The 60,948-nt window shown below is 65.6% G+C and overlaps 2 protein-coding genes across 2 annotated transcripts; one reads left to right on the forward strand and one right to left on the reverse strand.

The window, feature by feature from the left end:
* The first annotated feature begins 21,598 nt into the window (after positions 1-21,598).
* Positions 21,599-41,253, forward strand: THRA (thyroid hormone receptor alpha). The gene is made up of 9 exons (XM_039516625.1): positions 21,599-21,658; positions 29,509-29,757; positions 34,492-34,553; positions 35,907-36,007; positions 36,501-36,648; positions 37,247-37,452; positions 38,811-38,957; positions 39,288-39,546; positions 40,501-41,253. The coding sequence occupies exons 2-9, from the start codon at positions 29,705-29,707 to the stop codon at positions 40,749-40,751; spliced, it is 1,227 nt and encodes a 408-aa protein (XP_039372559.1). The 5' UTR covers positions 21,599-21,658; positions 29,509-29,704; the 3' UTR covers positions 40,752-41,253.
* Positions 41,254-48,773: 7,520 nt separating this feature from the next.
* Positions 48,774-60,252, reverse strand: NR1D1 (nuclear receptor subfamily 1 group D member 1). The gene is made up of 8 exons (XM_039516624.1): positions 59,776-60,252; positions 53,867-54,199; positions 53,426-53,514; positions 52,231-52,375; positions 51,081-51,709; positions 50,131-50,316; positions 49,553-49,763; positions 48,774-49,191 (listed from the first exon to the last, which is right to left on the reverse strand). Exons 1-8 carry the CDS (start codon positions 59,822-59,824, stop codon positions 48,992-48,994), a joined length of 1,842 nt encoding a protein of 613 aa, XP_039372558.1. The 5' UTR covers positions 59,825-60,252; the 3' UTR covers positions 48,774-48,991.
* Positions 60,253-60,948: the final 696 nt, after the last annotated feature.

A 60,948-nucleotide genomic window follows, 5' to 3' on the forward strand; every position in this document is an offset into this window, starting at 1 on the left:
CTATAGATTTCCACAGCAGGGAGAGAACCCGCCGGGGGACATATTGGGAGCCTATAGGCCAGCGATCACTTTGCATTCAATTTGGCTGGGCTTCTCCAGCAAGGGCCGCTGGCAAAGCTGCCGACTAGAGAGGGAAAGAAGTCGGTGTTCAGTGGCGCACATGGCAGCGTTGGCCAGCCTGGCGGCTTAGCTCCTTCTCCTCCCAGCTCCGGTCTCCCCGTTATGAAGGTTTCTGCTTTACAGGGTGTTCTTTAGTCTCATGAATGAAAATTAACCTGCCTGCTTCCTGTCTTCAAAGGGAATCACAAACATTAGCTAATCTTGACTACGCCCCAGGAGCTGCAAAAAATCTCGGCCCAGCCAGTGTCTACACTCAGCAGGGGATAGATCTCCCAGGCACTGCGCTTGGAGCCCTGAGAATCTCCATCCAGCTATAAGCCATGTGGGACATTTATGGTTATTATCCAACTAGCAGCAACAGCTGAGAGCCCCCGTCACGCACCAGGCCCCATGGTGCTAGGTGCTGTACGAACACAGACCAAAGGGTTGGCCCCTCCCACAAAGAGCACAAGATGCCAGACAACAGACAGGCAGACGGGAACACACGGTAAAGGGACCATGGCATGCAGTGGAGCAACTCTTATTGCAGCCAGTAGAGGGCAGCACTGTGCAGGCACCACAAAGATTCACTTGGGAAATAGCCACGTTTGATAAATGGGGAAACTGAGGCACACATCAGGGAAGGCGCTGGGAGTAGGACCAGGAGTCCTGCATTCAGGCTACTCCACTAGACCGCATTGGTTAATGCGGTACAATAACTGGGTTGTTTGCGTCCTGGAGCACATGGCGGTTGCAGTGAGGTGGGGTGGGGGCAGAGAGGCTGGGAGGAGGGCTAGGGTGGGGGGGTGCAGGGAATGAGGGGGTGCAGGGAAATGGTGTGTGGGGGCCTGAAGAGCAGGAAATGGGGGCAAAGCAGGGGAATAGGGTCTGGTTTCAGGGGCTGGGGGCAGGGGAATGGGCCCAAGGAGCAGGGAACAGGGGGGACACAGCAGGGGAAAGAGGGGTGCAGGGAATGGAGTGGGGGCACTGGGGCAGGGGCTGGGGTGCTGGGTCTGGGGCACAGGGAATGGGGTGAGGGGTGCAGGGGCTGGGCACAGGGAATGGGGTGGGGAGGCTGGGGCTGGGGTGCAGGGGCTGGGCAGCTGGGGCAGGGAATGGGGGCACAGGGAATGGGGTGGGGATACAGGGAATGGGGGCACAGGGGCTTGGCCCAGGGAACAGGAATGGGGAGCAGGGGCAGGAATGGGGTGAGGAGGCTGGAGGCGCAGGGGATGGGGTGAGGGGCACAGGGTTTGAGGGGCAGGGAATGGGGTGAGGGGCTGGAGGCGCAGGGTCTGGGGTTGGGGCAGGAAATAGGGAGCAGGGTTTGGGGGCAGGGAATGGGTTGGGAGGTGCAGGGAATGGGGTGAGGGGCTGGAGGGCGCTGGGGATGGGGTGAGGGGTGCAGGGTTTGGGGGCAGGGAATGGGGAGCAGGGGCAGGGAATGGGGTGGGGTGCAGGGAATGGGACAGGGATACAGGGAATGGGGTGTGGGGAGCAGGGTTTGGGGGCAGGGAATGGGGTGAGGGGCAGGGAATGGGGCAAGGGGGCGCAGGGTTTGGGGGCAGGGAATGGGGTGAGGGGCAGGGGCAGGGAATGGGGTGAGGGGCAGGGGCAGGGTTTGGGGGCAGGGAATGGGGTGGGGAGGCTGGAGGCGCCAGGGATGGGGTGGGGCGCAGGGTTTGGGGGCAGGGGCAGGGAATGGGGCGAGGGGCGCAGGGTTTGGGGGCAGGGAATGGGGCGGGGGCGGAGCGGGGCCGGGCGCAGCGAGCCGGGCGGCCGGCAGGAGCGGCCTTTCGCCGGCGAAGGGGCTGGGGCCGCGGCAGGAGCCGGCGGGGCGGGGCGGAGCCTGGCCGCGCCGCGCTCCGCAGCCCGCTCCCGGGGACACGCAGCCAGAGCCGCGCTCCCAGCCCCGGATTTACAGACTCGGCCCCGCGCGCAGCCACCGGCCCGGGGCCGCCCGGGCCCCCGCAGCCGGGCCGAGCCGAGCCGAGCCGCCGCCGCTTCCTGCCGGGGGCCGGGGAGGAGCAGCCCCGCCGAGGTGAGGCTCTGGGGGGCGCAGGGCAGGATCTGGGGGGCGCATGGGGGGGGGCGTTGCACGGGGGTGTCTGCGCGGGGGGGTCCGTGCATTGCAGGGATTAAACTGCAGAGTCACAGGCTGAGCCCCCCACCCCCTCCTGCCTCTCCCAGCCGGACAGCAGGGCTCTGCTCCCCTGCTCGGGGGGGGGGGGGTTACCCTCCCCCAGCCAGTGCCCCTTCTGCCCTCCCATGGGCTGTCCGGTTTCCTGGGCTCTCTGTTGCCCCCTTCCCCGGCTGCCCCGGGCCCTGTCAGGGCCATGGCACAGGCTGGGGAGGGGGCAATTGACTCCCCCCCCCCTACACACGCACACACACGCACACCCTTGGATTTTGCACCGTGTTGTGTTTCGTACTAATTCACCCCCAAGCCCGCCCGGATCCCTCGGTCGCTCTGGTTCCTGCCTGACACCCAGCTTTAATCCGCCCCGCCGCTGGCATTAACCTATATTTTCCTCTCCAGCAAATGGAGAGCGCTGGCCTAGCTGGAGGGGCCAGACAGACACACGCTGCCAGACAGCGCCAGCCCTTTAAACCCTGGGTTTGTTTACTGTGTGCATAGCTCGCCCTGCGCGGTGCCAGCCTGGCCTCTGGCACGCGGGACCCCGGGCGCTGGGGCCGGGCCCCCCAGACACCCAAAGCGCCTCTCATCTCCCCTGAAGGATGGCACCACTTCCCGCTTGCCAGCCCAGCCCGGCAGGGAGTTGTTTGCAGCACAGGGGCTGTTGGGGGGCGGCCGAATCCGGTTTGGGGGGGACACCCTCTGGCTCATTGCGTTTCTCACTTGGAATATCCCCAGCTTTCTACTGCCCAGCAATGGTATTTTTGCTTTTAAAGGGGGTGGGGCGCAAGGGGGCCAGGGCCTGTGTGCGATCGACCGTTGCAGGGGGGAGGATGTTGGGGGGCTGCTGGAGCAAGGGGGTGAGTTGGGGAGGGGGGGCGGAGCGGGGAGGAAAATATGGGTAAATATTTTCTTAAAAACCAGGGCCATTTGGCATGTGGCTGGCTGATCACAAGTCAGGGGGGTCCTAGGGGGGCTGCGTGGGTTTCCGTTATGCTGCCACGGCCCTTTTCCGGCAGAGCCAGACGGATTGAACTTGCAACTCCTCTTTGGTGGCAGGGAGGGGTAGGAGCGAGCAGTGTTCCCCTTCCCCCCCACCCGCCGCCCCCCACTTGTGGCCGGGGATGGGGGGGGGGAGTGGGGCGTACTGCTGGGCTGCGAGGACCCGTGCAGTGGGGTTCCCCTCCCCGGCCCAGGGAGGCTCCAGACGGGCGGCACGGGCGTAGCAGCGACAGCCGTGGTGTCAGCGGCCAAGTCTGCGTAAAGGAGGGTGACAGCGGTGGCCAGCGGGCTCCGGGGGTGGGGGTAATGTGGGGGCCCAATCCGGCGCGGGGCTGAGTGCCGTGGGGACACGTGCAAGGTCAGATCCTCTGTAGCGTGCCCCCAGCCATCCCCTGGCCCCGGCCTGCTGGATTGAATGTCACTCCCTCGCCCGCAGAAAACAGGGACCCTGTCAGACTTCAGCCAGCTTCGGCCTGCGCTCGGCAGCTGGCCCGGCTTCGCACGTGCGCCGCTCCCGGGGAACCTGCGGAGGGCGCTCTGCCCGCCTGGCCCCACCCCCTCGCCAGACTGGGCTCGGGGCATCAGGAATGCGTTTCATGTTTGGCAGCGATTGTGGGGTTGTGGGAGCTGGTTTGGGCTGGGGGGCAGGTGACCTGTGACACCAGGACGTCCCTTCAGCATGTGAACGGGCCTGCCCTGGGGAGCGAACTGGGCTGGGCCAGGCATGGCACCGCTGCCGCCCCCAGAAGTGCGGGATGATTTGCTAGGGGTCTCCAGCAGAACGTGCCGGGTGACCCCGGAGGGGGCTAGCAGGGGCAGGGTGGGAGGTCAGGCCAGGGGCACAATCACCTGTGGGTTGGAAGGAGCGTGTGGCTGAGGGGAGGGCAGGGTCTGATGCTCTAATCTGGAGCGGCTCAGCGAAGCACCCTGAGTGCAGCTGTCTCCACCCTGCGGTCCCTCCCCCACCATCCCCCAGTCCCTCCCCAGCTTTCTTTGCCTTCCCCTTGTCACTGTGTCCATTGCCACATACACAATTAATGGCTGTGCTAGAGCTCTCAGGAAACCCAGCTGACTGTCCTGTCCTGTCCTGTCAGCTGGAGGCCACCTCTGGCGATTGGGGCGTGAGGGGGGGCGGCTGGCTTGTTCTGTGATCATTGGTGGAAAATGAAGGGCAGCTGCTGTTGGAGAAGTTGGCATAGTAGTTTATAACCTGGTAGCGCCAAAAGGCTCCAACAGTGAGCAGGGCCCCGTCGGGCCGGGCGCTGCCCAGACGCAGTGACCGGGATCCGGGCCCCGTCGGGCCGGGCGCTGCCCAGACACACAGTGACCGAGGTCGGAGCCCGTCGTGCCGGGCGCTGCCCAGATGCAGTGACCGGGATCCGGGCCCTGTCGGGCCGGGCGCTGCCCAGATGCAGTGACCGGGATCAGGGCCCCGTCGGGCCGGGCGCTGCCCAGATGCAGTGACCGGATCCGGGCCCTGTCGGGCGGGCGCTGCCCAGATGCAGTGACTGGGATCAGGGCTCCGTCGGGCGAGCGCTGCCCAGATGCAGTGACTGGATCCGGGCCCTGTCGGGCCGGGCGCTGCCCAGATGCAGTGACCGGGATCAGGGCCCCGTCGGGCCGGGCGCTGCCCAGACACACAGTGACCGAGGTCGGAGCCCGTCGTGCCGGGCGCTGCCCAGATGCAGTGACTGGGATCAGGGCCCCGTCGGGCCGGGCGCTGCCCAGACACACAGTGACCGAGGTCGGAGCCCGTCGTGCCGGGCGCTGCCCAGATGCAGTGACCGGGATCAGGGCCCCGTCGGGCCGGGCGCTGCCCAGACACACAGTGACCGAGGTCGGAGCCCGTCGTGCCGGGCGCTGCCCAGATGCAGTGACCGGGATCAGGGCCCGTCATGCCGAGCGCTGCCCAGGCACAGTGACTGAGGTCGGGGTCCCGTCGGACCAGGCGCTGCCCAGACGCAGTGACCGAGGTCGGGGGCCCGTCGTGCCGGGCGCTGCCCAGACGCAGTGACCGAGATCGGGGGCCCGACGGGCCGGGCGCTGCCCAGATGCAGGGACCGAGGTTGTGGCCCCGTCGCGCCGGGCGCTGCCCAGACACAGTGACCGAGATTTGGGCCGGGCGCTGCCCAGACGCAGTGACCGAGGTCGGGGCCCCGTCGCGCCGGGCGCTGCGCAGAGAGGCCTTGCCCCGAAGAACTCCCGGTGGGAGAAAGCAGGGGTTTTCCCCACTGTGCGGGTGGGGAACAGAGGCACTGAGAAATCAAGCTGCCCCCCGGGTTAGGCGCCCCAGGGCGCGTGTGCACGCTGGTACATTTGCATGGTACGCTGGTGTCGCCGAGGAGGGGTATGCAGGCATCTGCGCATGCGGCTGAGCTCTCTGCTTCCTGGTGCCTGGTGGGCACCGGCTCCCCCTGGCTTGTGGCCACGCTGCATCAAACGTTCCTGACCCCTGTCCTGCTCCGAGGCCCTGCCACCCTGTCTGCTCCCGGGGCCGAGCGGAGCCGCCGAGGGAGTCCTCGGCCTGTATGGCTTGTGGGGCAAACGCGAGCCGGAAAAGCCGGCACAGGCTGGCATGACCTTTGGCTGCGCCAGCCCTCAGAGCTGCCCTCTCCATGGCCTGCTCCCCCCCCAGCCCCGTGGCCTTGGATTGCCTGCACAGGGGCGAGGCAGATGGTAGGAACTGGCTGCAAATGGGGAGATCTGGGGGTGGGTCCCTGCCTGGGTGTGATGCACGGGGCGGGGGGGCTGTTGTGTGCCCCTGCCTGAGCACAGCGCCCCCCCAGCCTGTCACACGGCATCCTGGGATGGGGGAGAGCTGGGGGAGGGAGGGGGGCGCAGGGATTTCATTTCCTTCCCTGCTGTGGAGCTGAGGGCAGGCACACGCCCGCGCCAGCACCGTGTGGAACCGGTTTGCCGGACCCCCCCCCCCCCGCCCCACCACACCTCCCCTCTCCCCCTCAGCTCCTTCAGGTTTTTTAATTTTTCTCCTGGGCCCCAGGGTGTTTCTCAGGGTGGGGAACTCGCCGAGAGCTGGAGGTTTCTTTAATGGATTCTTCTCCCCCCCTCCCCTTGGCAAAAGTCCCTGCAGTAGACAAGTGACATGCGTGCGGGTGCATGTGCTGCACACATGCATGCAGCTGCGGACATGGATTCGTGCACACGTGGATCCATCCGTACGTCTGCAGCCCACCCTGGCCTCATGCACGCGCATGGATCCCCGTGCCCTCGCACAGCCTCTGGACAAGCAGACACAAATCCGTTCCCCCCTGTGTGTGCAAGGGTGAATCCGTGCCCCTGTGTGCACAGGCACATCCTGGCATGCGCACAGACTCAGGAGCATGTGCACGGACACACACATTCATATGCGTCCCCACGTGTGTGGTAGGAGCGCGCAGGGGTTCGTGTAGAGATGCGTGTGTGTTCCTTCAAGCACACACGCATGGATGAGCAGACGTGTGCGTGCCCACGGTGTGCCCACCGCATGGCGAGCTGCAGCGGAGCAGGCAAGGAACAGCTAAGACAGGCAGGGCAGGGTTTGATTTCCCCGGCTCATCCTCTCTGCCCTGTACACAGGAAGTGGCAGAGGAGGGGGCCTCCCCGGGGGGGACGCAGAATGTAGGGGCAACCCCCCCACACGGGCACCATCCTCTGGCACCTTGGTGGGGGGGTCAGGGGACAGCCTCAGCTTAGGGATCACGCTCTGGGGGCGTCAGCCGCTCTCCCCTCTGTGCTTGGGGCCAGGGGAACCCAAGTGCCTGCACCTCTGAGTGCTCCCGTGCCGGGGGGGGGAGGGCCCGTCCACCCCCGTGTCTGCACTAGACACAGGCAGCTGGGAGGAGCGCTTGGAATGTGGGTCGCCACCCTCCTGGGAAGTGCTGACGGTGCGATCCCACAGCAGCCGGGGGGCAGAGCCGGGACAGGCCCTTGGCCCTGACACTGGGAAGTTCCTTGGCCTGGCTGGATTCTGGCTGCAAGGACGCCTGGAATTCAAAACTGGGGACCCAGCCCAGCTCTCCTGTGGCTTTCTGCCCCCCCCCCCCCGTGCTATGGGCTGGGGTCTCCAGGAGGCCGTGCAAGCTCTGGTGGAGCAAGGCTGGGAGGGGAGGAAGCCCTGGCTAGTGGCTGGAGCAGCGAAGGAGTCGTCTGGACCCCTGGGTTCAGGAGTGTCGTGGTTGGGGTGGGGGTTGAGAGGTCAGGACTCCTGGGTTCTATTCCCGGCTCGGGGGGGGGGGGCATTTCCTAGCCCAGTGGGGGCCAGGAGCCAGCCGATGTGGGGTCTGGTGCTGGCCAAGTCACCGTGCAGCCCTGCTCCGTGCCCTGGTGTCTCCACACGGGGGATGGTGCTGCCCCCCAGCCCCTCCTGGGGGGCGTCGGCAGCCTGGGTAAAGGTGCCGGCCCAGGGCTGTGCCGAAGACAGTGCCGCGCTCGGGGAGGAGCGGGGCCAAGAACTTGTTGAAGCAGCCGCCCTCCCCCTTCGCGTGCAGCTGGCTCGTCCTCCTGCTCTCCGGCTCCGCCTGCGCCGTGCAACTTCCTGCCAGGGTCCCGCAGCCAGCTCGGTGTGCGAGGTCGCCAGGGCGCGCCCCGGCCGGCCCAGCCCCGTCCTTGGCCCTCCCTGGAGGGGGGCAGGGTTCAGGCTGGCTGGCCGGACCATGTGGGGCATGTTAGCAGGCGTGCTCGGCTCCCAGGGGAGGGGAGCAAACCTCAGCTGAAGCGCAGGCCGGGGAGAACGGCTCCGGTGAGGCTCCCGGCTCGGTGCAGTGGAGGATCGACCTGGAACCAGGCCCAGCTCGGCGCTGCTGACTCAGGCTTCGCGCTGCAGGGCTGACGACCCTGTCGAGGCTGGAGCCCGGGCTCCGAGACCCAGCCGGGGGGACGGTCTCCGGCCCGAACCTCTGCGCTGCTTTTTTCAGCCCTGGCCCGTGACCCGGAACCGGCTGCCCCAGCGTCACTGCCGCGGGGTGGGCGGGGAGCTGTCTGCAAACAGCAGCACGGGTGCTGCAGCTCCCTAGCCCACCTGAGACCGAGCCGCAGCGTCTGTCTGCCCCGGCTGCAGTGCACGACCCTCAGGGGCATCCTATGGGGGCCGCCCAGACGCCACTTGGATGGGCTCAGGGACCGGGCCATTGGGTACCTGCCAGTGACAACAGCCTTCATCCAGGCACCTCTGTGGGTGCAGGGCAGGGTCACCGGCCCTGTTTTGTAGATGGAGAAACCAAGGCACGGAGAGGTCAGACGCCACGGCGATGGGCGCTGTGCGAAGACATAGGTTAGCCGTTTGTGTGACTTGGGCAAGGTGGTGGTAGAACTGGGAATGGAACCCAGGAGTCCTGACTCTCCCCCTAGTCCACCTGCTCTAACCACCTGCCTCCCTGCTCTGCCAAAGCTAGATATGGGACCCAGGAGTCCGGAGTGCTGCTGCCCTGATCTAATCACTGAACTCCTCCTTCCCGCTTGCTCGTGGAGCCAGGAATAGGACCCAGGCATCTCATGCACGGGACCAGATATTTGATGCTGCTGGTGGCTCAGAGTCATTTTAAAGTCACCCCCCCACCCCCCGTGACATGGGGCAGGGAAGCAGATGCCGTCAACCTGGCCCATGGGCACTTTGCTGCCCCCGGGTCCTTGTGCAGCTGGGGAATGGGGGCAAAAATTAGTCCCCTCCTGAGGCCCCTCGGTGGCAGGATCGCAGGGCACAGGCATTAGGGTCGCATGCGTGGGAATCTGCTCTCGGCCCTGGGCGGGGGGGCCTGTGGAGTGGGGTGGGGGCTGTTCAGTCTCCCTGGTTCGTTCAGCCCTTCATGCTCCCAGCGCAGGGGACCGACTGTGATGGGGGCAGGGAGAGCTGAGCCCCAGGGTGCTCGTTACATGCTGGATGCCGGGGGGTGGGGGGAGCCTGGTAGCTCGTGGAATGGGAGTGGGGCACTCAGAGCAGAGAGAGCCGGCACGGCACCCTCCGCCGCTAGGCCCCGACGGGCTTCGCAAGCCGGCAGGCCCAGTGGGGAACCCAAGCCGGGGCGCTGGGCCGAGTGAGCGGTGACCCCCGTGTTCCAGGAGGGTTGTGCATGAGGCGGGCGAGTGCGGCGCCGGGGTGGCAGTGGGCCAGTGGGAGCCGGGGATTCCCCAGGCGAACCGCAATCGGAAGCAGGTGGCAGGAACTCCCAGTTCGGGGCCGCGAGGCTGCCTTCCTGCCCAGAACAGCCCCCTCCTCCCAGGCACAGGACCCCCGGCAGCCCCTGGGCCGGGACCCTCTCCGCCGGCGTTCCTCCGTCAGCGAGCAAGGGGCGCTGGAGAGCCTGATCCTGCCCCAGGCTCTCCCCTGCTCCCCCAGCAGCGGCCAGGATGGCACCTGGCATGTTGGTTTAACCCTTCCCGTGCCGGCCCCCTCCTCTCCAGCTGGGGGCGGGAGGGGGACTCCTTGGGCTCCATGAGCCGAGGGCCCCGGGCTTGCCCTGTGGGGCCGGGGGGCGACACAGGCTGCTGCCCCCTGGTGGCTAGGCCTGTGCTGTGTGGGGCAGGGGGATGGGAGAGGGGGATCCCAGATGCTGATTGGTTCCCCCAGGGTGCCAACTCGTGCGTCCCCAGCCAATCGGTTGTCTTGGAATCCAGTGAGATCTCAGCTGCGCCGGGCCAGGCTCCCTGGGGATCTGCCTGCTCACAAGCCCCTCAGGGTTGTTTGCCAAAAGTCTTGCTAGTCTCGAGCAGAAGCAATTCTGCCCGTCCCCCAACTCGTCCAGGCCCTGGGGTCAGCCCCTCCTGCCTGCCCACCTTGGCAGGTGTCAGGAAACATTGGCGACTGGCCCGTCTTTGGCTCCCTGCCCCTCACCCCCCAGTGCCCCATCAGTTGCGTCTCCGGAGCGTGCTGACCCCTCTTTTCTCCACCGCGGTCCCTCCCCTGGCCCCTGTGTGCAGGGTCGCAGGGTGGCCGCGTCGCTCGGGGGGTTAGCTGGGCTCGCTCCCCGGGCACTGACGTAGGCTACCACGCATTTTCGGCTCCGGCCCAGGGTGCAGGTTTGAGCCCTGCTCCCTGCCCACAGGGGGAGGTTGGCCATCCGGCCGGGGGGAAGGTGGTTTCACAGCGATGGTGCAAGAGGGGGGCTCCACAGCTCTCTGTGGCTGTGGTTGTGAAACAGGAGGGGTTTTCGCACTTTCACCCACCCCTGGGTCAGACCCTCCCCGGGGGCGTTCAGCGTCCTGTGGTGTTTCTCGTAAAGCCGGTGTTTGCCCCAGCTTCCTTGGTCAGAGCTTCCCCTCCTGTCAGTAACGGCCTCTCACGCTTCCCCTCTGAGGTTGGCGAAACTTTGCAACAACCATGGGAGGTGGGGAAACTGAGGCACCGAGTGAGGACAGTGACACAGCAAGCCAAGGGCAGAGCTGGGACTAGCACCCAGGAGTCCTGTCTTCCAGTTCCCCTCCTCTGACCACTAGACCCCACTCCCCTCTCAAAGCTGAATAGAACCCGGGAGTCCTGCGCTTTTAGCCAGAGGCGCCATCCCAGCGGCGCTGTGTTCCAGGAGCCCCCTGCATGTGGTTTGCTGTCTCTCATCCCAGAAGTGGCTGCTCAGCCTGGGGATCCTTTTGAAAACAAAAGGTGACATACAAAGCAGCAAACGTTAAATTGTCTAACGATCAGTGATTGGATTTAACCCCCCCAACGCTTCTCATGCCGGCACGGCCAAGCTGCTCTCTCGGCTCTCTGCTGCACCACACGCCCAACAATGAGCTGTTTCTAACTGTCTTGAAATCAAAGTCCCAGGACAGAAAAAAAAAGTTTTCTAGAAAAGTTAATTTTCCTGTTTTTCTGGGTGTGGGAGATTGGCTTGTCAGGCAGAATCTCACAAGCTGTGAGGAAGCGGGAGATCTCCATGCGGGGAGGGGGAAGAGAGGCGCGTGTGTGTGTGTGTGTGATTTCAATACTGTGTATTTTATGTCACCCGCTACATAAATAGTTCCAAATGTTGCATTCACTAGCTACCATGGGCCCCTGTTGGCAGGTTTTAGTGTCGTCGTTTGCTTTGAATGTGTTTTCTCGGTTGCGCACACACTTTTACACCTGACACTGACTCTCAAGAGATCGATTCCCCCCAGCACGCCCCTCCCGCCCCCTCCAGCCTGGAACTGACCCCTGCCCTCCCGATGCAGGTCAGCCCTGGCGGGGCGGTGGCGGGATGGGTAGCCTGGCGCTCTGTGGGTTCTTTACACGGGGGCGTGCTGGCAGCGCGTTGATTTCACAATAGTTTGTTCTGTTGCCAGGTAGATCTCGGCCTGTCTTTGTGCGGGGAGGGGGGGTTGTAACACCAAGAACGTCACCTCCCATGGAGCAGAGGCTGAGGCCGAGTGCTCTGGCTGAAACCTCGCCCCGGCGCAGTCAGAGCTGCAGGAGCCGTTGTCACCCCGGCCCCAGTGTGGGGGTGGCTGCGGGCGTCTTCTCCCTGCCATGGGGTAGGCTGGGTCCCATGTCTGTATTATGTCATCCGCATGGCATCCTCCTTCCAAACCTGACTCCAGGCAGCCCAGCTGCTGCCACCAAATGTTTGGGATTCCAGCTGCATGTAGTCATGTGCTGGCTGTCCCCAGCCAGCCACTGGTGTGTGCACCTCTGGGCACATGCCCACCCGGGCAGGGACGTGCGTGCACACACACATGCTGGTGTGCAAACCTATGGGTTATGCACGCCCAGCCAGGGACGGTGCATGCACGCGCACACGCTGGTGTACACACCCAGCCAGGGACGGTGCGTGCATGTGCGCACACTGGCGTGTGCACGCCCAGCCTGGGACGGTGTGTGCGCGCACACACTGATGTGCACACCCAGGTGGAGAGAGAGCGCACGCGATCACTTCTGTGCACAGGTAAATTCAGGTGTGCACCCCCGGATGGATAGATGACACTCAGACACAGACCTGCTCACAGACACTCCCACACATGTAGCCTCACACACGTGTGCAAACGTCCATGCATTCCATGCATTGTGTCCTTGCACACACATCCACAGCCATGTGCGTGTACCTATCTGTGCCTTTTAATCCACTCACACACGTACACGACTGCAGCTGCACCCACAGGTACGCTCCTTGTACACGCACTCAGTGACACGCCCATGCCCACCCTTGTCGCCCGGCCCCTCCCCACCAGCTGTTGATGATGTTGGTAAATCAGCTTGCAAAGGTCCCGCCAGCTGCGAGCACCCGCCAGGCCTTGGCATGGGCATCTCCCGATTAAATCAGCCCCAAGCAGGGATGAACTCTCACCTGCGCCCCTCTGGGGGCCTGACCCACCTGCGGGGCTCCATTCCAGGCCTGGGAACGTTGGTGTGGCCGTACCCAATCTGTACCACCCCCTTGAACGTCATTCTCAGACATCCCGCTCCATGGTGCTGGTAGCAAGATGCCAGCCAATGGGGAGGCCCCTAGGCTCCCCCCTCCCGGGCCTAGTTAATGCCTCTAAGCTGGGCGCTTCAGGATGCTGGCAGAGGGAGTCTCCTTGTCCCCTCGCCAAGGCATCGGGCTCCTAGCACTGCCCTAGGGAGGTGCATGGATCAAATCCCCCCGACCCTCTTGGTCCCACCTGACCCAGCACCCTGCCCTCCCCCACAGTGCCCCATTTCCTGTTTCTGCCCCGCCCCACCCCATAGCTCCCCTTTCCCCATCCTCCGAGGTCTGTTTGCCCCGGCCGCTCCAGGCCTCGCGTCCCGCCTCCCTGAGGGGCCGGCTGAGCCCGTGTGCAGCCCGCGCCGGGAGCTGTCTGCATGCCTGGCACCTCGCCACATCTGTGGTGGGACAGCTCTGCCAGCCCGTTCCCTGCGCCAGGCTCCCATGCGTGTGTGGGTGGCTCTGCTGGTGCCCCTCAGTCCTGATCTGCAGCCCTCCGAGCCATTAGCAGCTGCAGAGTTTATTGTGGGCAGAAACATCCCTCTGCTCACTGTCTGGGGCACCATCCCCCCAGCAACCAGCTCCCCCTGCCCCCTGGCTCCTGCCCCCAGCCCCTGGATTCCCCTCCCCAGCTGAGGCTTGGGGTTTTCTCTTGCTGGGTCCTGCAATGCTCTGTGCCCATGCGACATCCCCAAACCCGCCTCCCCCCTGCAGCCACCGGCCTAGCCGGGATCCCGCCCGGCCCTGGACTTTGCCCACCGGTTGTTTTTCAGCCCCATAAAACCCGCCTCTTTTTGCCCAGCTCAGCAGTAAAATCCCTGCTGGGCTGGGCCAGGGCAGGGAGCTGGGAGGAGGCTCTGGGTTAGGTGATTGGGGACTAGCTGGATGTCAGCGCTGTGGGGCCCTGACGGGAAATGAGTTGGTCGGGTTTTAGCCTCTTCCTCACGGGGCAGGTGTGGGCAGCAGAAATCCTGCCTCACTGCAGGTACTAGCTGGCAGAGACGCCCAGCACTGAGTGGGCCACAAAGCTGGAGCTCCCCTTGGCGGGGGGCCAGTGTGTGGGTGGTGGGGAGGGGGGTATCGGTCGCTGGCATAAGCCTCCCCCATGCCCCTGCAGAGCCAGTTCCCAGGTGGTGGCAGGAATCTGCCCATGCCCAGCTGGCTGCTGGGTGTGAACGTGCCGTTGCACAGATGTGGTGCGGGTGCAGATGCACAGGAAAGCGGGGCCCCCGGGGGCTGAGGGGGGGGGAGGGAGTGCGGCTCGGAAGCTGTTACAGTCGTTTCCCCAGGCTGCCAGCCAAGCGTGCCCTGTGGGCGCCGGTGGAGAGCTGCTGGCCAGGCCCCAGCGCTGCCCGCTGGCCCCGGCGGGTTTGCGGGGCGCTGATGGGGCCAGTGACAGGCGCTGGACGTCGGCGGCTGCTGCTGCAGAGCGCTCCCTTCCCCCGCTGGCGGGCACTTCGGCCAATTCAACGTTTTCTGATCCGTGCCCGGGAAACCAGGGCGCGCGGATGGGCCGGGCCCTTCTGGGGCTGGCTCTTGCCCTGGCCCCCCCACCCTGGAGTATGTGCGAGGGAGGGTCCCCCCTTTTCCCCATCTCTGCCGGTGCCCCTCACTCCCAACCCGCAGCCCCCTGCTAGCCCAGCCCTGGGCTCCCCCTTTTCCCCATCTCTGCCGGTGCCCCTCGCTCCTGACCCGCAGCCCGTGACTGAGCCGACTGCCATGCCGTGGCGCTTGCAGGGTGGGCACGTGGAGGGGGTCGCTGGGCTGAGGCGTGGCCAGTTTCTTTCACTTGTGCCCGAGGCTGAGGTTCGAGTTCTGCTCTCCACAGATGACTGGTTGGGGGGCCCCCCTTCCCGCGGGGGAGGCAGGAGCTGGCTTGGTGCCCGCAGGCTGGCTGGGTCTGGCCAGGCCTGGCTGGGTGTCTGGCTGAGTCACCCTGCGGCGGGAGCCTGGTGCAGAGGGACCTGTTGTCCTTCAGGCAGTGGCAGAGCCATTGCCCGTGAGGGAGCCCGGTGTCCGTGGCCCATTGCCCCCTCAGCTGCTTGTGCTCCCGGTTGGCAGGGCTCCCAGCTGCTCTGAGCTGTCCCAGTGCCCGTGGCCCTGCGGATGCAGGGCTGGCAGAGGCTCCCCGGCGGAGCTCGAGCTGCCCTTCGGGTACCAGCCAGGGGAACGGGCATCTGAGGCAGTCCCCTCCCCACCAATGTGTTAGTGGCTTGTCTGGTCCCCTGAGCCCGGGTGCAGGCTGGGGGGCAGGGTGCTGGGTGCGGGGGTCTGTGCATGCAGGCTGGGGGGGCAGGGTGCTGGGGGATGGGGTCTGTGCATGCAGGCTAGGGGGCAGGGTGCTGGGTGCGGGGATCTGTGCATGCAGGCTGGGGGGCAGGGTGCTGGGTGCGGGTCTGTGCATGCAGGCTGGGGGCAGGGTGCTGGGTGCGGGGTCTGTGCATGCAGGCTGGGGGCAGGGTGCTGGGTGCGGGGTCTGTGCATGCAGGCTGGGGGCAGGGTGCTGGGTGCGGGGTCTGTGCATGCAGGCTGGGGGCAGGGTGCTGGGGATGGGGTCTGTGCATGCAGGCTGGGGGGGGCCGGGTGCTGGGTGCGGGGGTCAGTGCATGCAGGCGGGGGGGGCCGGGTGCTGGGGGAGGCGGTCTGTGCATGCAGGCTGGGGAGCAGGGTGCTGGGTGCGGGGATCTGTGTATGCAGGCTGGGGGGCCGGGTGCTGGGGGATGGGGTCTGTGCATGCAGGCTGGGGGGCCAGGGTGCTGGGGGATGGGGTCTGTGCATGCAGGCTGGGGGGCAGGGTGCTGGGGATGGGGTCAGTGCATGCAGGCTGGGGGGGCAGGGTGCTGGGGGATGGGGTCTGTGCATGCAGGCTGGGGGGCCAGGGTGCTGGGGGATGGGGTCTGTGCATGCAGGCTGGGGGGCAGGGTGCTGGGGATGGGGTCTGTGCATGCAGGCTGGGGGCAGAGGGCTGGGGCTGGGGCTGTGCATGCAGGCTTCTGTGCATGCAGGCTGGGGGCAGGGTGCTGGGGATGGGGTCTGTGCATGCAGGCTGGGGGGGTCTGTGCATGCAGGCTGGGGGCAGGGTGCTGGGGATGGGGTCTGTGCATGCAGGCTGGGAGCAGGGTGCTGATCTGTGTATGCAGGCTGGGGGCAGGGTGCTGGGGATGGGGTCTGCATGCAGGCTGGGGGGGCAGGGTGCTGGGGGATGGGGTCTGTGCATGCAGGCTGGGGGGGCAGGGTGCTGGGGGATGGGGTCAGTGCATGCAGGCTGGGGGGCAGAGGGCTGGGGGCTGTGCATGCAGGCTGGGGGGCAGGGTGCCCGTGTGCTGGGCATAGTATGCCAGTGTTGGGGGGGGGCACGTGAGTCTCGAAGGCAAAGCGGAAGAGGCCAGCTTCCCTGGGGGCCTGTACCGACTCGTGGGGTGAGGGGGCTGGCAGTGGGGCGGAGCTGGCTGGGGGACGGCCCAATGACGTGAGTGGGGTCGGTGGCCATGGGGGGTGGGGAGCTGCGGATGGGGCCCAGCAGATTGGACAAGTCCCGTTGCCTCTCGCTCTGTGCCAGGCGCAGACACCGACTCACCGCCAGGTGGGCTGCGGGCGTCACCGGGCCCCCAAGCCGCAGCCGCAGGGGTGAGCCCTGGCTGGCAGAGTGCTGCGTGGGGAGGGGATTGACCTGCTGGGGCAGGAGCAGCTTGGGTGGGTGAGGGGACGGGGGCAGGGTGGGAGGAGCCCCAAGCTGAGCTGCACTGATGGGGCAGCCCCCCCAGTGCCCCCGAGCTCCTCCCCCGGCTGCTGGGCCACTGGCGCTGCTCCGGCGGGCGCTTCCGAGGCCGTTAATTAGCCGTCACCGTTAGTGCAGCTTAGCCGGGCTCAGTGCTGGCTTTCGTCCTAAGCCGCCTCGTTCGTTATCAGTCACAGCGCACGGAGCATTTCGCACCCGTGCCCCTGCCCAGGCCATGGCCCTTGGGTGGGGCCCGGCTGGCCGCATGGCTCTGCTGGGAGCAGTGGCTTGCCTGTGCTGGGTGCCAGGCCCATGGCCCTTTGCCAGTGGCACACCCAGGTGGGGAAACTGAGGCAGAGGGAGGGCAGGTGGGCAAGGGACTTGCCCAGCGTCATACGGAGAGTTGGCTGGGGCTGAGCGCGGGCAGGGCGGCTTGTTCTTTGGGCTGGACTTTCCATGCCCCCTGTTAGCATCACTGAATCCCACCAGATCCACGTGGTGCGACACCCCCCAGCACCAGGGGCGCTGTGGGCAGCATGGGGAGGGTGGTGTGAGGAGAGGTGGGTGCAGCGGGTGTCTGACTGGTGTGTGGAGCGGGGAGGTGCTGGATGTCTGGCTGGTGGGGGGAGGAGGCGCTGGGTGCCTGGCCGGTGCTGCGGGCGGGGGGGGGCGAGCTCAGTGTCTGCTTGGGAGGGGAGGCGCTGGGTGTCTGGCTGGTGCTGAGGGTGGAGCTGGGTGTCTGGCTGGGGCGGGGAGGAGGCGCTGGGTGTCTGGCCAGTGCTGGCGGGGGGGAGCTCAGTGTCTGGCTGGTCCTGGGGGGGGAGCTGGGGGTCTGGCTGGTCCTGGGGGGGGAGCTGGGTGTCTGGCGGAGTGAGGGGAGGCGCTGGATGTCTGGCCAGTGCTGGGGAGGGAGCTGGGTGTCTGGCTGGTGTGGGGGGAGGCGGCTTTGAGAAACGCTGCTGAGTTTTCTCCCCCACGGTTGTTCTCTTCACGCCCTCAGAGCTGGGGTTTGCCCACCGGAGGCTGCCGCAGGCCCTGGCTGGAGCTGGGGTCTCCTGGCTTCCGGCCGGCTCTGATCCGGCCTTGGCAGCTGTCCTTGAAATGTCAGAAGTGGCCCCTGATTGTGGGATCCCCGGAGGCGTGCGGGGCTCTCACCGGGCATTGGGGGGCCGGGCCCAGCGACTCCACAGGCCACGGCTGGTGCTGTGAATGGCTGCGAATCTCAGGCCGTCCCCAGCCCTGACTCAGGCCTGTGCAGTGGGGCCGGGCTGCCTCCCCTGGGAGCATGTCAGGGACGTGGCTAGAACATTCCTTAGACAGGCGAGACCCGCCTGGGCTGGAGAGATCATGTCTGCACACACTAAGCTTTCTAGCGCTGGCGGAACGTTCCTGCTCTGTGCCTCAGTTTCCTCGTCTGCAGGTTGGGGGCTGTAAGAGTTAAACAGTCGCTGCCTGTAAAGCCCTGATCCCAGCGGAGGAGAGCTGGTCCTGTACAGGTTTGGATGTGGGGGCTTCTCTGCATACCCCTGCGTTGTTTCTACCGGCTCCCAGGTCATTCCAGTGCCTGAGCCGTGGGAATTGCAGCACTGCCAAAATGCAGCCACCTCTGGGGAGCAGCAGCGGCCTGCAAAGTGTGGGGCAGAGAGCGCTACCCAGGTATGACCCCTCGCCCCCAGAGAGAGAGGGGGGCTGGCGCCAGCGATCTGAGCGCAGGCCTGGGAGCCGGGACTCCTGGGTTCCATTGGCAGCCCTGCGGCCGACCCAGGGTGGGGTGATTAGCTGGTGATGGGGGCAGTACGGAGCCGGTGGCTGCCAGCCCTGCACCCTCCCCTCCTGCGGGGCAGCGCTGCGTGCAGGAGCTCGGGGGGGTGGGGGTCTCAGCGAGTGGGTAGCGGGAGACTCCCAGCGTGGGGGCTGGGGCCGGCCCCTGAAGGCCGCGGATCCTGTGTCCTTGGCTTCCCGCCAGTGCCTATACTTGGAAGTGTTAGTGCGGCTGATCCCCGATGGAACAAACCCAGCGCAGCCCCTCGCCCGGGCTGTATTTACACTGCAGCCTGTGGGCGCTGCCTGGGGCGGGGCGCGGCCTGGAGCAGGGAGCGGCCCAGCAGCCCGGGGGGGAGGGAGCTCCAGGGGCTGTCTGGGGCCCTGTGTGCCCCCCGCCTGGGGGGACTGTGGGCTCACCCTGGGCCTCAAACCTGCTGCGTTCGCTGGCCCAGCGGGGCAGCGCCTGCCCCCGAGGAGTCATGGAGGGGCAGGAGCAGAGGCAGGGATAGGACCTAGGAGCCCTGGCTCGCTGCCCCCCCCGGCTCTACCCGCCCACGCCGCACGGCTCTGCAAAGCGCCGTGTCTGTGTAAACACAGGGTCGGGGGGGGGTGGGGGCGGGCGCGTCCATGGAGAGTGAATTGGCACCGTCTGCCTTGCACGCGCTCAGCCCTGCCCCTGCCCACACGCCCTCGGAGCCGCTCCCACGCCGGCCCTGCCCACCCTGTCTCCCCCTCACGCCCGCCGCGGCGCTCTCTGCCCGTGGGCTCAGCCCTGGAGAGCCTGGCACTGGGAGGGCAGAGCCGCTGGCGGGCACCCAGCCCCATGCGCGGGATGAGGCCCTGGGCGAGTCTGTGTTGGTGCTGGTGGCAGGGAGAGGAGTGGGCCCAGGTTGTGCCCCAGGGCCGGGCTGGGAGTGAGATCGGGGGTGATGGGGGGGGATCCCGGCAGGGGGAGCGCAGGGCAGGTACGGGGAGGGATCTGCACAGGCCGTGTGTTTGTGGGGGATCGGCACGGGCCCGGCTGGGGCAGGGTTATTCTGCTCAGTGTCTGGGATGGGACGGGCCAGTGACTGACTCAGCCCGATTGTGCAATGCCGGAAGCTGCGGGCTGCTGGGGGGAGAGGCTGGGGACGCGCCAGCCCCGGGACTTCTCCTGTGAGGTGTGGGCCTGCGAACCGCCAAATAATCCCCCAGGGGCAGGTATTGCATTGGGGGCCTGCACCGTGCAAGTGGAAACCCTGCTGAGAGAGAGGTGGGGGTGGGGGCAGTAGGGAGCCCTGCGGGGGTTTCCTGGGATCAGGGGCGATTTGCCGGGTTGCAAGGCAGGTGGTGTAAGAGAGAATGTAGCATAGTGGTTACAGCAGACAAGGTGTGGTTTGGGAAAGGCCCCAGTCGCTGGGAAGCAGGGAAAACCTTTGCCCTTGTAGAACCCAGGAGTCCTGGCTCCCAGACAGCCCTGCTGCTGCCCCGCAGCCCCGACCTGCCCCGTTCCTGCCTGGCTGGGATCTGGTCTTGGTGATTCACTCAGCAGCCTCCAGCGTCTTCTGCTCTTCAGTGAGTGGGGAGTGCGGCAGGCTCCGGAGACTGGCGCAGCGCGATGCTGCTGGCAGGTGGCACCAGGGGCTGGCAGCTTGGATGGGGGGGGCAGGGCTGAGGGCTCAGATTGGGAGCGATGAGTTGGCATTTCCCGTGCTGATGGAAGGGCTCCGTGTGGCAGCCCAGGGGATTGGAGGGGGAGGGCATTTCTAGATGGGCATGGACACCCCCCGTACCCGCTTGTGCCCCAGGCTTTGCGGCTGGGTCTTACTTTACCCAGGGCCATATTGGAGTCAGATTTCAGGTCAAAGTACCGGCCTGGGCATCAGGACGCCTGGGTTCCCTTGGTCACCCTCTGTGTGAGCCCCTCCGTCTGCCTCACTTTCCCTGGCTGCAGCGCGGGGCGGAGAACGCTGGGGGCGTTATGGGAGCCACCCCAGAGGGGTTTGGTCCTGTCCCGTAGAATTCCCTGTCCCGGGGGTCTCTCTGGAGCGCTATAGGGGCCTCTGGAAATGGAATTCTATAGGAGCCTGTGACACTCACAGCCCTGTTCCATAAGGGCTTTTTGGCATCACCTGTCTGTGGCTCTGCCCTGCCCTGAAGGTGCCCAGTGACCCCTCTGGGGCAGGGGTGATGGCGGGTGCATCGGGGGGGTGTGGGAGCCATGGAGCCTGGGCGGGGCAGGCGGCGGTGGGGTGATGGATCTCTCCCCGCCAATGCATCCTCCGCCCAAGGGCTCCGTGCCAACCAGCCACAGCCTCTTCAGAGAGCTCGGCTTCTCCTGCTGCTGCCATGCAGCCTGCTCTGGGGCGGGGCGCCCGCAGCCAGCGCCAAGGGGGTAGCACGGGAGCTGGGAGGGCAGGGCGGGGTTGAGGGAGGCAGCTGGGAATCTCCCGAGCTGGAAATGGGCCCAGACGCCAGGGTTCGCGCCCTGCCTCTCGGGGAGAGCCCCCGTGATCTGTCAGCGGGGACTGCTGTGGTGATCCAAGCTGAGAGACAGCCCCGTGCAGCGGGGAGAGCACCCCCTGCCCCCCTCCCTGCAGCCCAGCGCCCCCTAGTGCAGTGCCACACTGGGGCTAGCTCTGACTCGGGGGGCCCAGCAGCAGCTGGGGAGCTCTCTGCCTTTGTCTCGCCAGGGCCGTCCCCCACTGCACCACCTTGGGCCGGTGCCTTCAGAGGAGGGGGGATGCTAAAGCTCAGAAATGGGGCCCCCCTCCCTGCCCCCCAGGCTGGCTCTCCCCGGGGCCCGGCGGGGCAGTGGTTGCCATGTTATAAGTCTGCACACGGACTCTCTCCCTTGGCCAAGACAAACTTGACCTACTTTCCCGGCTGTCCTTGCACCGAGGCAGCAGCTTTCAGCAGAGGCCGCTGATGAGCCGGGCACCACGGCCGGCCCAGCCCTCCGCCCAGAGGCAGCCCCCCCGGGTGGGTTTCTCTGCAGCGGGGGATGCTGGGGCCTCCCTTGGACCGGGTGCGGCGCTAGGGCAGGGCGGGAGATGCTCAAAGCGTGCCAGGGCTTTTCCACACCTTGCGCTGGTGGGGGCGGGCGGGCGGGTGCCAGCTTGCAGGCAGGGGGGCGAGGAGCAGGTGCCCATCGGGGGGCTCCCGGTGCATGCTGGGCACGTTGCCCAAAGCCACCCCCACAGCTGGCGGGGCAAGAGGAAAGGCAAAGGAGGTGAGAGAGGCCGGGCTTCCTCGTCTCCCCCTGCCCCCAGCAGTGCCCCAGAGCCCAGCGGGGCTCCGCAGGGGGGTTAGCTGGCCGCTGGACCCCCAGCTCTTCCCCAGGCAGGGACAGCTAAGAGCTGGGCTGATGGGAGGGCAGCCCTCTGCACCCGTGCCCTGGGCAGAGCAGCGGGCGTGGGGATTGGCCCCTGAACCTCGCCCCGGCGCGTGGGAATCGCTCCCATCACAGCCCTGCTCTCTCGCCTGACCTTGCTGTCGCACCTTCTTTGCAGGAGGGATCGAAGTGGAGGAAGAGGAGGGACGTGAAGCAGCCGCGCCCTGTCCCCCACCCTGGTGTCACCTACAACTGTGAGTCACTTTCTGTTACCTTCCCCAAATGGCCAAGTGCTGTTGGCGTCTGTCCCCGAGGGGGCGCCGGGGGGCGCTGGGCTGGTGGGGTGTGTCAGGTCGCCCTCTAGTGGCTGGTTTGCATCTAGGATAAAGACCTGCTGCTGCTGCCTGCCCGCCTGTGGAGTCGCTCCTTCCACCCCAGCCCTTTGGGGACGGGGTTCTGTCCCGGGCCATGCGGTCGCTGCACAGATAACCCCGCGGCTGGTGGTGGCCCTGGTTCCTGCGCAGGGGCCCACGTGTGTGGTGAGTTTGGTGGAGTCTCAGCCCTGTTCCCCTCAGGGAATCCCTCTCCGTGCCTGGCCCCATGCTGGTGTCTGGAACCCAACAGGGTATGGATTATGACCCCCCCACTATGGGACAGGATGTTGGGGGGGGCATGCCCCGTCCCTGCTCTGGGGAACGCACACCCCAGGGTGAGACGCTGACGCACCTCCGGGAGCCAGACGGCTGGAGGGCGGGGGTGGGGCAGAGACCCCGACGTGGCAGCGGGCCTGGCGCCCCGAGGCGGGCGCTGTTGTGGAGGATGCTATGGAAACGCTGCCGGCCCGGCTCGCCTGGGGAGTGGAATGTTCCCCGGCGCGCCCCGGCCGCGGCTGCTGGGTGTGGGGCTCCCCCCGGCCTGGCCTCGCCTGGCCAGGCCACTCCTCCCCGCTCTGAGCACCTGGGGCAATGGAGCCGGGGGGCGGGGTGTCTTAGTGAGGTGGGGGAGGATATGTCAGGGGGTGGCTGAGCTCCCTTGGAAACAGCTGGGTTTGGGGCCTGCCGAGGGCCCATGGAGCACATGGATAGGGGAGCCGGGGGTCCCTCTTGAGCAGGCGGCGAGTGGCAGCTCCTGTGGGGCATAGGGCCCACAGCCCCCATCACCGGCCCGGCTCCCCAGCAGGCGTTATGGGGCCGCAGGGCCGCGTGCTGCCTCTGGCCGGCAGAGGGTGCCGTGTGCTGCCCAGGAAGGGGCTTGCTGCTCTGTCATGCCAGTCTGTGGGGGACTCTCTGTATCACCCCACGGAGCCATGGGCCGGCCCTAGCCCCCCACGCCAGGCGCTGGGCCCTGCTTGCAGAGAGCCTGGGCCTGCCCCATCCCCAGCAAAGGCCCCTGCTCCCCTGCACCCAGGTTAGCACCTGGCATTTCACAACCGCTCGGCTGGGTCACGTCATCTCCTGCGCAGCAACAGACGTCCCCCAGTGCCAGGCCAGGCCTGCTCAGGGCTCGTTTGCTGGGACTGGGGCACCGGGAGCAGCCCGGGAGCCCCAGGGTCTGCGGAGAGCAGCCCTTGCTGCAGGGGCCTGGCACCCCTCAGGGGTCCCACCTTTGGGATGGGCTGATGCTGAGCCAGGCCTGGCCTGGGCTGGGGCCATGGCAGGGCTCTCCCATCGCACCCTGCTAGCCCCCTCCCTGGATGGGACCTGCCCCCTGCTCCAGGGGCTCCGGCCCGGGTCTGTCTGGAGCCACGTCTGGGCTGAGGCCTTGACCCCATGGCCCTGAGGGCGGGGATGCTTTGTGCCGAGGTCACTGTCTCTCCCTGCTGGGTCTCCACTGGGCTGCGTGGAGGGGCCCTTCCTGGCGCCCCAGGCTGCGTCTTCAGCTGCTGCGGGGGGGACCTTCCCCCAGGGGCCCTGGCACAGGCGGGAGGTTGGGGCGGGGGAGCAGACGTGTCTGACTTGGGATGAGGAGACGGGCCCATGGGCTGAATCAGCACAGGGACAGGGGGTGGGGTGTGAGGTGGAGGACTGGGGGTGGGGCCACCAGGCTGGATGAGCCAGGGGCGTGAGGTGGCATGGCTGGGGGTGTGGTGGGGGGGTAACCAGATTAGATGGGCTGGGGGCGTGAGGTGGAGGGACTGGGGGTTACCAGGCTGGAGGGACTGGGGGTGTGGGTTACCAGGCTGGGTGGGCCAGGGGTGTGAGGTGGAGAGACTGGGGCTGGGGGTTGCCAGGCTGGAGGAACTGGGGGGGTGAGGTGGCGGGGCCGGGGGCTGAGGGTTGCCAGGCTGGAGGGACTGGGGTGTGCTGTGGAGGGCCGGGGCTGGGGTTACCAGGCTGGGGACTGGGGTTGCCAGGCTGGAGGCCCGGGGGGGGTGCGGTGGAGGGGCCGGGGGCTGAGGGTTGCCAGGCTGGAGGGACTGGGGTGGGAGGTGGAGGGACCGGGGCTGGGGTTACCAGGCTGGAGGGACTGGGGGCGTGAGGGGAGGGACCGGGGGCTGGGGGTTACCAGGCTGGAGGGACTGGGGGCGTGAGGTGGAGGGGCTGGGGGTTGCCAGGCTGGAGGGACTGGGGGTGTGCTGTGGAGGGGCTGGGGGTTGCTGGGCTGGAGGGGCTGGGGGTGTGCTGTGGAGGGGCTGGGGGTTGCCAGGCTGGAGGGGCTGGGGGTGTGCTGTGGAGGGGCTCCCCACCTCTCCCCGCTCTGCCTCATGCAGTTCCCTTGGGCTTTTCCGCTCTTTAATGTCTCCTCTGATGATCTGGGTCCCCCCGCTGGTGTCCCGGCTCTGTCTGACCCCACGCGGGGCGGCTCTGCGGGGCCCTTCCGGCTGTGGAGCTGGGCTCTGTGCCCGGGCCAGGCAGGGCACGTGCCTGGGGGAAGTGAGGGGCGGCGCGGTCCTGTGGTCAGGGGCTGGAAACCCTCCGGCCCGGCCACAGGTGCAGGGATTAGTCGCCCTGGGAGATGCAACAACAAAGCTGGGCTCTGTGTCAGCTGCTCCACCAGCCTCCATGGCTGGGGGGCAGATCGGGGTGGCAGGGTCTCCCGCAGGTGGCCCAGCCCCTCTGCACCCTCCCCCCTGCTCCCCACCGGCCTTAGCAATGGCCTTGAAGCCGCCCCTGAGCCTTCCTGTCCCCAGGGCTGCCCGTGCTTTGTGAGTGGTTATATTGTGCCCAGCCCTTCGGGTGCTGGGTGCAAGGAGCTGCAGCTCTGAGTAGGGGAAGGTTTCCTCTTCACCTCCTGTCCTAAACTGCTGTTGTACGGTGTTGCTGTGTGGCTGTTGCCTGGCTGCTTTGCTCCACCCCAGAGGTAGTCGCATTTGAGCTGGGGGGGAGCAGTGCCTATGCGGCGGGGAAGCTCTTTGGCTTGAGAGCGCTCCTGTAGACGGTGGAGAGCTTAACGATGACCTGCAATTGGTGCTGGGGGGAGGGGCTCTGCCCTGTGGCCCACCCACTTTTAGCCTGGGTTGGGAGGGCAGCTGGGCCAGGCCCCAGCCTGCGTGGTGTGGGGACACCGTTCGTTTCTTCTGAGTCATCACGCGACGCCTGGGAGCGTGGAGGCCTGTGCAGGTCAGAGTCCCATGGGGCCGGGGGTGGAGAGGGAGAGAGCTCGGTCTGGATCCCAGGAGCCCTGCTGCCCCCCAGCGCAGTGCTGACACCTTCCAAGGATGCAGCCCACCCCCCACCCCACCCCCCACAGCTGCTCGGCAGCGTCTTCCCCTGCAAGGAAGTGAGGGTAGGGGAAAAGGAGAAGTGTGACAAGCACCTTTCTCCCCATTCCAAACCCTGCTGTGTCAGCGGGGGAGGAGTCTGACTCGGACTCCTGGGTCCCAGCGAAATCTGACTCCCCGTGTGCCCCAGCCCCTGCCTTCTCCCTGGGCGCTGAGCTTGGCAAAAGCGGCAGGCTCTGGCCTGGGCTTGCCCCAGGGGCCTCCAGCAGCGCCATGGAGATGGATTGTGCCCTGCAAACGCCGCTGTGCCCGCAGGGTCCGGGCACGCAGAAGCCTGGGCAGTGCTGGCTCCAGGCGAGGCAGGGGCTTGTGCCCAGCTCTGCCCAGGGCTCGGTGCAACAGGCCTCTGGAGAGCGATGTTCCTGCATCGCGCCAGCCACTGGCCCTGGTGTGTGAGTCCTGCTTGCCCGGACATGGTGTGGGTGGAGCTGAGAAGGGAGGCCTCTCAGATGGGCCCAGGGCTAGCCAGGGCCATGCTGTGCTCTGTACAGAGCGTGCGCTGGCAGCGAGGTGTGATGGTTAGAGCTTGCGGTTGGGACTCCGGGTCCTATCCCAGCTCTGGGAGGGGCCTGGTGTGTTAAAGCGGCAGGGCTGGAAATCAGGACTCCTGGGTTTCATTTCTGGCTCTGTGTGAGCCGGAGCACATCGCTGCTGCTCAGTGCCTCAGTTTCCCTATCTGCGCAGTGGGCCGCGAGGCAGACCAGGAGTGCTGGGATTTGGGGGTCCAAGGTTGCCAGAGAAGGCCTGGTTTGTTCGTCCCTTCGGTGCCCGGCCAGGTCCCAGTCTCCCCCACACGTGGGCTCTTGGCTGCCCCAGGCTGATGGCAGGGCAGAAACAGGTGGTGTCCTTGAATCCCCAGTCCCTCCCTCCTCTGGCCAGCAGCCCCAGACTCCCGCCACGGGGCCTTGCCGCCTCTGCAGCCCAGTGCCTGACGCCTCTGCTCCGTCCAGGCTGGGGGAGTCCCGGGGGCCGGGGGAGTGTCGCGCTGTGCAGCACCGCGGGAGCAGGGCCGAGCCCTGGCACACAACAGGGTGTTCACCCGTCCGTGCTCTCCTGGCCGGGGCAGGTAGGGGGCTTAATGTCGTCGCACCCACTGCAGGGATCCCCCAGGGCTCGGCACACCCATGGGCGCTGGCTGTGGGCGGGCACTGGGGTGTTCTGCCAGGCCCATACTCAGCTCTGGGCTCTTGGGGGGACATGGACTGGCAGGGTGCCGTGGGGCTGCACGCCTCACCTGCCAGCCCCTGTTGCTGCAAGGACCAGATGCAGTTTTCTCAGCTGCAGAGCAGGGCTGCATACCCGGAGCTGGGGGGGCAGAGGCGGGTGCTGGCTGAAACCAGCCATGCACATTCACATACCTGCTTGCACGCTCGTGTGTGCACAGACACTGACACACACGCGCTTGTCTGTGTGCTCCCCCCTCCAAAACAACCCCATTCCACTCCTGTGTTCATTGCCCTTCGCTCACTGTCATGTCAGCGCCCCAGAGTACAGATGGGGAAACTGAGGCACAGCAAGGGGCAGGGTCTGCCCTGAGGTCACGCACCAGGCTGGTGACAGAGCTGGGGAGAGAACCCAGGAGTTCTGGCTCCCAGCATCCCCCGGTTCTAACCACTAGACCTAACCTCCCTCCCAGCCCTGGGATAGAACCCAGGCGTCCTGGCTCTCAGGTCGGTGCTTTAACTTGCTCCCTCGCTCACTTGCTCGCAGCCCTGGGGCACTTGCCAGGGGTTTGAGAGCAGGAAGTTTCTGGCTCTGGGGCCCTGTCCCCAGCCCCCCTTGCTTCTGGCTGGCTGGGAAAGCCGCCCCACCCCCTCCCCGCAGTGCCGGGCGTGGGAGCCCATCAGCCATGGAGACGCACCGCTCTGCCCGTGCTGGGGCCGGGAGCATGACCGGCCTTGGCTGGCACCCAGGGAATCCCCGAGAGTGTCCTTGGCTCATCCCACCCGCTGTAGGGATCCGCCTGCCTGCCGGGGGAGGTGCTGGGCCACAGGCGGGCCTGGCACTGCCCAGAGCCGGTGCCCTCCCCCCCACCGGGATAGCCCCCAAGTCTCTGGGGCGGGAGCTTCATTTGCATATCACCCATAAGCCCTTGCAGCACTGTAAGGCAAGGCGTGGGGGGGGTGCTGTGTTGCAAGGGATTTCCCCCTCCACTCAAAGCTGCGCCTGCCATAGCCCTGAGAGGCACCACGGGCTAGTGGCTAGAGCGGGCACCTCCAGGACTCCTGGGTTCTGCTCTGGCTCTGGAAGGCGAGTGGGGGCTTGGGGTCTAGAAAGGTGGGGAGGGGGGTTGGGAGCCAGGATCCCTGGGTTCTAGTACTGCCTCTGCCAGTCCCTTCCCCTCTGTGCCTTAGTTTCCCCCCTGTTACCTGGGGCTCTGGGCGCTGTGGGTGGTGCCTTGGCACAGCCGCTCTCACCCCCCGTCCTGCTTGGCTCCAGCCCAGGGCAGGGCACCCCCCTGCTTTGGGGTGGGGAACCTCTCTCCTGTGACTTTTCTCACAGGCTCCTGTCTTCCTGCTGGAGGGAGACAAGGCCCCTGGGTGCAGCCGGACGCTGGGCTGGGTCATCAGTGAGGGCGGGACGGGGAACCAGCCAAGGCGGGGCCAGCCGGACGAGTGTGGCGCTGAACAGCCCCGGGGCTGGGAACGGCTTTGGGGCCGTCGGACCCGGATCGGAGCCTGTGGCCTGGAGTCTCCGCGTCCCGGCCGTGTCCCCCGATCTGCCCCGCGGCTGCCTGGTGTGGGAGCCTGAAGGCCGGGCATCTTCAGCGGCTCTCGGGAGCTGCACGGTGCCCCCACCTCTCTAAATCCCTCATGCCCAGGCCCCCCTCGCTCCCCTGCCCCGTGGCCTCCCGCCATGGCTGTAACAGCCGGAGCTGTTCTGGGGTGCCCTGGGGTGCCCGGTGCTTTTGGGGATGGGGCAGATCAGGGCCGTGTCACACAGGCCAGGAGGCAAAGGTGCTGTCGTACTCTAGCTGTGGTGCTTGTGACTGGTGCATGCTCCCCGGACACATGTGTGACCCCCAGCGCTCAGGACAAGTGTGCATGCCCCCCCCGGCTCTCGGGACATGTTTTCCTCCCCCCTGCCTCCTGGGACACGAGGCTGCCCCCTTGCACGCACACCTCTGCACAGAGCTGCGTTCTGCCAGGCACAGGCCTGCCCCCTCGTGCGCAGCGTGGCACACACGGGCGTGCCAGTCCGGACGCTCCACGCATGCTAGTGCAAACTCTTGTGCACACCCCCGACCTGCAGACTCCTGCGCTCGACGGATGTGCCAAGCCAAAGCCTCTCCCCCCACCCCCGTGATTCTGCGTGAGCCCCGATGCCTGGCAGGCCCCACCACTTGCCATCTCAAGCCCCCTCCGCCCAGGCCCCCATGTCGCTGCAGTGGGGCCATGTGCCCCCAGGGCAGCCGCGCCTCCGCTGGGTCTGCCGGGAAGCCGGGAGCGCCAGACTCTTGTCCTCAGCTGACCCCGGAGCGCGATTGTTCCCCCACGTGCGCTGTGTGCCCAGCCGTCACGCACCGAGGCGAGACCCCGCCGGGGGTCAGCCGAGGACACGGCTCGCCTGCCCCCACCTCCCGGCACTTCCTGCCTCGGGGGGCCCTGCGGGGACCCCGCTTCTCCGCTGCCCTTTGATGCGTCTGCTTAGCTTGGCCCCGTGCCAGGCTGTCTGCAGAAATCCTTATGTTTGGCTGGGAGGGAAGGGGTGGGGTGGGGAGGAGGCTGGGGAGGGGGCTGTGTGGAGTGGGGGGGTTGCACGGAGAGGGGCCGTGCTCTGTGCCAGGCTGCGGGAGGGCATCCAGCTGCTTGTTAACCTCTGGGTACCCTCGGCTGCTGTCGCCAGGGGAAGGGGAAGAGGACGGGCTCCCGGCTCGGGGGGGGGGGGGAAGGTGTGTGCCTGGGAGGCTCTGAGCCGGGGGGAGCCCAGGGCTGAGAGCCCCTGGGGGATTCCAGCAACCCCCTCCCCTGTGTCTGACTGTCCGTCTCGCCTGTACCCCCCTTTATCTGCCATCAGGGCATTGTGAGAGCTGGGGGAGGCAGGGGCATTGCCTGGGGGACAGGGATTTGCAGTGGGGCTGAGGGGACCCCAGTCACCCCCCCCAATGGCTCCCATCCTTCACAGAGCGGAACCAGGCCTCTTCCCGTCCCCGTCCCCCCCGTGGGGCACAAACGCCCCTGGCCCCTCGCTGGCCACGGGCTGGGGGGGGCACAGAGCCTGAGCTCCCCGCTAGAGGGGGCCCTTCCGGGCAAGGCTGAGCCCCACAATGGGGGGAGGGGAAGTGGGGGGGGGTTGGAGCCCCAGCACAGCTTGGTAACAGGGGTTCTTCCGCCAGGGTTGGGTCCCGGAGCTGCCATTTCAAGGCCGTGTTTGTTTTTGTAGGGTCTCTCCCGTGGGATCGGCGCCCCTCCCCCCCAGGGATGGTTTCCGCCAGCGGGCGCTGAGCCGGGCGCCATGGGGAGTGCGCCATAGACACCCCCCGGCGCCCCCCGTCTGCCGTGGCGGCCGCGGTGCTGAGCACCTGGGGGCGGAGCCCACCTTGGTCTCTCGTGAGCGCTCCTGAATGGAATTGCGGTGAATGGAACAGAAGCCCAGCACCCTGGACTGCCTGTCGGAGCCAGAGGAAACCCGGTAAGAGCTGGGGGAGCCCCGTGTCGCACCCCCTTCCTGCACCCCCCCATCCCCAGCCGCTCCCCTCTCTGTCCAAGGCAGCTGTGACCTGCCCTGGCCTAGGGCAAGCTCCCTTCTAAAGGGATAACAGCCTACTTCTGTCGCTGGCTGATGGAGTTCTCCCTTCAGCTTGAGCTGCCGAGCTGATGGTCCCAGGTTCCAACAGGCCCCGGTGGGTGTCTGAGCTGGACTCGCCCTGATTCCCGCCCCTGACTTTTCATGCCTGCGATTGGCACTGCCCCCGGGGTTCGGGGTGGTGGGTGGAGGAGTTCAGCCCTCGGGGGGGGTTGGCAGGACTCAGCATCGGGAGAGGCTGTCCAGGCCAGGCTGGCTGCGGCCTCCTGCCCATGCTGGTCCCTTTGTGGCTGGACATCTCTGAATTCACGTGTGGTCCCACGTGGGGCTCTCTGGGTGAGTCAGCAGCCCCCTCCCCTCCACGCAGAGCTGGGGCAGCAGGAGGGTGGGTATGAGAGATGGGGTTTGCACGAGCGCGTACCCTGGTGAAGATGGGTGTGCCCGTACGTGCTGCAAAGAGTCAGTGCCAGCCTTCCCTGTTTCCTGCACTACCCGCCCAGGCTGGGCAGAGGGGGCCGGAGAACGGGTCCATTCTCCAGCGCTGGCACCGTCTGGGCCCCGCTGGGTTCAGGGCAGCAGCAGGGGTCTCTCTTTGCCAGCAGGCAGACAGTCAGCCCGCGCCGCTGCCCTGCGTTTGCACAGCCTCTCGCTCTGGTTACCTGGCACCGGTGCCCTGCCTGTCCCCCATGGCTTGGGGTGCAGGTGGCCCTGCCCAGCACTGGAGCAGATGATCTCTGCTGTCACTCCCTGTCCTAACTGGCTGTGCAGCGTTGCTGTGTGTCCCTTGCCGTGATCCACCCCAGAGCCTGCTGCATTTTTGGGGGGGGCAGGGGTGGCGGCGATAACTAGTTGGAAAAATCTTTGGGGTGGAAAGGCCACGAGTATGAATCTTCCCCAGGCCGTGACTGCCCCCGTCCAGCACCTACCCCAGAGGCAGGTGCCCCCCTACAGAGGGGGAAACTGAGGCACAGGGGAGGGAGGTAACGTTCAAGGTCTCCCCGCACATCCCTATCTTTGGCCAAGAGCAGAGCCCAGGGGTGTGTGGGCCAGAGATGCGCACCTGTGATTGGTGCACCTGGCCACCGGGTGGCAGTGTCACTCCACAGACACCCAGCCCCCGGGGCGTTTCCCTGGGCCGCCCCCTGCTGGCGGGGGCCTTGGGACAGGTCAGGGGAGCATTGGCTGGAGGCCCTGGCCCGCTGGGGGGGTGTCTCAGGGTGGGGGAAGTGGGGGCTGGAGCCAGCACCGACACATGCTCCCTAAAAAGGTAATAATTGGAGATATACCAATCTCCTAGAACTGGAAGGGACCTTGAAAGGTCATTGAGTCCAGCCCCCTGCCTTCACTAGCAGGACCAATTTTTGCCCCAGATCCCTAAGTGGCCTCCTCAAGGATTGAACTCACAACCCTGGGTTTAGCAGGCCAATGCTCAAACCACTGAGCTGTCCCTCCTTCCCTAGCGCTGCCCAGGCCTGTGGAGTCACGTGGGGCCGGGACTTTCCACCCCGCCTCTTCTGGAGGGGTTGGCATGAGCTGCGGGATCAGGTTGCCGGTGATTTACTGCTCCTGTCAGGAGGGATAAAGGGTCCCCCGCCAAGGGAGGCAGGGTGCTCGGGGGACAGCGCTGACTCATGGTTAGTGCTGGCTCCCCACAGCTCCCCTGGCTTCTGTCCCCAGCTCCGGGAGGGGAGTGGGGTCCAGTGGTTAGAGCCAGGACTCCTGGGTTCTCTCTAGCTCTGAGAGGGGAGTGGGGTCTAGTGGTTAGAGTGCGGGGGGCGGGGAGCTGGGAGCCTGGACTCCTGGGTTCTCTCTCTAGCTCTGAGAGGGGAGTGGGGTCTAGTGGTTAGAGTGTGGGGGGGGAGCTGGGAACCAGGACTCCTGGGTTCCCTGCCTTGCTGACGGAGCGGCTTGCCCCCGTTTGCCCTGGGAGCAGTCTCCATGTCAGGCAGGAGGAAGCCTGTTACCCTGAAGGCCCCTGTCCTCTGATGACCCAGCAGCCCCCGCCAGGGCCCCAGCCCCTGGCGGTGCCCAGCTGGTAAACAAGCTGTGTGAGCCCAGGCAGGGCTGGGGCCGATTCCCCAGGAGAGCATGTACCCCCCCCCACTGGGAGCTGGGCCAAGGCAGGGTCACCCTTGGATCTGCTGGGCGGCTCCGCCAGGGTCGCTGCCTGTTTCTAGCCCCCTTCCCCTGCGCTGCTCTCCCTGCAGGATCGGGCCCCTGGCTGGGGAAGGGGCTCTGTGCTGCTCTCCCTGCAGGATCAGGCCCTGGGCTGGGGGGGCTCTGTGCTGCTCTCCCTGCAGGATCGGGCCCCTGGCTGGGGGGCTCTGGGCTGCCCCCCCTTGCGCTGCGGGGAGCTCTCTCCAAGCTGCACGTGCTCTGTGCTGCGGCCGGGGCACAGCCCGTCCTGCCCTCGCTAACTAGCCGGATTTAGGCGGTCGGCCCCTGGCAGGCTGCCAGGCAGCGCGGAGCTCCCAGGAGCTGTCTGGTACGGTGTGGGCTGCCTGCCCCAAGGGGTGGGGGGGCTCCCCGATCTCCCACTCTCAGCTTCTGTGCACTCGGGCAATGGCCGCAGGCTGCCGGGCGCACGAATGCCCAGGCCAAGGGCCACTGGCAGAGCCCAGACCTGGCACTGGTTTGTTATTGGAGGGTTTGGGGCAGGGCTGCGCTCCCCCCCCCCCTGTTTGTTATTGTAGGGTCTGCAGGAAGGGACGGTGCCACCCCCCTCCCCGCCCATATGTTGTTGGAGGATCTGTGGGCCGGGCTGCGCCTCGCCCCCGTTTGTTACTGTAGGGTTGCTGGGAGGAACAGTGCCACACACGCTGGGTTGTTATTGTAGGGTCTGCAGGAAGGGCAGGGAGGACAAGTGTATTTGCTGCATTAGTTCTGATGCGGAGGGTCCAATGGAGGGTGCCAGGAATGGCTAGAAACATGCTGAGCCCACCACCGGGCACCCGCCCCGGCACCGTTCGCCCTGCCCGGGGGAAGCCAGCCCTCCAGCTGGGGAGGGGGCTCTTACCCTGCAGGCACCAGCCCCCTGACCACGCTGCTGCTGCTGGAGCCGCTGTCCTCATGGGCCTGGCCTTCGCCCCACGGCCGTGCAGGGGGCAGCACTGGGCGTGGGGCAGAGATGGGGCAGCGCAGGTGCAGGGGAGGGACAGGGCATCCCAGCCGAGCTCGGGGCTGTTCATCCCACGGCCGGGGGGCTAATTCCAGACACTGGGACCAACGCCCGGCCTGGAGCCTCTAACGCAGGGAGCCAGGCAGAGCTCAGGGCTGGCAAACGGCACCCGGGAGAGGCAGCTTCTTGGACCTTCAGCTCTGCACAGGGGTCCTGGCACAGCCCCCGTGTTGTCCCGTCATTCCCTCCCCCATGGCTCTGCCAGTGCCCCTCGAGCCCGACCCGCAGCCCCCTGCCGTGCCGGCCCTGGGCTCCCCAGGCAGGGCTGGGCCGGTGCCCCTCGAGCCCGACCCGCAGCCCCTTTGCCGTGCCAGCCCCGATGCCCCTGGCTCGCTGCCCCCCAGCAGTGCCAGACCCACACACGGGAAACGCTCTCCCCCCCCCCCCCACTGATCTTTTCCAGACATTCGCATCAATGGAATTGTGATATGCAAATGACTTGCCGGCCTCTGGCTGCTGATTGGCTGACCTGCCTCTGCCAGCCATGAGGCCCTGGGGGCCACTGACCCCCCCCCCCCTCCTGCCCCGTGCCCCCTGGCCTGCCCTGCACCTGCCCGGTCCCCTATGCCCTGCCCGCCCCCCTTGCCCTGTGCTAATCCATGGCCCCTCTTGGACCCAGGGAGCTGGAAGAGCCCCAGGGGCAGGCCCGAGTGGGCAGTGGTTGGGATGTGCTGCCCGTTCCCCGTGTATGGTGGTAAATTCCCCCCCCCGGGCTCTGCCAACCCCCCCTCTCGCCCCCGCCTCAGGCTCTGGATCCAGCCGGGGGCTGTTTCATTCGTGGCATGTCACGGCGCCCCCTTGTGGTTTGCATGGCCACTTTCCCGTCACCTCTGCCTGGGGGTTCCTGGGGGGGTCCTGCAGCAAACCCCTCTGAGCTCTGAATCCAGCCCTTGGATTGCTGTTCATTGAGACTCTGGGGGTGTGGAGAGCGTGAGACTGTGCTGGGCGGGGGGCGGGGGACGGACGGGATCAGGCTAGAGGCCTGGTGGGGGTGGTGACAGGGTTAGATAGTGGGCAGGGATGGGGTCCGGGTTAGAGGGCCGTGGGGTCAGGGGTCGGAGGGACGGGGTTGGAGATACAGGGCTGGGGGGGCGGGGTTGGGGTTAGAGGGACGGGGTGGTGGTGGAGGTCAGTCAGTGGGTGGGAGGAGGAGGCCCAGGGCAGGGAAGCCGGGGGGGGGGGGGCGCTCAGAGCCTCCCCCTGGCCCTCCCAAGTCCCCTTATCTCCCCTGCTCTCCCAGATAACGGGCTGTCGCCGCCCCTGGCCGGCCCCTTGGCACCTACAGCCTGAGCTGGGGCTGGCCTGTGGGTCACTGCCCGGGGCCTCGGCTTGCCCGACCGTGCAATGGGGACAGGAGGGGCGACCTGCCTGTTGGGGGAGCTCCCGCCGGGGGGAGGCGTCGCTGCAGCCACTAACCGGGTCTTGTTCTCGCTCTGCTGCAGGTGGCTGGATGGGAAACGCAAAAGAAAGAGCAGCCAATGTTCGGTGAAGAGCAGCATGTCAGGTACTGTGTGTGTCCCGCTCGTCTGTGCCCCAGCCCCCGGGCCAGGCCTGTCCATTCCCCCCCGTCCGGGCCTGTTCCGTCCTCCTGCCCCCGGGCCAGGCCTGTCCATTCCCCCTCCCCACTCCCCCCAGGCCTGTTCCGTGCCCCTGCCCCCAGGACAGGCTGCAGGCACCCCAGGGCGTTGTCTTGTGCCCCGGCTGATGGGTCAGGCATGCAGCTGTTTTCTCCTTGGCGTCGTCACTGGGCCCTGGCCTAGGCTGGGGGGGCACCACAGGCGGGTTAGTGCCCCCTTCCCAGGGCACTCGGCGTCCAGGCCAGGAGGGCACAGGTTCCTGCCCTGGTTGGTGCCCCCCCCCCCCCAGGAGATCCGTCCCTACAGCGCCCTAGGGAGGGGCTCGGGGTCAGGTCAGGGCCTGGCGTGCGGGGGCGGGCCCAGCTCCGAGTCCCAGGGAGGTTGGGCCCGGGGCAGCTCAGGGTATCGGCTCCAGCAGGCTGGACAGTGGGGCCCTGCGGGCGGGAGATAAACCCACTGGCTCAGCAAACAACACGACCTCTGTGATGGGGGGGCCTGTCCCAGGGACAAGGCTGGCAGAGCTGCCCAGGCGGATGGCAGCAGGGCCGGATGCTTTTAGGAGCATGGAGGGGCTGGTGTGGGACGTGGGAGGGTCCGGGGGGAGCGTGGAGGGGCTGCTGGAGAGGACGGCGTTGGGGGGCACGGGCTGCTTAGGGTGGCTCTGTGCCCATCTACATCTGTGTTTCCTGAGTCAAGTTCCTGGGTTGCAGCGTCCAGCATTTTCCATGCAAGACCCTGGCTCCTCCCGGCACCACCAGCCGCACCCGGCGCCACCTGAGCTGCCCCCTCCGCCCGCTTGCGTCCCCACCTGGCAGAACGAGGTGCCCTCGAACCCAGGGGGCGTCTCTCTCTGTGTCCCCAGCCTTGCTGAGCGCAACGTGCTTTGGCTGGCTGCTCTGCAGCCCGGTGGACATGCCTGCATTGCCTCTGCTCTGCGCTCTGCCCGCTGCTCGGCACTCGCCCCGGCCCCGATTCTCTGTGACACCCTGCCCCACTCGCGTCCTTCCCTGCCCGGGGGCTGCCCGGCCCCAGTCTCTGCGCCCTGGGGCTGCAGCACGGAGCAGAACAGTCTCGTCTGGTGTCTGGCTGAGTGAATGTGCCGCCCGCCGGGGCACCTGCCTGCAGGCGCAGGGTCTGGGTCCCTGACACCCCTGGGGCTGTCCCGGGCCAGGGGACTCCTCTGCCACAGCACCCAAGGCTTCCTGCAAGCCGTGGGGCTCCCCCTCTCCCCCAAGCGCTGGCTCCGCAGGGCTGTAACCTCCAGGCTCCCTTCTCCCCAGGGTACATCCCTAGTTACCTGGACAAAGATGAACAATGTGTTGTGTGCGGTGACAAGGCAACCGGCTACCACTACCGCTGCATCACCTGCGAGGGCTGCAAGGTGAGATGCGGCCCAGCCGCCCCCACACCTGCGGGCCAGCGGGCTCCCCCAGCCGGCAAGGCAGGTGCCTGGAGTCTAGGGCACAGCCAGGCCGCGAGAGCTCTCGAGCTCAGCCTGGTCTGCATGTGGAGGGGAGACCTCTGGGGGGGCTCAGTAGGGGGCACCTTCCTATCGCTGAGCTAGGGGGCGCGGTGCTGCAGGAGGCTCACTGGGGCGCTCTCCCCTCTGGGGCAGGGGAGCTGTGGCGACGTTGGAGGAGGTCACAGGATCCTCCGTCACTTCCTGTTCTAACCGGCCACATAACTGTTGCCGTGCTGCACCCCAGAGGTGGCTGCACCCCTGTGCTGGGAGAGCCATCCCCACGATACCAGCCCTGAGCCTGTTTGGGAGCCTGTGGGGCTGCACGGGGGCTCCCCCTGCACCTGCCTTTCCAGGGGGGTGGGTGGATAGGTTCAGGGCTGTCTCTCACCGGGGCCCGTCCTGCTCCCCGCAGGGTTTTTTCCGACGGACCATCCAGAAGAACCTGCACCCGACCTACTCCTGCAAGTACGATGGCAGCTGTGTCATCGACAAGATCACCCGCAACCAGTGCCAGCTCTGCCGCTTCAAGAAGTGCATCGCCGTGGGCATGGCCATGGACTGTAAGCGGGGGGGGGGACAGCCGGCTGGGGGGTCCCGGGGCCAAAGGCCGGGCTCACTCACTCGGTATTGGAGCAGCACTGCAGTCCCTACTTACAGGCCTATCTGGGGGCCGTTTCCCCAGGGCGGGTGCCTGCCGGGTAGGGGGACCCGAGACCCGCCTCCATTGCTGGCCCCCCTCTTCCAGCCACAAGCTGGGGGAGAGGGGGCAGCCGCAAGGGCAGCAAGGGGTTAACGCCGGAGGAGTGGGGTTGCAAGTGTGAGATAATGACATGTATCCCCCCCCCCGGGGAGGGGAGTGATCACCCTCAATACCCGTGGAGGCAGGTGGGGCTGAGCCCCGAGAGGGGCTGCCCCTGTGGGTAGCCCAAGGCCCTTGACCTCGCACTCGTCACTTGGAACGTGGCACCGGGGTTCCCCCCCAGGGCAGCTGGTGTCCCCCTGGGGTGCACCCTCTGCCCACTGAGAGTCTCCCCCAGGGCCCTTGCTGTGGCGCCCTGGCCAATCGCCACGGCCGCTGTCTGGAGCTGAGCTGGGATTGGACCGGTCAGGCCCCGCCCCCTGTGCTCACGCCCCGCCCCCTCTGCGTGCTGCCCCCAGTGGTGCTGGATGACTCCAAGCGGGTAGCCAAGCGGAAGCTGATCGAGGAGAACCGGGAGCGGCGGCGCAAGGAGGAGATGATCAAGACCCTGCAGCACCGCCCGGAGCCCAGCGCCGAGGAGTGGGAGCTGATCCACGTGGTGACGGAGGCACATCGCAGCACCAACGCCCAGGGCAGCCACTGGAAACAGAAGCGGAAATTCCTGGTGAGCGCCCTGCCCTGTCCCGCCCCGCCCCGCCCTGCCTGTGCGCCTGCTCACCCTGGGGGCAAGCCACGGTCCGGAGCACGGACCTGCAAGCCCTGCCCATATGCTCCCTCGCAGGCGTGCAAGCCGCAGTCACGCACACGCACGTTCATGTGCTCACGGGCCCTGGCCCGCTGTGCAATGCCTGCTCAAGCACACGGCCCTCCCTGGTGCCCAGAGCCGTCACACCGCTGCAAGGGGCTGGCAGTTCGTGGGGGACACTTTGATCCCACCCCTGTGCTCTGTGGCACCCGTCCTGCTCCCCTTCCGGTGTGGGAGTGCCGTCCCTCTCCCGTTGGGCTCGGAGCCTAGAGACCATGGTGATGGGCCCATTAGAAATCTGGTGGCACGACGCTGTCCTCTCCAGAGCACTAACCTGAGCCCGTCCTCTCCCCCTGGCTCTGCGAGGCCCCTGTGACCCATCCATCCTCCGTCATGGGGGCAGGGCGACCCTCCGGCTCTGTGCCCCGCTCAGCCTTTGCTGAGCCCAGGGAGCTGGTTTGGGTTAGAGGGGAGGTCTCAGGATGCAGCCGTTGGGAACTGGGCTGAGACTCAGCAAACTCATTGTAGACGTGCGTCACCAAAGCGCTGCCAGATGGGGGCACCCTCCCGACTCTGCTGACCTAGGTTGGGTCTAGTGGCTTGGGAGTGAGGGCTGGGAGCTAGGATTCCTGGGTTCTCTCCCCATCAACACCCTGGAGAACGAGCCCGGTTCCATTCAGGCCCTGGTGCTGGCTGCGGGGCAGTGCCCAGGGGTTTGCTGGAGCGCAGACGGGGTGGGCAGAGGCTAACCCCAGAACCTGCAGCACAGGAGAACGATGGGTCCCCCTGGGAGCGAGCAGGAGAAAACCCAGCCCCCCTCCAAAGGGCTCATCCATGCCCGGGTCCTGCCTCACCCACCGGCCTCTCCAGCTGCCAAGGGGTTAATGCCGCCTCGTGTGGGTGAGTGAAGGACACAGCTCTGAGTGGGGAGGGGGGTGTCCCACAGCCCCCTCCCGCGCCGGCCAGGGTTCGTCTGCTGAGGGGGCTCCCTCTCCTGGCCCAGCCCCTTGCTGCCATGGGAGAGCCAAGGCGCGGGGGAGAGGGTGCCAGGACTCCTGGGTTCGCTGACCAGCTCTGTGCCCTGGCCGAACGACTCCCTCTCTTACCCTGCCCCCCCTCGCCTCTCCCCTGACCAAGAGGAGGAGCCCTGAGCCCCTTCCCCTCTTCCAGGGTGGGGGGCAGAGGGGGCTCACGCAGGGAGGAGGCTGGGGACAGGGGTCCAGGCAGCGCACTGGGCGGGCCGGCTCCCTGACAGGCTGTCCCGGCCTTCCCCACAGCCCGAGGACATCGGCCAATCGCCCATGGCCTCCATGCCCGACGGGGACAAGGTCGACCTGGAGGCGTTCAGCGAGTTTACAAAAATCATTACCCCGGCCATCACCCGCGTGGTGGACTTTGCCAAAAAACTGCCCATGTTTTCAGAGGTAGGCGGGGGCAGGGGGAGGGGGGGGAGGGGGAAGGGAGACGGGTTGGGTGGGGGGCAGAGAGGGGGTTAAAAGCAGGGGGAAGGGGGAGGGTGGTCGGTGGGGAGGGAGATGGTTTGGGGGCAGAGAGGGGTTAAAAGCAGGGGAAGGGGGAGGTTGGTCGGCAGGGCGGGGCGACGGGTTGGAGGGCAGAGACCCGAGGACTGAGGGGCTTAAAAGCAGCGGGAGAGGGGGAGGGGCAGGGCCTGGGGGCGGAGTCCAAGGGGGAAGTGGGCGGAGCACGGGGCAGCCGAGGTCTCTCCCGTGTCTGACCCCGGCTCCCCCCGGCAGCTGCCTTGCGAGGACCAGATCATCCTGCTGAAGGGCTGCTGCATGGAGATCATGTCGCTGCGGGCGGCCGTGCGCTACGACCCCGAGAGCGAGACGCTGACGCTGAGCGGCGAGATGGCCGTCAAGCGGGAGCAGCTGAAGAACGGCGGGCTGGGCGTGGTGTCCGACGCCATCTTCGACCTGGGCAAGTCGCTCTCCGCCTTCAACCTGGACGACACGGAGGTGGCGCTGCTCCAGGCCGTGCTGCTCATGTCCTCAGGTAAGGGCCAGCGGGGGGCGGCCGCCCCCTCACCCACTGAGCCCTGCTGCTGGGGAGGGATATTCCCATCATGCACCAGGCCACATGGCTGATGCTGCCCATGGGGCTGGGGGGCGGTTCCTTCCCCCGCCCCCAGTGAGCTCAGCTGAGATCTCCACAGCCTCCCCCCACATCAGCTTCCCTTGCTGGGGTCCCCATGCGCCCGCAGCGGGGATGCACCAGCTCAGCGTCTGTAGGGAGGGTGATGCGCCCGCTGCTGGTGCCCACTAAGAGCGCTAGGGGAGAGGCCTGGGGCGCAGGAGACAAAGCCCCCGGGGAGCCCAGAGCCGGAGCTGTTGCTCAGGTATCAGAGAGAGCTGGAGACGGAGGGTCATGGTGGGGCTAGCTGGGGGCAGGGAGAAGTGGGGGGCAGGGAGGGGTAGTTGTGGAGATGAACGGATAAAGGAGTATTTATGGGGTGGAGGGGTACAGGGGTAATGATGGGACTGACTAGCCAGAAAGGGGGAGCGATGGGTTTGGATGGGTAGGTAGGGTGTGGGGTTGGAGGAGCACAAGGGAAGAGGTGGGGAGGGAGAGGTAGATAGGAGGGGCAGGATGCAGTGGGGCGGTTGGATCGACGGGGGCTGATAGCCAGCGATGGTCGGGGAGGGGTGGGTCGAGGGGGCGGGATGCGGTGCCGGGGTGGGAGGGAGGGGGCAGGTAGCTAGCGATGGGTGGGGAGGGAGGGGTGGGTAGAAGGGATGGGATGCGGTGCCGGAGTTGGAGGAAGGGGGCGGGTAGCCAGCGATGGGTGGGGAGGGAGGGGTGGATAGAGGGGGCGCGATGCGGTGCCGGAGTTGGAAGGAGGGGGCGGGTAGCCAGCGATAGGCACAGAGGGCAGCCGTGGGGCTAGCCCCTCGGGCAGAGGCTGCGTTGCCCCCGGCCCCCCCTGACGCCCGCCCGTCCCGCCCGCAGACCGCACCGGGCTGTTGCGGGTGGAGAAGATCGAGAAGTGCCAGGAGACCTACCTGCTGGCGTTCGAACACTACATCAACTATCGCAAACACAACATTCCCCACTTCTGGCCCAAGCTGCTGATGAAGGTGACCGACCTGCGCATGATCGGCGCCTGCCACGCCAGCCGCTTCCTGCACATGAAGGTGGAGTGCCCCACCGAGCTGTTCCCACCCCTCTTCCTCGAGGTCTTTGAGGATCAGGAAGTCTAGGGCGGGGGGAGGGGAGGGGGCGAGGGGGCGGGGCCAGGACTCGGATGAGAGCCCCGCCCCCAGCCCCTCCTGGACACGTTTTACTTGGTTCTTTTTCGTTTTGGTTTGTTTTTCTAAATATTGCGCGTGGGTGTCACCCGGCAGCGCTGACACCACCACCACCACCCCCGCGGAGGGGGTGGGACCATGGGGGGGGGGCTGTTGTCGGGCTGGGGAGGGAGGGGCAACACTTTTCAAAAACCACAAAAAACATGAGCTTTTGGGGGGGGGGCGGAGGAGTTGGATTTGGAGTAGCGGGGGAGGATAAGTGGAACCTGGATCTCCTTTCGTCTGAACCCCTCAGTTATGTGGGTGCTGGGGGGGTGGATACATAGCCCTGGTTTCAACCCAACTGCAGGAAGAACCCCCCACTCATAGAATTCTCCGTCCCATCACCTCCCTGGCACTGGGCTCAGCTGGCACCTCACGGCTCCCCCCAAATAAACCTCTCTCGTTCCACGGACGTTATGAATTTTGTTTGTTTGCACAGGACAGTCCCAGACGTCAGAGCGTTTGTTTCCTTTATTATTTCCTTAGGTGGTTTTGTTTTTGTTCTTTTTAGCATTTATTCCCTCCCTGAGAGGCTAAAATATTAACTAACTGCACTTTGAGAAGAGAAAAGCTATTAAATTATTAGTGGGGAGAACCCGGGCGCAGGGAGAGGGGGTGAGGTTAGAGGGGGGGTTCGGGCCACGGAGCCGAGCGTGAACGACAAATGCACTTTTTTTTATTAAAAGACGAAACTCCAGCGGGAAGTCGCTGGTTAGATTCCCAGGGGTGCCTCGATTTCCCATCGAACTACAGGGCGCGAAGCCAGGGTGCCAGCTGACCCCCATGCCAGGGTTGCAGGATAGGACCACCGGAGAATCTCAGCTCCCTGCTACACTGGAGAATCGGGGCTCCGAGGTTGGGCTGTCAGGTCGCTTGCCCTCTCCCCGCCTCCCTCCCCCCCCCCGAGAACCCGCCACTTCGGCCCATCTACCTCTTAGGCTGGATGGGGCGGGCAGGTCTGTCCTGACACCCCAATCCCCCCAGCACACCCGCCTCTCCCCCAGTGCAGGCGCCTGCCAAGGGCCGTAGTTCCAACACTTTCCCGAAGGCGAGGCAGCGGTGGGCGAGGGAGAGAGGCTCCGGCCCGCAGGGGTTGGGGGCTGTGCTGAGAGGGGGTGGGGGGAAGAGAAGAACTGGTCGAAAACATTGGCTCTAAACTGGCTCTCGCGGCACAATTTGGTTTTCCAGGCAGAGTCTGCTCCCCGCAGAAAGTTTTGATGCTTTGTTCACGGAACAAACACCAGAAAACGAAAGAGCTGAATTCAAAATGGTGCCAGCGTGCCTCCTGGGAGTTGTGGTTGGGGGGCCTTGAGCTCCCATTCATCTCTATGGGATGGACTCTCTGGTCGGACTCCATCTCCCATGATGCACCATGGCCAGAGGCTCCCATGGGGCACCCCCTGCCCAAGAAAAGTCACTGTGGCATCATGGGGAATGGAGTCCAGTCCAAGAAACCAGCCCCAAAAGGAGAATGGGAGCATGAGACATCTGAACTACAACTCCCATCAGGCAGTGTGGTGCTATTTTGAATGGAAATATTTCGGTTTTTAATATTTTGCCAAAAAGTTGTAATTTTCTTTGGGGAAGCTGACTATTTTCCAACCAACTCTGCCTGGGCGGCTCCCCCTGCCCCGGTCCCTGCCCCTGCCCCTCCAGTGGCCTGTCTGTCTCTGATACCCCCAGGGCAGGGAACATCTGCTCTGGTAACGTGCCCCCAGGAGAATCCCTCGCTCAGCAAGGGGCCAGGGAGGACCGTGCGCTGAGCCCCACCCACGCCGCTCCCCATGGGGCCCACACTTGTAATGGGCACGCGCTTTCCACAGGACGGCCCCCTCCCTGCCACCGCTCACTGCACTAAGGCCGTCAGTCGTCTGCCCGGTATTGCCTGCAGCATGCGCTGTCCTGTCCCCCAGCTAGGCCGTCCCAGCCATCCCAGTGCCTAGCTCGCCTCACCACCTCAAAGCCTTGATTCTCCACGAGGCGGGGGGAACATGGCACTTATTGGGCACAGGGGCCGGGAGACCGAGCTGAGGTGTTTGCCCTTTCTAGGCGTGGGGGGGAGGTAGGGAGAGGCCAAGCCGGGGCAGCTGCGTTGTATGGGGCCCGCGGTTGCTTTATGGTTGTCTACCTGCCCTGATCCCTCTCCCAGCCCCCGCCCCGATTCCTCCAACAGCCAGGGCCCCGTGATCACCAGGGTGGGGTGTGCCCACTCCCTGCTGCGCCCGGGGATCCCCCTCGCCCACCATCACCCCTCGCGGCCCCAGCCCGGGGCCCACCCGCACTGGGAAAGCACGAGGCATAGGAGGCGCGTCACACCCGAGCGGCGGGCGTGTTTCCACCCGGCTCAGCCCCGGGGAGCCACCCCCGCGTCTCCGATCACGGCTTGGCCGGGCCCACGTGTTTAACCCCGCGTTGGCCGACGCGGCTTCCCCAGTGCGGGCGAGTTCACGGCACCGCCGTTTGGGGGCTAGACCCGAGGCAATGGAATAACCCACCCTGCCCACCCCCGCAGCCTGACAGCAGCCATGGGGGGCACCAGCACCACCCATCCTTAAAGCTGAACCAGCAGAACTGAGCCTCAGCCGAGAGCGAAGCAGCGCTTGTAGCAAGGAGCTGCCTGTCCCTCTGCACTTAGCCGGCCCGTGGGCTGCGGCCCGCCTGGCTCCTCCCTTTCTGCTCCTTTTCTTTCCTTTGGGGGGGGGAATAACAATCGTAAAGGAATTTAAACTGCCTGGGGGCAGATCTAAGGCCCAAAGGGCATCAGACTTACGGACTTTTCAATTTCACTCCTTGTGCGGAGAAGCTGCACTCACTCACCCCTGCCTGTAGGGGGCACTTACTGGTAGTCGGCCACGCTTTGACCCCCCCACACACGCCCCCCCCGTTTCCCCAGCTGTCTGCCAGCAAACCCCCAGCCGATGATGTGCGCCGTGTATCTGTATCTATCCATCTGCATCAAGATCCAGTGGAGGGAGTTCGTTTTTAAGCTTTTTCTTACCCGGTTTAGGGCGTGAATTTTCTTTGTCTTACCTCAGTCGAGAGGCCAACGGGGATGGGGGACGGGGGATCAGCTTATTCTGAATGTACCGTTTAAGGTTCAGGTCCGGGTGAGGAGAGCCACTGCAGGGTTAACGCCGCTCCGATTTAAGCTAATATATATTATATATATATATATATAATTATATATATAAATTTTTTTAATTAAAAAAAAATCTTTTTACGGGTTATTTTAAAAAAAACAAACAAACACACAAACCTTTTGTGGTTGGTTGGTTGGTTTGGTCGGCTAGCGCTTGGCTGATGTAATGCTTGGGGTGCTGGACAGGAGCCCAGCCACCGCCGTGACCCCGGACTTGGTGGGCGTAGGCCGAGGATCCGTCCCATTAGCATTGTGACCAGGGCACCGGAGCCAGCGGCTGCCATGGAAGGAGTTGATTCGGGGGGGGGGGGGGGGCGTAGCCTCGCCTGTTGCAGTATATTCCCAGAGCAACCCGTGTTTGGGAGAGATGGAGATGCGAGGGCCCGGCACCCACAAAGAGCCCAGGTTTTCAAACAATCTAAGCACCCAACACGCACCCAGCGTCACGGGCTCCGTGGAAAACCTGGGCCCAGGCGTGGGTGCCACCTGCTTGGAGCCGTGGCCTATTCTGTAAATATAGGAAGGAGCACGTTTCCCCGGCAGATACTCTGGCTTTCTGTAATCTGTCCTGCCTTCCCCGGGGTGTGTGAGCTGCAGCGTCTTGGCTCATTACTCAGCATTGCCAGCTCTCCTCCCACTGGGTGATGCTTTTCGTAAAGCCCCAGCTCCCGGAGTCATGGGGTTGGGGGAAACTTCAGCTTTCACTTAAAAAAAAAAAAAAGATTTTTCTCTCTGGTGGTTGCCGAGAAAGGCTAGAAACCAGGAAGCGAGTGTGGCTTGGAGGGCAAGGAAAAGGGACCCGAATTGGATGAGGTAATAAAACAGCTCCTGTTTGAATGCTTGGGGCTGGCAATTGGCTTCAGAACCCGGCAGTCTCTTCCCGCCTGTCAGTGCTCCGGCTTGGCACCGAGCAGCTGGCGCAAGGCTGGTGACAGGCGCAGCATCATCACCTGTTCCTGGTCTGTGCCAGAGGAAGGGGGCTAAAAATGGGTCAAATTGGGGCTGGTTTTGATTTCTGCAAACCCCGGGCGAAAGGCTGGTTCTGATCCAACCCCCCCTCCCCCAGTGTTGGGGAGGGGGGTTCTGATTCTGGGGCCTCCCTATAAACCCACGGAGAAGCTGAGACTCCTGCAAGCTCCCCTGCCCCTCCCAGGGCCCCCGGTTCAAGCTGCAGTCAGGGAGCCCTGCTTGTTCCCCAGCACTGACGGCAGGAACGCTGTGGGGGCTGGGGTAGTGCTTACGAGTGGGTGTAGGGGGACAGAGAGCGACTGTCCCCCCCATCACACACAGCCCTGCGTGGGTGCTGCTCTGCCGCCCCGTGCCCCTTCCCCTGCCGCGCTCTGCAGCCGCTCGCTGCATGCGGGCTCCGGCATCGGGCATGTCAGCTCAGTGACAACAGGGCTGCTGATTGCGGGGGGCGGGGGGTGACCTCGTCTCCTTGCACTGTTGGTGCACAATGTCTTAAGCTCCTAGGAAACATGTGAAGTCCCCACCCTGAGGCAACACGCTGCCTTGCTCACCTCAGCGCTGCTGAGCAGCTTGTCTAGGAAATAGGGTTTGGGGTGGGGGGGGCATCAGGAATCTTCAGCCTCCCCTGCCCCCCCGTCCTGCCGGTTGTTTTGGTCTTTGAGGGTGGGGAGGGGAGGGGGCTCCGGGGGTGTCTGCAAGGTGACCAGGTCCCTGGCTGGGGGCTGTGCCAGCTGCCAGGGCCTTCAGCCAGGCCAGATGCCCAAACACTAATGCGCAGAGCTGGAGGGGCCCGGCTGCCCACGGGTGGCTGTCGAGGGAGGATCTAAATCTGGCCCACCCTGCCCCTCCCCCGGTATGAGACACCCCCCCTCAGCCAGCCCCTTCCCCCACCCCCACTAGCCTGGCACAGGCCTGGGGCTCCCTGTGCCCACGAGCGAAGCAGGTTGCACGGTTCTGGCCCGGTTCTGCGGCCTGACCCTGGTGGAGGTGGTGCCAAAGGGCAGGGGACGGGGGGAGCCGGCATCCCCACTGCTCAGGGAAACAGCGCCCAGACCCCGAGGGGGGCAAAGGGCAGGGCCTTGACAGGGTCCTGCTCAGGGTGGTGGAAGGGTTGGGCCGCTGGCCTGGTCCCCATTGCAAACCGTGTGGGTGTGCGCGTGCCTGTTTGCACGTGTGGTGTGCATCGTTGCACGTATGCCCATTTGTGCAAATACACGTGCATCTGTGAGTCTGCATGTGCAAACATGAGTGCATGTGTGTGCCCAGGTCTGGACACGTGTGTCTGATTGCACATGCATCTGACCGCTAACCTGACACACTTGCTGCTCTGCGCCATTTCTGCTCTTCGCATCGCAGCTTTCCCAGCCACCCCCCATGGCCTGCTCCCCTTGGCCAGCCAGCGCCGCTCTCCTTGGGGCTCGGGTGTGCGAGGCTGGTGGGTGTGAGCAGGAGTGTGTATGCACTGGGGGGGTGCTGCACGCTGGTGTGTTTGTGCTACACCTACATATCCCTGCAGCCCCGCTGAGACCCCCCCCCCAGCCCCAGGGCTCAGGCGGGGATGCTCCTTGGGGGTGCAGAGAGGACGATCATGCCCCCATGCTTCCCCCCTCAGGAGCTGTGCCTCAGCCCCACAGCCAGCCAGCCTGGGGGGAGGGGGGCTCGGCCTGGGGGGGTACACCAGCTAACCCCCCCCCACCCCCCCCCAACCTCCCCTCTTCCCACCATTTCAAAGGGGCGGAGAGTCTGCAGGAGCCTTCAGACAAATCCATTCCCCGGGGGGGGGCCCTCCAGGCCACCCCCCCACCAATAATTGCTTGGAGGGGGCCTCAGGCATTCAGGGCTCAGACATGGTGGGGGGGGAAGGGGGCTTGTCTTGTGTAAAACGCCCCCCAGCAGTGGGGGCCGCGACTTCACTCCTGGGGGACAGGTTCAGTACCAGCCGCCTGCACACACACACACACACGTGCACAATGGGGCCCCACCCTCGCGTTACACCCCAGGTTTGTGGCTGGGGTCCATGCTGCCCCCTGCTGGCCATGTTCGGCTGCTCCCGCCGGGGCGGCTCCGTCTCATATCTGTTGGTCTCCGTTGCAGTTGCACGTCCAGTGACGCTATCTCCCCCAGTCTCTGCTCCCAGAGGCCCCCCCAGCCCCGCTCCCCCATTGGGCAGGCAGTGGTATGACACCCCTGCCCCCCCCAGCTCCCTGCTCAGGGGCAGGGGGGCTGACCCCCAGAGGGGACCCTATTTAATGCCAGAGGCAGCCTGTGTCCGTCCCCCCCCCCGCCCCAGTATTTGGTCACCAAGCACATACCTCCTAGCTTCTGGACCTGGTACCTCCCTCCCGCCCCCACGTAGCGCTGCGGGGGGCTGGGGGGAATGGGGAGCAGCTTCAAATCCAGCCCATCTCTAGAGACAGTGAGCTCGCTTGGCGCTTTGGGGGGGTCCTTCCCTACTGTGTCCAGTCATCGGGGGGCCATCCCCCCACCCCATGTACTATGCATTGTGGCTCTCGCGGCTGCGGCAGCGTGGAAGGGCAGTGGCAGGAGTTACTGAATGTATGTCGGCGTTTGGGTCTCTGTGCATTGGGGGGACGGGGGCTAGGGGGGCAGGGAGGTGAGACCCTCCTTACCCTCCCCCGTGCCCCACAAGGGAGGGGGCTGGGCGGCAGAGAGCTGCTGCTGTACATGACAATCACAGTGTCTGTGACGTGCGATTTTAAACCCTTTGTGTTTTTGGTCAGGATTTTAAAGAAAGATATTTTTATGGTAATTGTTGCTGGTCTATTTTACTATATATTTATGTAATAAATATATGATGAAAAACAACCACCCCCACCCCCACCGCCCCGCTGGCCTCTGCTTTCTGTGTCCAGCCGGGAGGGCAGGGGTGGGCGCCCCGTCACCGCAGGAGGCTGCAGAATTTGGAGTGAGAGGTGAGGGGCAGGGGGGCATCCCCCCCCCAGGGGATACTTGAGCCAAACTGAGGCCGGGAGGGGGCGTTTCTAGCCTGGTGCTATGAGTCGTGTGGTGGTAACGAGGCCGGGGGGCACTGCAGCTTGCCTGGGGGGCAGCAGGCCCCTGGCAGAACGGGCCTGCGCTGCTGGGGCAGGCGGGCAGGGGCGCATCTGTGCATCTAGGACAATGCTTTTGCCCTGGGCCGCCCCGACGCAGTGACTGCGGCTCTGCCTTTGGCTGCGGGACGTGGGGATGGACACACAGGCACCCGAGGGCGCAGCCAGACCCCTCCCTCCGTGAATCTGCACCCTCCCCCCCCCCCAGGGATCAGCCACTTGCATCTGAGGAAACCAGGGCCCAGGCTGAATCCAGAGTCCTCCCCAGCACGTGGTGTGAGTTGGGTCCGGGGGGTGTAGGCAGGATAACCTGCCCCTGCAGCCAGTGCGCCCCATGCCCTGCGGGACAGGAAGGGTGGCTCGGGTGCTCTGCAGCAGCCAGCCACGTGCCCGGGGCCGGCGTTCAAGGTGCTGAAGCCGACAGCTGGGGCAGGCCGGTCACTAGGCTGGAGTCGCTGCAGGGCCCGGCGCCCCAGGGAACTCCCCAGCTCGGCAAGCGACTGGGAACAGAGCCCAGGACTCCCAGCTCCTGCTCCACTCGGCTCTGGCCACTGGCCCTCCCAGCTGCAGCTAGAGCCACCGGGGGCTCCCCCCACCCGAGCCGTGCCACCGTGTCCTCTCCCTGTAGAAACCAGAACCCAGGCATCCAGCTCTCCCCTCCCCCTTAGCAGTGAGCAGCAGGCGGGGTGCCCTCGCCCCAGGGCAGGAGCAGGGGCCCGGCTCACTCAGGAAGGGACGGTCCAGGCCAAGGCGTTGGTTTCAATATATTATTTCCCGTGTGGCTCAGACAGAGCTGGGCTCCAGCCCTCCACGGGGGGCAGCAGCGATAGAGAACACGACTCCAATATACACAGATCACTATTTACAAGGGGGGGCCGCCCCAGGGGCTCTGTCCTGGCTGAATCAGCAACAGCAATAAGAGTCTGGTGGGTTTCTCTGCGGAGGGTCCCGGGGTGGGGGCCGGGGGAGCCCTACTGGGCGTCGATGCGGAAGGAGAGCAGCTTCTCCGAATGCATGTTGTTCAGGGTGCGCAGGTCGGGCAGCTTGAGCAGCAGCTTGGTGAAGCGCGAGGTCTCCGTGGGGTGGTTCTTGAGGATCAGCGCGCGCAGGGCACGGATCAGAGTCTCCTGCAGCTGCTCCACCGACGCCGTGTTCTCCATGCCAGAGCGGTCTGTCGAGCGGGGCGGGGGGAACACACCGTGAGTCGGGGGGAGAACACCAGCAGCCCACAGCCCAGCCTCCCCGCCGCACCAGATCCCAGCCTCCCCATGCACCAGATCCCTGCCTCCCTGCTGCACCAGATCCCAGCCTCCCCAGTGCACCAGATCCCAGCCTCCCCAGATCCCAGCCTCCCCAGTGCACCAGATCCCAGCCTCCCCAGTGCACCAGATCCTCCCCAGCCTGAGATCGCAGCCTCCTGGCACCACTCAGATCTCTGCTTCCAGATCCTGCTCCCCCAGCAGCAGGCAGTGGATGCCCGGGCCACACGCCCTCCCTCTGCCCTGTGGCTCAGCCGGGGGCTCGCGACCCACCTGCCGAGACCAGCACGACGGCGGTGAAGAGGCCCAGCTCCTCCTCGGTGAGCTCCAGGGAGCCGAGCTTCTCGCTGAACTCGAACATGGAGCTGAGCAGGTCGCCCATGCCCATCCCCCACAGCTCCCCCAGGCTGTAGGTCGTGCGGCTCATGAACATCACCGTCTGCTCCTTCACGTTGAACAGGGGGGCGAACCGCACCATCAGCACCTGGCGCGGGGGAGACGAGAGCGGTGACGGCCAGGCCCGTGCACCCCGCCGGCCACGGGGCTCCCCACTGCCAGCCGGGCAGGGCCACGGACCAGGCACCTGCGAGCCGGAACAGGGGGCAGGAACCAAGGGCACGGCCGCCATGGCCTGGCACAGACCCGGCAAGGCGGCGCTGCCCTCCTGGTGGGCCAGAGGGGTGGCCACGGGAACGAAGGCCCGGTGGGGCTGCCCCCCTCCCCTAAGGAGAGGGTCCCATTACGACCGCAGGGCAATACCCCCGAGGGGGCTGGCGGCGCCGAGGGGCCCCTGGGAACCGAGCGCTGCCAGTGAGGGCAGCTGGCAGGAGAAGCGAAGGCCCCGGACCTACCTCGAAGGTGCCGGCTTTGAGCAGGGCCACTTGGTCGTGCTGCGACAGGTCCTTGAAGCCTGGTATGTGCTTGGCAAACTCCACCACCTCCCGGACGGCGGGCGTGAAGCTCAGCGAGAAATCCTCCCAGATCTCCTGCACGGTGTGGCCGCTCCTGCCCTGCGGGTGCGCGTTCATGGGGCAGGCCTGGGGGGCGGGGAGCGACCTCAGATACGGAGCCCCAGACAGCCCCACTCCTTGTACCGGGGCCACTGCACCAGATCCCTGCACCAGATCCCAGCTTCCCTCCCTGCACCAGACCCCAGCCTCCCTGACTGCACCAGAGCCCCGCACCAGACCCCAGCCTCCCTCACTGCACCAGACCCCAGCCTCCCTCACTGCACCAGACCCCTGCACCAGACCCCAGCCTCCCTCACTGCACCAGATCCCTGCACCAGACCCCAGCCTCCCTCACTGCACCAGAGCCCCGCACCAGACCCCAGCCTCCCTCACTGCACCAGACCCCAGCCTCCCTGACTGCCCCAGATCCCTGCACCAGACCCCAGCCTCCCTCACTGCACCAGACCCCAGCCTCCCTCACTGCACCAGAGCCCTGCACCAGATCCCAGCCTCCCTGACTGCACCAGAGCCCTGCACCAGATCCCAGCCTCCCTCACTGCACCAGACCCCTGCACCAGACCCCAGCGACTGGGACCCAGCAGGAGCCAATCCCTGCACAACTCCTCCCCCTCTTAAAGAGAGAAAAACCAGTGACTCTGGGGCCTAAATGCCACATCCCCTTCTGCCCCCAACCAAGGCCACCTCAGCTCTGCCCTGCGAGGGACAGGACGGCTCTGATGTTCTGGCCTCAGAGACAAGACAATTACTAGTGATTAGAGGCTAAAAATACCCTGAGGCGTGGGGGGGGGGGCTCCCAGCTGGAACTACCCGCGTGGGGCTCTGGCACTCACCAGCAGGATGTCCTTGGTGCCCCTTTGCCACGGGCAGCCCTGGCCTGCCGGGGTCTCGGCCTCCTGGGCCAAGGAGGGGTAGCCGGTGGGGCAGAGCCGGTGGCTGTTCATGTTGTTCTGGTTGCAGACGTTGGGGGAGCTGTAGTGCCAGGCGGGGAAGCGGGAGGCGTCGGGATGGGGCAGGTTGTTGTTGTCGTGGCGATAGAGGCTGTTGCCCTGGTAGCCATTGGCACAGCAGTGGTTCTCCCAGTTGAGGGCGTTGTTGTCGCAGGGCCGTGGCAGCGCCGTGCCCAGCTTGTCATGGGCGTAGATGAAGATCTCCCTGTGCGCCTTGGTCACCTGCGAGATGACGTCGTCCATGGCCTCCGTGGGGCTGGGGGAGCGGGGGGGCGTCAGCTGCTGGGGGAACTGGGAGAAGCAGGGCTGCTGCTGCTGCGGCGGGGAGCCGGGGAGCTGCTGCTGGGGCTGATGGCACGGCAGCGGGTTGGCAGGCTGGGGGTGCCCCAGCGGGGAGCCCTCCGGCGGGCACTGCCCGCTCAGCTGGTTGTTGGCCATGTTATTCATAGCACTCTGCATCTCCGCCAGCATCCGCTGCTTCTCACGCTTGGGGATGCGCCCGAAGCGCACGGCTGCAGAAACGGGGGGGGGTGGAGATTAGCATCCAGCAGGGGGCGGAGCAGAGCCTGACCCGGGGAGCCCAGACTCCAGCAGACGCCCCCCACTCTCCGCAGCTGCGCTGAGCGACCCAGGCGCCTCCAGACCACCATGCACCAAGGCAAGCTGATCTCCCCAAGCCACCCCCCCTCGCAGCCACTGACACACACCCTGGCCCAACTCAGTGTCCGTGAGGCCAGCCACATGCCCAGGAAAACAGGGGAATCGACAGTGACCTCCTGGCTGACAGCACTGGCCCTTTGAAGCAGGGATTTCATGGACGTGCAGCACCTGGCGCAACAGGGCCCCAATCCCTGACCGCAGCCTCTCAGGCACCACAAATAAAGGGGTGTGGAAGATGTGTGATTTGAACAGTGCGTAGAAGCCAGACATTGCTACGGACATGCCCTTATGGAAGGGGGAGGGGGGAACACCACAGTGCCGGGGGCAGCCTGCCCTGCTCCCCTCAACTCCCCCACGCTGGGTGGGAACTCACCGTCCCGGGACATGCCGACCGACAGACATTTCTTGAAGCGGCACTGCTGGCACCGGTTCCGGTTGATCCGGATGATGGAGCAGTTCTCGTTTTTCAGGCACTTTTTGTACTGGATGTTTTGCTGAATGCTGCGTCGGAAGAAACCCTGAGACAGAGAGAGAGAAAGAGATGGGGTGAGCCGGGGGGAGGCAGAGCCAGGCAATCTCAAACAGCAAGGAAGGCGGACGATAGAAAATAGAAAACGTTGTGAGATGCAAGGCCCCGCCTCCGTGATGGAGCTCTGCCCTGGGGGCTGGCCACATGCTCCTCCACGCTGACCTGCCACCGGGGGGGTTCGTATTTGAGAAATTGTTTCCGGCCAGCAGAAATGACAAAGCTCAAGGAAAAAAAAATCCAGACAATTGTTTCCTTCAACTGAAGCTACCTTCAGTGCCAGGCTTACTATGAACAAGCCAAGTGCTGCCCAGTCGCCAGAGCCCTGCCTAGAATTCCCGAGGAGCCGCCGATTCTATCCCCCCCCGATCATCATCCTGACCCAAGAACAATGATCATTGGGAGCCGAGCATTGGCATGCTCCAGCAGTGAATGTTTCTGTTCAGTCGCAGATGTTGGCGAGTTACGCAGGAGCCAATGACAGGCTCGTTCTCCCCCAACAGTGCCAAACCCCCACCAACGTTCTTGGAGAAAGCAAGCGCCTGACCCCAAACATCCAACACAGGCTGCTTTCTGGGCCCCGCCGAGAACAGGGGGGAGAGAAGGGGAAGGAGAAATGAAGCCAAGTTTGAACGGAGGCGACGGAAGTTTGAGGATAGAAATAACCAATGATAAATCCCGTGAAAGGCCAGTGACTGGACATTTTCACAAGTGGCTCGTGACTTTAAGGCATCTCCAGTCAGGCTCCCAAAGAGGCCAGATGGTATTGTGAAATCCCGGCCACTTCAGGGCCCCCGACATCATTAGCCACTTGGGAATAGTTAGGCCTCGTCTGGGGAGGTGTGACGGTGCCAACCATGCCCGAGTCCCTTGGCTGGCTGGAGGGGCAGACGGGGGGTGATACATTAACAAGGTGCTGGGGCCCTGCTCCCACTCCCTCCCCAGACTGAGCCGCTCGGGCGGGAACAGCAGGAGCCCCCGGCAGCGCTTCTGGCCCCTGTCGCCACAGCTCCCCTTGCCCTGTCCCATCCTGCCCCCTTACCTTGCAGCCCTCGCAGGCATGGACCCCATAGTGGAAGCCTGAGGCGACATCTCCACACACTTTGCAAAGCAGAACCATCCCGTTCAGCTCTGGGAGGGGAAAGAGACACCCGGGTGAGCGGCTGCGGCACCCAGCCCTGCCCAGGAGCCAGCCCCGGGGGCAGCCAGGACGTCTCCCTTCCTGCGTGGCGGGCAGCTGTCCTGGGGCCGGTGTAGCGGCTGTGCCCATCGCTGCTCAGACGGGGGCGCTCTCGTGTGGGCACGGCATCCCCAGCAGGTATGTGGCCTGCCATGCTGGGGAGGACAGGGGGTCCAGGGAGGACCCACCGCAAGGGCAGACTGTGAGTTCCAGCCAGGGATGGAGGGCACCACAGGTACCCCAGTGCCCACCCACAGCTACCCCCACCACTCCCAGTCTCCCCACCCCGCCTCCAGCACTCACTGGTGATGTTGCTGGTGGTCTTGCTGGGAGAGATGCGCCTCCCATCGTCCATGGCGACCTGCAGGCCCCCGGGGGAGGTCCCGGAGGAGCCGTACGAGGAGGAGGAAGAGGAGGAGGACGAGGAAGGGGAGCCATCCTCCCGCGAGCCCTGCAGCCCAGCGCCGTAGGGCCGCGAGTCGTGGGTCAGGGAGCCGGTGGGCGACGGCGGGAAGTAGGAGGGGAAGGCCTGCGAGCCGGACTGGAAGCTGCCGTTGGAGCTGTCGCTGCACAGGGAGACGGGGCTCGTGCGGCTGGGCGAGGAGCCGCTAGAGCCGATGTAGCTGATCACGCCGCCTGGGGAGACAGAGAGAGAAGCTGAGACCAGGGCAACGCCGCCCCCTCGAGGTGAGTGCTGGGGGGGCCTCCCCAGACGAGATGGCTCGGGGTGGGGGGGGGGGAAATGGGACACGGGGCCTTTCCCATCTAGGGGGCACCAGCTTCAGTCCAGCCCAGCCGTGACCAAACACTGCTCCCACCCGACGGCTGTGTGGTGGCCCATGCGTGAAATGAGTTTGGCAGGTCTCTGGGCCAGGTAATCACAGCACAGCGAGGGGAGGGCGAGATTTCTATGCCCCTGTCTGTGCCACCCCTGCTCTGTGCCTGCCTCCCCCCCCCCCCGAGGGGGCCAGTCCCCAGCCATAACCCCCCTCCTGTCCCTCCCACACACCCCCATGGAGAAAGTCAGGCATGGAGAGGCCACGGGATTTGGCCTCTGGAGCAAGCCAATGGCAGATAAAGCCCAGCTGGCCTCGGGGCCAGCCCTCCCTCCCAGGAGACTGGGGATTTCGCAGCCAGCCTGCCAGGGTGCCCCGGGGTGGCTGAGACAGGCCCCGACGGTGCTTGGGGAACCTGGAATCCGTTAGCACAGAGCAGCAGGACTGCTGCTGGGGGCACCTGGTCCCCTGCAGGAATCTCTACTGATCCTCGGCCAGTCTAGTGTTACCGGCCCCCCTTCCCCCCGGGATGCACCCTGGAGCCCTCCCTGGGGCATACGCTCTCTCGACCTCCCCCCGCCTGTCTCTGTGCTAGGGAAGCCCTCCCCCGCCCAGCTTCAGCCTGCCAGGTCCCTTAGCTGCAGCTCCCCTCTCTGCACTGCGGAGGCTGCAGCGAGTGCTGAGCTGAGCGGCACAGGTAGAAAAACGCAGCATTGCAGCAGGCATGCCAAGGTCAGGCAGCGGCAGCGCGGGTGGGGGGAGCAGCCGGGGGAGATGGGGAGCACCGGAAATGCAGCCCCTCCCTTCAGGGGTTATGCTCCTCGGTCAATAACACGCCTAGAAAAACAGCCCTTGATGTTTCGGCTGGTGGGTGCGCACAGGGGGCTGGACAGAGGCTGGGTGCGTGTCTGAGCGCAGGAGGGGTACGTGGGGCATGCATGGGGGGCTGTATGTGCATGGAGTGTGTCCGTGTGTGTGTGTGTGTGTGTGTCCATCTGTCCATCCACGCCCCACACACACATCCCCCCACCCCCGAAGATCTGGCTACCCTTTCTGGGCCCTTCCAGGCAGCCAGGTTTGCGGGCACCGCCGGTGATTTGCAATTACCCACGTCTGTCATGGCTTCCTCCTCGCCCTGCTCCCCCATTTCTTTCCCCTTGGGACTTTGAAATGCTCCAGCTGCCGCTGACCTACATCTGCGGGCTGGGGAGGGAGGCTCAGGTGGGCCCCCAGCCACACAAGGGAAGGGTTTGAAGCACTGGGGCAGGCAGGCAGCCAAGGGAGCCAGATCTTGGGCACCGGGAGCTCGGCCAAGGGGGCCCTGGGAGGCAGGGATGGGAGCAGGTGTCACGGCCAGCAGCACTGTGGGGGGAGGAGGGGAGGTTACTGGGGAAAACCCAAACCACTTAAGAGGAAAAACTACAGCGATAAGGCAGTGGGACTCCATGCCCTGCATCTGCCAAGCCACGAATACTGGGGAGACCAGGAAGCCTCCTGCAAAAACAGGATCATTGCAAAACTGACCACAAACAAGCAGGGAGGATCACGTGGGTGATCTGCTTTTGCACCAGGTCTCATCCCTGTTGGTCATTATTCCCTCCAGCCCAACAACTGCCGCTCCTGACCCTAGGAACGCAGCCAGGACCCAGGTCTGGATCACTGAACTCTCCGCTCATCCGCCCGGGAAGGCGTACGAGCCACCCACACACGCGGCGTCTGCACGAGAGCGGCTAATGCCAGGGGTTAAGTCGCTAAACGCTCACCGGGGAAATGTTCACTTAGCCGCTGTTAAAAGCCCAGGAGCGCCAGGTGAGGCCAGCGGGTTGTAAAGCCAGCGGGCCGTCTCTGCCCCTCAGCTGGTGTCAGTGGATATGAAAGTCAAGGTTTGCCAGTCTGCACCCGGCCCAAACCGAGGGAGAAAACTGACTCCTGCCAAGTGCCGAGGCGACAACGCCGCCAGCCCTGCTCCCTACAACACAAGGGGGAAAGAAACTGTGCCCCTAGCTGAGTGCTGTTCCCTGCAGCACCCGGAGACTCTCTGCACCTTGCTGCTTCTCGGCATGTAGGAAGAGAAGGAGACGCTGGATCAAGGGGGAGACCATATCTCCTGCCAGGATTTTTCCAGTGGGAAAAGAGCTCCCAAGAACTATAAATAGAGAATGTGGGAGGAAAACCAGAGCCCCCTGTGAACTGCATTGAAAATCCTCAGCACTGGCTGGCATTGAAGGAGGGACAAGGTGGAAAAATTACAAATCATTTGGCTTTTTTTTAAATGAGGCGTAATCGGGAAGGCTTTGAATTCAACAAGGGAGCAGGGCGGGGTGGGGAATCCCGGCTGAGGCAGAGGGTGCCGTGTATGTGTAGGGACGAGCAATGTCTGCTACGCCAGCCGCCAATCCCTCCCCTCGCTCCAGTCATTCTCAAGCTGCAGCGTCAGCTTTGGTGCATTTGTTTCCTTGTCTTTAAATAGAACAGATTGGGAAACGGAGCTCTGGAAGTAGGTCACAAAACCCCAACCGCTTCCCTCACCACACCCAAAAGCCAGCTCTCCCCAGGCTGCCTCTGGCCTCCGGAAGGGCTCTGCGGACGAGGCTGGTACCTGTCCAAAGGGGCATGTGGGAGGCACACGGGCGGCGGGGGGTGTGTGAAGGGTGAGTGCTGAAATCTCGCTGCCCGCCCAGGCTGCAGGACTGCTGAGGATACCAGCCTCCTGCAGATGAGTCAGGAGCACCTCGACACGTGGCCTGTGCTATTATCACACACGCTCTTGGGGCCAGGTGTCGTCCCTCCTCGCAGGGCGCAGCTGGTACACACACCCGCAGCAGGAGCCAGCCTGGCCACAGGTAACACGGGGCAGTGAGCCCCGTAGTCAGACGGTCATGGTCCAGGGTGACAAAGTCACCATGGCAACCGCTTTGCGCTCCAACTTTTATTCAACCCTTCTTGTGCGGCAAAACTCCCTCCCGGAGACTCGTCTGGGGGCAGCACATGGAGCATGGCTATAGGGCAGAGCGTAAGACACATGCAGGGCTCAGGATCGTAGCCTAGGACTTCAGAGACCCAGGTTCAACTCCCTGCTCTCCCAGACTCATATGTAACCTTGGGCAAGTCCCTTAACCTCTGTGCCAGATCCCATCCCTATGCTATCCTGACCTGCCCCCCTCAGCATAACTACACCCAAAAGTGTGGGGCCCCCAGAGGATGGTGACGGGAGCCGGATAAGAGAGAGGGGTGTAGCGGTCCATCTAGCCCAGAGCCCTGTCCGCAGACAGTGGCCAACACCATGTGCTTCAGAGGGAATGAACAAAACAGGCAAACATCAAGTGATCCACCCCGTGCTGTCCAGTCCCAGCGTCGGTCCAGCAGTCAGAGGCTAGGGCCACCCAGAGCATGGGGCTGCATCCCTGACTAGTAGCCACTGACGGACCTGTCCCCCCAGAACTTATCTAGTTCTTATTTCAACCCTGGCACAACATCCCAAGGACTCGGCTGGGGGTCCCACTGGGGGGAGGGAGGCTCGGCCTGGGGGGGCAGGGGCTCGGCCAGGGGTCCTGCTGGGGGGGCTCAGCCAGGGGTCCTGCTGGGGGGAAGGCTCAGCTTGGGGGGGGCAGGGGCTCGGCCAGGGGTCCTGCTGGGGGGAAGGCTCAGCTTGGGGGGGGCAGGAGCTAGGCCAGGGGTCCCGCTGGGGGGGTTCAGCCTGGAGGGGCGCAGGGGCTCTGCTGGGGGGCGGTGCTCGGCCGGGGGCTCGGCCAAGGGGGGGCAGGGGCTGTGCTGAGGGGACTCGTGCTAGGCCGGGGGGGGTCCTGCTGGGGCGGGGCTCAGCCCGCCAGGGGTCCCGGGCTCGGACTCTGGTTCTCCGCGGCTCTGGCGGCCTCACGTCCCCGCTCCACGTGTCCGGGCCGCACGTGGCTACTCCGCCCCCAGGCCCTGCCCATCACGCTTTGCTCCGCCCCCGCCACGCTATTGGCCGCCGCTCGTTGCCCCGGCGATGGCGTCACCGCCCCGCGCGGCTGCTTCCTTTTACTTTTAAAAGGGCGGGGAGACGCGGCGCCAGATTTCCTGGTGTGACGTCACGGGAGCCCAAGGGCGGGGCCTGCGGGGGAGGCGACCAATAGGAGGGGGCGGGGCGGGGCGGGAAAGGGAGGAAAACAAAGTCCGCACGTGGCAGCGCCGGGGAGGGGGACACGTGAGGCAGGGGAAGGTGGGGGGGGGCGCAGGCGCAGCAGCCCCGGGAGGGTGACAAGGGGGAGGGGTGACAAGGGGGAGGGCGCTGCAGCCCCGGGGGTGACAGGGGGGCTGGGCGCTGCAGCCCCGGGAGGGGTGACAAGGGGGCTGGGCGCTGCAGCCCCGGGAGGTGACAAGGGGGCTGGGCGCTGCAGCCCCGGGAGGTGACAAGGGGGCTGGGCGCTGCAGCCCCGGGAGGGGTGACAAGGGGGGCTGGCGCTGCAGCCCCGGGAGGTGACAAGGGGGCTGGGCGCTGCAGCCCCGGGAGGGGTGACAAGGGGGGGGCGCTGCAGCCCCGGGAGGGGTGACAAGGGGGGCTGGGCGCTGCAGCCCCGGGAGGTGACATGGGGCTGGGCGCTGCAGCCCCGGGAGGTGACAATGGGGGGCCGGGCGCTGCAGCCCCGGGAGGGGTGACAAGGGGGGGGGGCCGGGGCGCTGCAGCCCCGGGAGGGGTGACAAGGGGGGGCGGGATGTCACCCCAGGGAAAAGTGGGGAGCAACTCGCCCCCCTCCGCTGGGGTCACGGGAGCTGGTGGAGGCTGTGGAGCCAGCGGCGGCCACCTGACTCCTTCCGAAGTGGGGGCGATGGCTGACCCCCCTGACCCCCCACCTCCGTCCAGCCAGCACCCCCGGGCCGGAGCCGGAGCCGGGCATTGGGGGCGGGTCTCCCCTAACACCAGAGTAGCGAGGGAGCCGGAGCTGCTCCCTGCTCGGATGAACCCTTGTCCCAGGCCGGGGGTCGCTGCGCTGCTACCCGTGAGCGGGATCCCAAGGACCGAGCCGGGGGCCCCCTCCCCATCCCATAAACAGCGTCAGTAGCTTGGGAACCCGAACCCGGGGCTCCCCTCCCCACCCAGCGGGGGCCCGGGGCTCCCCTCCCGATCCGCTCCACCCAGAGAGATCAGACCGAGCCCCTCCCACTCCCCCGCTAGAGCAGCTGAAGCCACCGTGGGAACCCCCACAAGTGCGTGCAGAGGGGCTCCCAGTGCCCCCAACTCCCCACCTCCGGGGGGCCCCAGAGCACTTCGGGGTGGGGGGCTCGGAGCAGAGAAGTGGGGGACCCGGGAGCCCTCACACCCCGCAGGCAGGAGGACCCAGGGGGCTGGCCGGGGCGCCCACACGCTGCAGGGGGGGGGATCCAGGGGCATCACCCCCACTCCGGAGGGGTCACGCTGGGCTCGGGGAGAACGCGGCAGCCAGAAGGGCGAAGTACCTGTGTTGTTGTTGGAGTCCGGAGCTGCCATCCTGAGGGGCGCTGGCATCCAAGCCTGGCTCAGAAACTCCCTCCCGGGAGCGGGGGAAGCCCGGGGCTGCCCGGCGGAGCCTGCGCTGGGTCGCTGCGGTGCCTGGGCTGGGGGCGCGGGCAGGACGGGAGCTCTGCGTGCCGCCGCCTCTCCCTCCTCGGCAATATTTTACTCTGCCAGGGCTCCGGCTCCAGCCTCTTTGCCTGGGACCCGCCGCAGCTGCGCAGTCTCCCGCACGCGGCTCCGGAGCAGCCACCATGTGATTCCCGGGGAGAGCCTCGTGCCCCAGTGACACACTTTCGGCGAGCAGCGGGCGCGTGAAGCCGGCGGCCAGGGCGCTTGCCCAGCCCGGTGGCTGGCGGGACTTGTAGTTCCCGGGGCCGTGCCCTGCAGCCCTGCTTTGCAGGCGCGTGTGCGGCTGGAGCATGTGAATTCCTGGGGAGTGACGCCGCCTTCGGCTGCCTCCCGGCAGAGATTAGCAGAGGCTGCGACTTCAAAACGTGAGGTGCAGCCCTGCGCTTGCAGAAACCGCCGGCGGCCTGAAAGAAACGGGGCTTGCAAATGGGAGGGGCGTGAAAAACGCCAAATCAAAGAGTGCGTTTGCAGTGGGGAGGTTTTCCAGGGCCGCCGGGACGTCCCCCTACCCCGTCCACACAGCCCCCCCCCCCCTCCCCCGGCCATCCCAGCTCACCTGTCCAAATAGCCCCGGCAAGGAACAGGACTCAGGTAGTGTAGGGGACCAACCCCCCCCGTTTTACCAAAGGCACAAAGTGAGCTCTAGCCTCCACTTGAAATTGCCCAGCCTGGTCTGGTGAAATGCAAAAGAAAATGGGGCAGATTCCTCACGACGCTTTCAAACGAGGGACCCCTCCCCCCGCCCCAGATCTGGATTCCCCGCACTGCTGTGTGTGCAGTAGGTGTGCAGTGCCACGTAGCAATGCCAGGCTAACGCCGCTGCAGCGCTGATGTCGGTCAGGGAGCGTTAACAGTGATGCCTTTGGTTCTCTGGCACATTTCAACAGGCCGGTTGTTGGGAAATAAGTGCTAGCACCTGAAGAACAAGTTGTTTATTGTCCAGCTGAGGAAACGGTCCTGCTGTGGATAATAATCGTCATTGATACAGTCCTTGAAGGGGCAGGAAC

This window comes from Mauremys reevesii, linkage group 27 (genome assembly GCF_016161935.1).
Source record: "Mauremys reevesii isolate NIE-2019 linkage group 27, ASM1616193v1, whole genome shotgun sequence".
Lineage (NCBI taxonomy): Eukaryota > Metazoa > Chordata > Testudines > Geoemydidae > Mauremys > Mauremys reevesii.

Bases quoted from the DNA above. Each gene is read 5' to 3' on its own strand.
- NR1D1 (XM_039516624.1), bottom strand. From the start codon at position 59,824: ATGCCAGCGCCCCTCAGGATGGCAGCTCCGGACTCCAACAACAACACA. The intron at 50,317-51,080 runs GTGAGTGCCAGA...CCCGCCCCCCAG, and splicing joins GCACCAAGGACATCCTGCTG to GCCTGCCCCATGAACGCGCA. The intron at 49,192-49,552 runs GTGGGTCGCGAG...CCCGCTCGACAG, and splicing joins CGTCGTGCTGGTCTCGGCAG to ACCGCTCTGGCATGGAGAAC.
- THRA (XM_039516625.1), top strand. From the start codon at position 29,705: ATGGAACAGAAGCCCAGCACCCTGGACTGCCTGTCGGAGCCAGAGGAA. The intron at 37,453-38,810 runs GTGAGCGCCCTG...CCTTCCCCACAG, and splicing joins AACAGAAGCGGAAATTCCTG to CCCGAGGACATCGGCCAATC. The intron at 39,547-40,500 runs GTAAGGGCCAGC...TCCCGCCCGCAG, and splicing joins CGTGCTGCTCATGTCCTCAG to ACCGCACCGGGCTGTTGCGG.